This window comes from Staurois parvus, unplaced genomic scaffold (assembly GCF_062004578.1).
Source record: "Staurois parvus isolate SC_StPar_1 unplaced genomic scaffold, SC_StPar_1.0 ptg000752l, whole genome shotgun sequence".
NCBI classification, from domain to species: domain Eukaryota; kingdom Metazoa; phylum Chordata; class Amphibia; order Anura; family Ranidae; genus Staurois; species Staurois parvus.
The window spans coordinates 1,854-72,054 of NW_028318548.1; the positions used below are offsets into that span (position 1 = coordinate 1,854).

Here is a 70,201-nt window from a genome sequence, read left to right on the forward strand (position 1 = left end):
AGTGAAAAAAATATATGCCAAAGCATAGGAGCGATCCACCCACTGACCGCCCCCGGCCCCCATGCTTGGGCATATATGTTCTTTTTTTAACTGCGGATGAGAAATCTCCTCCTGCAGCACTGCAAGGACTGACCTGTATATTGTGAGGGCAACAGCCTGTTGCTGTCAGAGTAAACATGTCAGTGCTGCAGAAATAGTGCCCCATCGTTGGTGCCAGTGGGGAGGAATGGCGCCCCATCGTTGGTGCCAGTGGGGAGGAATGGCGCCCCATCGTTGGTGCCAGTGGGGAGGCACAGCGCCCCATCGTTGGTGCCAGTGGGGAGGCACAGCGCCCCATCGTTGGTGCCAGTGGGGAGGCACAGCGCCCCATCGTTGGTGCCAGTGGGGAGGCACAGCGCCCCATCGTTGGTGCCAGTGGGGAGGCACAGCGCCCCATCGTTGGTGCCAGTGGGGAGGCACAGCGCCCCATCGTTGGTGCCAGTGGGGAGGCACAGCGCCCCATCGTTGGTGCCAGTGGGGAGGCACAGCGCCCATCGTTGGTGCCAGTGGGGAGGCACAGCGCCCCATCGTTGGTGCCAGTGGGGAGGCACAGCGCCCCATCGTTGGTGCCAGTGGGGAGGCACAGCGCCCCATCGTTGGTGCCAGTGGGGAGGCACAGCGCCCCATCGTTGGTGCCAGTGGGGAGGCACAGCGCCCCATCGTTGGTGCCAGTGGGGAGGCACAGCGCCCCATCGTTGGTGCCAGTGGGGAGGCACAGCGCCCCATCGTTGGTGCCAGTGGGGAGGCACAGCGCCCCATCGTTGGTGCCAGTGGGGAGGCACAGCGCCCCATCGTTGGTGCCAGTGGGGAGGCACAGCGCCCCATCGTTGGTGCCAGTGGGGAGGCACAGCGCCCCATCGTTGGTGCCAGTGGGGAGGCACAGCGCCCCATCGTTGGTGCAGTGGGGAGGCACAGCGCCCCATCGTTGGTGCCAGTGGGGAGGCACAGCGCCCCATCGTTGGTGCCAGTGGGGAGGCACAGCGCCCCATCGTTGGTGCCAGTGGGGAGGCACAGCGCCCCATCGTTGGTGCCAGTGGGGAGGCACAGCGCCCCATCGTTGGTGCCAGTGGGGAGGCACAGCGCCCCATCGTTGGTGCCAGTGGGGAGGCACAGCGCCCCATCGTTGGTGCCAGTGGGGAGGCACAGCGCCCCATCGTTGGTGCCAGTGGGGAGGCACAGCGCCCCATCGTTGGTGCCAGTGGGGAGGCACAGCGCCCCATCGTTGGTGCCAGTGGGGAGGCACAGCGCCCCATCGTTGGTGCCAGTGGGGAGGCACAGCGCCCCATCGTTGGTGCCAGTGGGGAGGCACAGCGCCCCATCGTTGGTGCCAGTGGGGAGGCACAGCGCCCCATCGTTGGTGCCAGTGGGGAGGCACAGCGCCCCATCGTTGGTGCCAGTGGGGAGGAATAGCGCCCCATCGTTGGTGCCAGTGGGGAGGAATAGCGCCCCATCGTTGGTGCCAGTGGGGAGGAATAGCGCCCCATCGTTGGTGCCAGTGGGGAGGAATAGCGCCCCATCGTTGGTGCCAGTGGGGAGGAATAGCGCCCCATCGTTGGTGCCAGTGGGGAGGAATAGCGCCCATCGTTGGTGCCAGTGGGGAGGAATAGCGCCCCATCGTTGGTGCCAGTGGGGAGGAGTAGCGCCCCATCGTTGGTGCCAGTGGGGAGGAGTAGCGCCCCATCGTTGGTGTCAGTGGGAGGAATAGAGCCCCATCGTTGGTGTCAGTGGGAGGAATAGAGCCCCATCGTTGGTGTCAGTGGGAGGAATAGAGCCCCATCGTTGGTGTCAGTGGGAGGAATAGAGCCCCATCGTTGGTGTCAGTGGGAGGAATAGAGCCCCATCGTTGGTGTCAGTGGGAGGAATAGAGCCCCATCGTTGGTGTCAGTGGGAGGAATAGAGCCCCATCGTTGGTGTCAGTGGGAGGAATAGAGCCCCATCGTTGGTGTCAGTGGGAGGAATAGAGCCCCATCGTTGGTGTCAGTGGGAGGAATAGAGCCCCATCGTTGGTGTCAGTGGGAGGAATAGAGCCCCATCGTTGGTGTCAGTGGGAGGAATAGAGCCCCATCGTTGGTGTCAGTGGGAGGAATAGAGCCCCATCGTTGGTGTCAGTGGGAGGAATAGAGCCCCATCGTTGGTGTCAGTGGGAGGAATAGAGCCCCATCGTTGGTGTCAGTGGGAGGAATAGAGCCCCATCGTTGGTGTCAGTGGGAGGAATAGAGCCCCATCGTTGGTGTCAGTGGGAGGAATAGAGCCCCATCGTTGGTGTCAGTGGGAGGAATAGAGCCCCATCGTTGGTGTCAGTGGGAGGAATAGAGCCCCATCGTTGGTGTCAGTGGGAGGAATAGAGCCCCATCGTTGGTGTCAGTGGGAGGAATAGAGCCCCATCGTTGGTGTCAGTGGGAGGAATAGAGCCCCATCGTTGGTGTCAGTGGGAGGAATAGAGCCCCATCGTTGGTGTCAGTGGGAGGAATAGAGCCCCATCGTTGGTGTCAGTGGGAGGAATAGAGCCCCATCGTTGGTGTCAGTGGGAGGAATAGAGCCCCATCGTTGGTGTCAGTGGGAGGAATAGAGCCCCATCGTTGGTGTCAGTGGGAGGAATAGAGCCCCATCGTTGGTGTCAGTGGGAGGAATAGAGCCCCATCGTTGGTGTCAGTGGGAGGAATAGAGCCCCATCGTTGGTGTCAGTGGGAGGAATAGAGCCCCATCGTTTGTGTCAGTGGGAGGAATAGAGCCCCATCGTTGGTGTCAGTGGGAGGAATAGAGCCCCATCGTTGGTGTCAGTGGGAGGAATAGAGCCCCATCGTTGGTGTCAGTGGGAGGAATAGAGCCCCATCGTTGGTGTCAGTGGGAGGAATAGAGCCCCATCGTTGGTGTCAGTGGGAGGAATAGAGCCCCATTGTTGGTGTCAGTGGGAGGAATAGAGCCCCATTGTTGGTGTCAGTGGGAGGAATAGAGCCCCATTGTTGGTGTCAGTGGGAGGAATAGTGCCTCAGTGTTGGTGTCAGTTGCAGGAATAGTGCTCCATCACTGGTTTCAGTGAGAGGAATTATGTCCCATCATTAACGTCAGTGAGAAGAATATTGCCCCAAGGGCCAGAAAAAAAAGCAAATTCCTTGAAAAAAAAAACCTCCATTCACATCGCTCATCAATAGTGACAGTGGGAGGAATAGTGCCCCATCGTTGGTGTCAGCGGGGAGGAATAGTGCCCCATCGTTGGTGTCAGCGGGGAGGAATTGTGCCCCATCGTTGGCGTCAGCGGGGGGGGAACTGCGCCCCATCGTTGGCGTCAGCGGGGGGGGGAACTGCGCCCCATCGTTGGCGTCAGCGGGGGGGGAACTGCGCCCCATCGTTGGCGTCAGCGGGGGGGGGGAACTGCGCCCCATCGTTGGCGTCAGCGGGGGGGGAACTGCGCCCCATCGTTGGCGTCAGCGGGGGGGGGGAACTGCGCCCCATCGTTGGCGTCAGCGGGGGGGGGGAACTGCGCCCCATCGTTGGCGTCAGCGGGGGGGGGGAACTGCGCCCCATCGTTGGCGTCAGCGGGGGGGGGGGAACTGCGCCCCATCGTTGGCGTCAGCGGGGGAGGGAACTGCGCCCCATCGTTGGCGTCAGCGGGGGGGGGAACTGCGCCCCATCGTTGGCGTCAGCGGGGGGGGAACTGCGCCCCATCGTTGGCGTCTGGCGTCAGCGGGGGGGGAATTGCGCCCCATCGTTGGCGTCAGCGGGGGGGGAATTGCGCCCCATCGTTGGCGTCAGCGGGGGGGGAATTGCGCCCCATCGTTGGCGTCAGCGGGGGGGGAATTGCGCCCCATCGTTGGCGTCAGCGGGGGGGGAATTGCGCCCCATCGTTGGCGTCAGCGGGGGGGGAATTGCGCCCCATCGTTGGCGTCAGCGGGGGGGGAATTGCGCCCCATCGTTGGCGTCAGCGGGGGGGGAATTGCGCCCCATCGTTGGCGTCAGCGGGGGGGGAATTGCGCCCCATCGTTGGCGTCAGCGGGGGGGGAATTGCGCCCCATCGTTGGCGTCAGCGGGGGGGGAATTGCGCCCCATCGTTGGCGTCAGCGGGGGGGGAATTGCGCCCCATCGTTGGCGTCAGCGGGGGGGGAATTGCGCCCCATCGTTGGCGTCAGCGGGGGGGGAATTGCGCCCCATCGTTGGCGTCAGCGGGGGGGGAATTGCGCCCCATCGTTGGCGTCAGCGGGGGGGGAATTGCGCCCCATCGTTGGCGTCAGCGGGGGGGGAATTGCGCCCCATCGTTGGCGTCAGCGGGGGGGGAATTGCGCCCCATCGTTGGCGTCAGCGGGGGGGGAATTGCGCCCCATCGTTGGCGTCAGCGGGGGGGGAATTGCGCCCCATCGTTGGCGTCAGCGGGGGGGGGAATTGCGCCCCATCGTTGGCGTCAGCGGGGGGGGAATTGCGCCCCATCGTTGGCGTCAGCGGGGGGGGAATTGCGCCCCATCGTTGGCGTCAGCGGGGGGGGAATTGCGCCCCATCGTTGGCGTCAGCGGGGGGGGAATTGCGCCCCATCGTTGGCGTCAGCGGGGGGGGGAATTGCGCCCCATCGTTGGCGTCAGCGGGGGGGGGAATTGCGCCCCATCGTTGGCGTCAGCGGGGGGGGAATTGCGCCCCATCGTTGGCGTCAGCGGGGGGGGAATTGCGCCCCATCGTTGGCGTCAGCGGGGGGGGAATTGCGCCCCATCGTTGGCGTCAGCGGGGGGGGGAATTGCGCCCCATCGTTGGCGTCAGCGGGGGGGGGAATTGCGCCCCATCGTTGGCGTCAGCGGGGGGGGAATTGCGCCCCATCGTTGGCGTCAGCGGGGGGGGAATTGCGCCCCATCGTTGGCGTCAGCGGGGGGGGGAATTGCGCCCCATCGTTGGCGTCAGCGGGGGGGGAATTGCGCCCCATCGTTGGCGTCAGCGGGGGGGGAATTGCGCCCCATCGTTGGCGTCAGCGGGGGGGGGGAATTGCGCCCCATCGTTGGCGTCAGCGGGGGGGGGAATTGCGCCCCATCGTTGGCGTCAGCGGGGGGGGGGAATTGCGCCCCATCGTTGGCGTCAGCGGGGGGGGGGAATTGCGCCCCATCGTTGGCGTCAGCGGGGGGGGGGAATTGCGCCCCATCGTTGGCGTCAGCGGGGGGGGGGAATTGCGCCCCATCGTTGGCGTCAGCGGGGGGGGGGAATTGCGCCCCATCGTTGGCGTCAGCGGGGGGGGGGAATTGCGCCCCATCGTTGGCGTCAGCGGGGGGGGGGAATTGCGCCCCATCGTTGGCGTCAGCGGGGGGGGGGAATTGCGCCCCATCGTTGGCGTCAGCGGGGGGGGGGAATTGCGCCCCATCGTTGGCGTCAGCGGGGGGGGGGAATTGCGCCCCATCGTTGGCGTCAGCGGGGGGGGGGAATTGCGCCCCATCGTTGGCGTCAGCGGGGGGGGGAATTGCGCCCCATCGTTGGCGTCAGCGGGGGGGGGAATTGCGCCCCATCGTTGGCGTCAGCGGGGGGGGGAATTGCGCCCCATCGTTGGCGTCAGCGGGGGGGGGAATTGCGCCCCATCGTTGGCGTCAGCGGGGGGGGGGAATTGCGCCCCATCGTTGGCGTCAGCGGGGGGGGGGAATTGCGCCCCATCGTTGGCGTCAGCGGGGGGGGGGAATTGCGCCCCATCGTTGGCGTCAGCGGGGGGGGGAATTGCGCCCCATCGTTGGCGTCAGCGGGGGGGGGAATTGCGCCCCATCGTTGGCGTCAGCGGGGGGGGGAATTGCGCCCCATCGTTGGCGTCAGCGGGGGGGGGAATTGCGCCCCATCGTTGGCGTCAGCGGGGGGGGGAATTGCGCCCCATCGTTGGCGTCAGCGGGGGGGGGAATTGCGCCCCATCGTTGGCGTCAGCGGGGGGGGGAATTGCGCCCCATCGTTGGCGTCAGCGGGGGGGGGAATTGCGCCCCATCGTTGGCGTCAGCGGGGGGGGGAATTGCGCCCCATCGTTGGCGTCAGTGGGGGGGGGAATTGCGCCCCATCGTTGGCGTCAGTGGGGGGGGAATTGCGCCCCATCGTTGGCGTCAGTGGGGGGGGAATTGCGCCCCATCGTTGGCGTCAGTGGGGGGGGAATTGCGCCCCATCGTTGGCGTCAGTGGGGGGGGAATTGCGCCCCATCGTTGGCGTCAGTGGGGGGGGAATTGCGCCCCATCGTTGGCGTCAGTGGGGGGGGAATTGCGCCCCATCGTTGGCGTCAGTGGGGGGGGAATTGCGCCCCATCGTTGGCGTCAGTGGGGGGGGAATTGCGCCCCATCGTTGGCGTCAGTGGGGGGGGAATTGCGCCCCATCGTTGGCGTCAGTGGGGGGGGGAATTGCGCCCCATCGTTGGCGTCAGTGGGGGGGGAATTGCGCCCCATCGTTGGCGTCAGTGGGGGGGGAATTGCGCCCCATCGTTGGCGTCAGTGGGGGGGGAATTGCGCCCCATCGTTGGCGTCAGTGGGGGGGGAATTGCGCCCCATCGTTGGCGTCAGTGGGGGGGGAATTGCGCCCCATCGTTGGCGTCAGTGGGGGGGGGAATTGCGCCCCATCGTTGGCGTCAGTGGGGGGGGGAATTGCGCCCCATCGTTGGCGTCAGTGGGGGGGGAATTGCGCCCCTGCGCCCCATCGTTGGTGTCAGTGGGGGGGGAATTGCGCCCCATCGTTGGTGTCAGTGGGGGGGAATTGCGCCCCATCGTTGGTGTCAGTGGGGGGGGAATTGCGCCCCATCGTTGGTGTCAGTGGGGGGGGAATTGCGCCCCATCGTTGGTGTCAGTGGGGGGGGAATTGCGCCCCATCGTTGGTGTCAGTGGGGGGGGAATTGCGCCCCCATCGTTGGTGTCAGTGGGGGGGGAATTGCGCCCCATCGTTGGTGTCAGTGGGGGGGGAATTGCGCCCCATCGTTGGTGTCAGTGGGGGGGGAATTGCGCCCCATCGTTGGTGTCAGTGGGGGGGGAATTGCGCCCCATCGTTGGTGTCAGTGGGGGGGGAATTGCGCCCCATCGTTGGTGTCAGTGGGGGGGGAATTGCGCCCCATCGTTGGTGTCAGTGGGGGGGGAATTGCGCCCCATCGTTGGTGTCAGTGGGGGGGGAATTGCGCCCCATCGTTGGTGTCAGTGGGGGGGGAATTGCGCCCCATCGTTGGTGTCAGTGGGGGGGGAATTGCGCCCCATCGTTGGTGTCAGTGGGGGGGGAATTGCGCCCCATCGTTGGTGTCAGTGGGGGGGGAATTGCGCCCCATCGTTGGTGTCAGTGGGGGGGGAATTGCGCCCCATCGTTGGTGTCAGTGGGGGGGGAATTGCGCCCCATCGTTGGTGTCAGTGGGGGGGAATTGCGCCCCATCGTTGGTGTCAGTGGGGGGGGAATTGCGCCCCATCGTTGGTGTCAGTGGGGGGGGAATTGCGCCCCATCGTTGGTGTCAGTGGGGGGGGAATTGCGCCCCATCGTTGGTGTCAGTGGGGGGGGAATTGCGCCCCATCGTTGGTGTCAGTGGGGGGGGAATTGCGCCCCATCGTTGGTGTCAGTGGGGGGGGAATTGCGCCCCATCGTTGGTGTCAGTGGGGGGGGAATTGCGCCCCATCGTTGGTGTCAGTGGGGGGGGAATTGCGCCCCATCGTTGGTGTCAGTGGGGGGGGAATTGCGCCCCATCGTTGGTGTCAGTGGGGGGGGAATTGCGCCCCATCGTTGGTGTCAGTGGGGGGGGAATTGCGCCCCATCGTTGGTGTCAGTGGGGGGGGAATTGCGCCCCATCGTTGGTGTCAGTGGGGGGGGAATTGCGCCCCATCGTTGGTGTCAGTGGGGGGGAATTGCGCCCCATCGTTGGTGTCAGTGGGGGGGGAATTGCGCCCCATCGTTGGTGTCAGTGGGGGGGAATTGCGCCCCATCGTTGGTGTCAGTGGGGGGGGAATTGCGCCCCATCGTTGGTGTCAGTGGGGGGGGAATTGCGCCCCATCGTTGGTGTCAGTGGGGGGGAATAGCGCCCCATCGTTGGTGTCAGTGGGGGGGGAATAGCGCCCCATCGTTGGTGTCAGTGGGGGGGAATAGCGCCCCATCGTTGGTGTCAGTGGGGGGGGAATAGCGCCCCATCGTTGCAAAGCATTAGTTAACATTACTATAATCATAAAACATCTAAAAATATATAATAATAAAATTTTTTTTGTTTTTGGTTTTTAAATTTTTTTTTTTTTTTTTTTTTTTTTCTCAAAGCATTAATACAATAACTACTTAAAGGCTAAAACAGATAAACATGTAACATATATAATATAAATATTAAAAATAATATATAAAGAATTTAAAAATATATACACTGTACACAGTAACAGTTCCCATTTACATTACCTGCACCCTGAGGAATACAATGACATGCAAGTCTACATCACCATTTTCATCTATTTCATATCCAAACTGGATGTCTTCAATCATGACTTCCTGTATGTCCTCAGGGAGGAGTGGCTGGTCGTCCTGCTGGTTGGGAATAGCAGTCCTGCAGATTGGACAGGTGGCGCTCTCTTCAAGCCATCGGTGGATACAGCTGGTGTGGAACTCGTGAGCGCAGGCCAGGATGGTCGTGTCCTCTCCATCTTCATAACCTGCCAAACAGATGGGACAGAGAATTACCTCCTCCTCGGCGCGCTGCTCCATGGCTGGGGGGTGCTCAGGGGCCCCGGCGCGCTGTTCCATGGCCGGTGGTGGAGGGTGCTCAGGGGCCCGGGCTCGCTCTCTTGGTGAACGGCTGCGGTGGGTGGAGGCCTCCTCCCGTCTCCGATGACGTTGGACCCTGGACCTCGTCCGATGGGCGATCGGAGACCCTCCGTTCACCTGATGTGAAGACCTTCCACGGGATGGGCGTCGTGAAGGTCGTGGCATCGTGATGGTGCTGGATGACCTCAAAGTGGCTAAAAATATAAATATTTCCCACTACTAAAGAATAATATAATGATATCAGCAATAGAAATGCTAACGATCGCAGTCAGTTGCAGGAGAACCGCTCTGACGATCTGTATCGCTCAACAACCAGAAAGGAAGTGAGGTCAGAGGCAGCCTGGAGGCGGAGCTAATCACTCTGCCAATCAGAGCCTGGAGGTGGAGCTAATCACTCTGCCAATCACAGCGTCACTTTTCGGGCCTACATATTTTTACTGAAAACCAAACTAAATCTGCTATTTTATTGATTTTCCCATAGAATGAATCAGTGTTGTGGTGACTTTAGTGGGTTTTCCTAAATTCTGCCTCCAGATGTCACTGTGCCTGTATGTGTTCCATGGCGGTAATACCGCTCCCCGCCATAGGTGTCTCCCTTCCCAATCAGCTCCATTAAACGTTATAGACATGGCTTTCCTTCGGCAGCCATCTTTTGATGTCACAGAGAGTAATAGGAGCCCGAGGAGGGATGGAGGAGACAGACGGGAGCTGAGAGAAACGGGGTCCGGGGTGGGCAAGATGGAGACCGGGGGAGCCCAGGTGAGGAGAAGGCCGGGGGTGGGGAGGAGGAAGAGGCCGAGGGAGTGCTGGATGATGTGGGGGGGATTTTATCTATTGAGAGACAAATAAATGATGGGGGGGGACATACCTGGAGCTTCGACCCCCCCAGTGTAACCTCAACTGCCCCCCCCCCCAGTTTTACCAAACCTGCCCCCCCCAGTGTTTCTGCCCCCCCTCAGTGTTACCACAACTGCCCCCACCTTCCCCCAGTCTTTCTGCCCCTCTGTTTTACCACAACTTCCCCAATGGCCCCCCACCCAGTTTTTCTGTGCCCCCCCGTATTACAATTTCCCCCCACACTGTTTCTGCCCCCCCAGTGTTTCTACAAGCGCCCCCACCTTCTCCCCGAGTCTTTCTGCCCCCCCCCCCCCGTTTTACCACAACTTCCCCAATGCCCCCCCCCCCCAGTGTTTTTGCCCTCCTCCCCAGTGTTACAACTGCCCCCATCCCCCCCGTGTTTCTGCCCCCCCTAGTGTTACAACTGCCCCCATCCTCCCCCCCCCCCCCGTGTTACCACAACTGTCCACATCCCCGACAGTGTTCCCGCCCCCCCCCCCCGTTACAACAACTACCCACATCCCCCTTCCTCCCAGTGTTTCTTCCCTCCACCCCAGTGTTTCTGCCCCCCCCGTGTTACAACAACTTCCCCCATTCCCACCCCAGTGTTTCTGCCCCCCCCCCCCGTGTTACAACAACTTCCCCCATCCCCCCCTAGTCTTTCTGCTCCCTCCGTGTTTCAACAATTTCCCCCATCCTGCCAGTGTTTCTTCCCCCCCCCCCCGTGTTACAACAACTTCTTCCATCCCCCCCCCCCCCAGTGTTTCTGCCCCCCCCGTGTTACAACTTCCCCCATCCCCCCCCCCAGTCTTTCTGCTCCCTCCGTGTTTCAACAATTTCCCCCATCCCGCCAGTGTTTCTGCCCCCCCCCCCTGTGTTACAACAACTTCCCCCATTCCCCCCCCAGTTTTTCTGCCCCCCCATGTTACAACAACTTCCCCCATTCTCCCCAGTGTATCTGCCCCCCATGTTACCACAACTTCCCCCATCCCCCCCCAGTGTTCCTACAACTGCCCCCATCCCCCCAGTGTATCTGCCCCCCCCATGTTACCACAACTTCCCTCCCCCTTCAGTGTTACCACAACTGCCCCCATCACCCCAGTGTATCTGCCCCCCCCATGTTACCACAACTTCCCCCATCCCCCCCCCCCCAGTGTTCCTACAACTGCCCCCATCCCCCCAGTGTATCTGCCCCCCCATGTTACCACAACTTCCCCCATCCCCCCCCAGTGATACCACAACTGCCCCCATCCCCCCAGTGTATCTGTCCTCCACCCCAGTGTTTCTGCCCCCCCATGTTACCACAACTTCCCCCATCCCCCCCCCCCAGTGTTACCACAACTGCCCCCATCCCCCCAGTGTATCTGTCCTCCACCCCAGTATTTCTGCCCCCCCTTACTACAACTTCCCCCATCCCCCCCTCCAGTGTTTCTGCCCCCCCCCCCCCCATGCCTGCACAGAATACATCTCATTTCTCTCCATGTATTCATTCTATAGTACCCCAGCATTGTGCAGAAACCCCCCCAATAATCCCCCCAGCAGCTGTGCCAGACCCCCCCCCCCCCATATCAGCCATTCATAAAGGAAATGAATACAGAGCTATAATCCCCCAAATATCACTTCCCCGCCCCTCCCCCACTCTTCATAAAGAGATCCGTGTCATACAATCACTGAGGAATACTGAAAACAAATCTAAATATTAAAAGAAATGAAATAAGTAAAGGAAAGTCATGTTTAGATTTGGATGGAGTGGAGATGATTGGAGCCCCTGTCAGTGTTTATTGCTGTCTGTGCCCCCATTGTTGGGGAGATCCCCCCTCTCTGTTTGTCCTGTTTACCATCATCATCCAAAGTGAATGGGAAAGACGATCCCACATTTTGGGTTGTCCCCAGAAAAGTGATAGAGGGGAAATCTTCCGATGGGGACACTAGTTCTGGTGATCTGGGGGGTCCAGTTTGCATGGATTTCCTCTCACTTCCTGTTATGGACACATGGACGGTGCTGACCAATCAGAAGCCGCCTTGCCCGGACTGTCATCGCTGCAAGGAGAGAATAGATAGTTGTGGGGATTTCAAATCTGCAGACCTGTGAAGCGGCTTTCTCTCCTCTCCTTGCAGCGATGACAGTACGGGCGAGATGGCACAGGGGGGTGGAAATGTTTGATAAACGACGTGTCCAGGGACTAAATCGGGGCCCCAATCTACTTGTCCCTCATGACAATCTACTTGTTTTAAAAGCAAAAGAGACTTTATGGCGACTTAAACGTGTCATATTTTTAACATTGCGCTGTTTATCTCCTCCCCCTCCCCCTCCCCCCCCCTCTCTCCAGCACTGCACCCGGGGACTAGCAAGGAGGAGAGAGACCTTGCAGTGTACTGAGCACCGATTGGCTGCTCGTCAGGAATGGGTGGGTCAGGGCTTATACTTTATCCCTTTGGCTGCCAGAGACGTTTTTGCCATTTTTGCACACATTTAAAAAATCATTTTAAGCCTGAAGATGGCATAACACCCAAATATATATTTCCTGAAAGCAGAGACCCTAGAGAATAAAATAGTGGTAGTTCCAATTTTTTATGTCCCATATTATCGCAAAATTTCAGTAAAAAATACAAGTATGTTAATTTTAGGGCACAAAAAAAGCAATAAATGACCCTATTTTCTGTAAAATCTAAAAGCCGAGGTTGCAGCGAATAAATAGATATCCAACTTGTCATCCTTAAATTTGTGCGCACTTGTGAAATGGCGAGGAGCTTCAGTACCCTGTATTTTCTATAGGTGACACTTTTAAAGCTCCTTTATAGGTCACCAGTTTAGTATTACGGAGGAGGTCTGGTGCTAGAATTATCGCTCTCATTCTGGCGTGCGCGGCGATATGTAACGTATCGCAATCGACGGTTTGATGCGTAGGCGTCCCAGCGTGTGCTTTTACGTTTTGTACGTTTTTGTATGTGTGGGGGTGCCGGCCTTTTTGGGGGGATGGCATGTGCTTGGGTGTAACTTTCATTGTTTATAATTGTAAAAAAAAAGTTTTTTTTTAATCACGGGGACAACTTCCCCTATGTGATGATTTTTGGTGACAGGTTCTCTTCGAGACATCCAAGGTCTAAAAGACTCTGGATGTCTCCCCTCTGTTCCTATGGGGATTGCTCTACAATCTCTCAACGGGGACCCGGAAGTGACATCATAACGTCACTTCCGAGTCAGCACAAGAAGGGGAGGGGACTCGTCCGCTCTTCTCCCTCCCCTCTACCCAACGGGGAGAGCACACGACGGGGGTGCGGAGAGGCTGGCACTGTGCAACGCAGTCAACAGCAGCGCTGCCACCTATTGCCTCACCTGACAGGTGAGCCCTGCTGCTTGCCCGCAGCAGACCTAAAGGTAGAATGAAACTACCTGCCCAGCGCCCGGAACTACATGTCCCGGGCGTCAGGAGATAGGAATCCAACATCCCTGTGGCATCTGATTGGTCAGCACCGTCCATGTGACATCAATAGTCCTCTAGCCTGAACTGTCATTGCTGCAAGGTGAGGAGAGAAATCGGCAGGGATTTCAGATGTCGGCGTCTTTGTCTCCTCTCCTACCGCTGAGAATATGGAGTATCTGCCACCATGGTATACATCCCCACATGCCCACTCTCCGCTGCGGGAAAACTCCCTTCACCGCTCCTGTCCAGTGGGGAAACCGCATTTGTTTTGGACAGAAATTGCATTCCTGTTCACATTGCATGCTGGTCTTTGTGCTGCAATTTGTGTTCATACATTTTGTATTGACGCACATCGCACCACAAAGTATCGGCAATCGGTATCGGCGAGTACTTGACCGAAAGTATCGGTACTGGCCGATCAGAAAATGGTATCGGTGCATCCCTGCTTTCTAACCTGCATGCTGGCTTCAAGTTGGTGTTTCAAAGTATGGATTCTAGAGACAGCCAGGCAAATAGCATTTTCAGAGTGTTCCATAATGATCTCCATATTGTTTCATGCATTCGTTTCCTTCAAAGTCTACCTGTCATGAGAAGTATGGGTCTGCTTTTGTGGCCATTGTTGGTCTTCTGAAAATGCTATGTGCCTGGTAGTTTGGCTTCAATGCCTGGAACAAGCATGCTGTGAATGTCAGAAAACTGTTAGAATTCCTCATCTCTGTACTTGTGAAGGATGATCCAAAGTATCATGGCGGGTACTACAATTCTCAGAAGAAAGGGTCACCTCGATATGTTCCTCAGGGTTTCCTTTGAAGCTGAAGTCTTTCCATCCCCATCAACATGCTGATGAGTTTTAAAAGGAAACTTTCTGTTTTCACTATATAGCTTGTTTAGACATCACTGGGTCTCTGTGCTTCCCTATGCAATGGCTGGTGAGAGGTGCTAGTGGGATGCTGGCCTTCTGAAATGATCACAGCACCCTGCCTCAGTACTCCTCTCATAGGTCCTCAGTTCTGATACAAGCAGTGGGCTGACTCTTAGGACGATTTGTGCAAAAATCAAAATGCTTTGATGGTTGGATGTCCGTCTCTCAGCAGTGGCACTCTCGGCAGGCTTGGTTGGCACACAAATCACTCCAGGTAATGCACACATGTGATGCCGAATCTTCATGATTGAAAGTGAAATCCAATGAATGAAAAGGGTGGACCAGGGACAGGAAGGCCGGGGAGGAAAGAATAGATGCTTGACGTCCTCCAGCAAGGAAATAAGGTGGGCTCTGACTTGTGATGCACACTGTGAGAAGCTCAGTGTGCAGTGAAATCATGCCATGTCAGTAGAGCAGAGAAGTCTGTACAACTGTGTAAGACTGAAGGGAAGCTGAAGTTCAGATCTTCAAGATTTATGTGCTCAGCTTTGATCTAGCTAGTGTCCATTAAACTCCAGAAGATCAGAAAAGAAGTCTTATCAGGTTACCTCGTATTTGTACTTTCAGTGAACCGCTTTCCTGCCGCCCTATAGAAGATATACTGCTACAGGGCGGCAGGGGTGCGCAAAATCACCTGTATATATACGTCATTTTGCATTTCTGAGCCGTGCACGCCCCTACCCGTGCAGCTATTCGCAGCCTTAGCTGTCAGTCACCGGGTCCCGGTGATTGAGGAGCATTACTGACGGAGGGAGAGAACTGTATGTAAACAATACAGTGCTCTCCCCTGTCAGCTACTGCACAATGCTTTGCATGGCTTACACAGCACACAGTTAACCCTTTGATCGCCCCACATGCTAACCCCTTCCTGACCAGTGCCATTAGTACAGTGTCAGCGCTTTTTATTAGCACTGATCAGTGTATTGGTGTCACCGGGGATGTCAGTGACATCAAGTCAGTTCCCCCCAGTGTCAGAATGCCCGCCGCAGTCATGCTATAAGTTGCTGATCGCCGCCATTACTATTAAAAATAAATCTTGCCCATTGGAGGACAGGCAGGCTGTGCTCCCACCACAGCCAGAATCTGCTTGCTTGTACATCCCGTATGGGCAAGCAGATACTTACTGACAGGAAGGCTCAATGAACTACCATGGTGCTGTGGACTGGCGTGATAGTTGGTTGAAAACCACAAACTGACAACTGGAAAGGCTGCTGGGACTTGTAGTTTTCCCATTCACAGAATACTGTGAATGAGTGACGCTGCCGGAGCCCCGCATAGCAGTTTTTATTTTACATTTTGACAGCTAGCAGGGGGGAGAAGATCCCCCATTAGCAGATACAACGGTGATGGGGGGGGGGGGGTGCAGGGGCTGGTGTGATTGTAACCCTGAATATGGGTGTAACGTTACAAAAGGTGACTGTATCCTTTAAAGGATGAGTTCACCTTTTAAAAAACAATAATTATTGCACTTTTTTTTTTTTTGCAGGTAAAATAAATGTGCATTTCTTATTTCTGTCTGCAGGAGCCCGTAGACCATTGTGCCAGCGCCATGCGGGTCTCCTGCAGATCTGTTAGTATATCTTCTTACACGTAAAGGGATGTACGAGCCAACAGATATACTGACAGGAAAAATGAATGAACTACCACGGCACTTCACAGCACAGTAGTCGTTTATTGAGGACTAAAGCTGACAGCCGCTAAGGCTCTTGGGACTTGTAGTCTCTCATCCACAGGTGACTGTGTGGGCGGAGCCCTACACGGCCACGGTTTTAAAAATTTGACAGCGAGAGGGGAGAAGATCCCCCACAGGGCCCAGTCTGATCATAACAACATATTACATTTTACACCCTGAGTTTGGGTTTAACGTTACGAAAGGTGAACTTGTCCTTTGACGGCTGCCGACATTTTTACAGGATCTTGCTAGCTGAAAGATCCTGCATAAAAAGGATCCATACTGCATCTCTGCTCATATGGCCTGATCCATATAGGTTTGTGGGAGGTGAAATGTACGGGCAGCTTTATGGGCTCTCACATTTTTAAAAAATATTTCTCTGCCCTGAATGAGTCATTTAAAATGACGCCCCATGGACTAGAATGCAGCATTTATGTGCTCGTCTACTGCTTATATATAATTATTACATTGAATGATGCAAGTGCCTACACTTTGACTTGATATTTGACTCTTAAAATCCCTGTACAGCAGAGTTCAGATTTGACCAGAGAGAAGCCGCAGCACAAGAAGTGAATCAGTTCTGCTGCAATACTCGTGTAAGGGGCATGCGGTTAGGAGGAGAGAGCAGAGTGACGGGTGTGAGCTCATCAGTCTACTGCTTCTTTCACTATCCATTCAGACTGAGGGAGGAGCAAGAACTGTAAGTTACTGCAGCAGATTAAAATCAGGTCTACTGCCCTGCTAGACAGAGCTGTGCAGTGTGACAGAGCTTTGAAATTCTCAGAACTGGACAGACAGAAATAAAGAATCTTTTGGCAGGTAAAATGTCTCTGTTCTATGTATTCCAGATTGTTTTTCAGCAGTTCATCTTCAGGTTGTACTTTTCTGCCTGGAGCCACTCTGGTTGAACAAAAACAATGTAGAAATGAAAGGATCTAAGCACCTTTCGGAGCATGTCACCCATATTTGGGGTGTAACACTTACCATGCTCCTATTCCCCAACCTCCCGCCACCAGCGCTCCTCTCCATGACAGTGGGCTTCTTCCCTCACCCGCTGTCACAATTTAAAAACAGTGTGGCCCTTCAGGGCTCCACCCACATGTCCACGTCATTCATTCAGTTTCCTTGAATGAACGGACTACAAGTATTGTCAGCCATTGTGGCTGACAGGTTGTAGTTCTCAATGAGCTGCGAGGACACTGATGAGCACTCTTGTAGTTCATTGATTCTTCCTGCAGTGTAGGAACTTTCTGACATATGGGAGTACGGGCAGACAGCTTATTGTGGGTCTGCAGGATCCGGGCATTGCACCCACAATCTGCTGATCACAGGTGCAATACTTTACAGAATGTAATGTACAAAAATAGTAAATGCACATTTTTGTTGGCTGCAAAAAAAAAAAACGTGCATTTTTAATTTTTTATTTTTTTTTTACAAAAGGTGAGCTTATCCTTTAACCACTTGGTAACCGTGATATAGCCAAATGACGGCTACAGCGCGGTTACCTAATTCTGGGAGGGTGTCTTATGACGTCCTCCCAGAATGTGCCCCCCGCGCACCATCAGGGGCACGCACCCGGCGATCTCCGTGATCGCTGTGTCCTACGGAGACAGCTGATCACATGATGAGGTAAAAGGCCAATCACAGCAGCCTTTTCCCACATGATCAGCTGCGTCCAATGACACAACAGTTCACTGTGTAAATACAGTTGTCTGTTATCGGCAGCATTTTCCTCACACTGTCACAGCGTGCAGAAAGTACTGCCGATAACTGGCAGCTGTCACAGAGGAGATCGGCAATGATCATCAGGGCACTGATGATCAGTGCCCTTCAGTACCACCCAGCAGGGCCCCCATCAGTACCGTCCATCAATGCCACCCATTCAGCTTCGGCAGTCAGGGCTGGTTGTCCGTGTCGCCCATCAGCGCCGCCTATCAGTGCCCATCATTGCTGCATATGTTGCTCTTCTTTTGTTTATAGTGCCAAAAATAAAACACCCAACTGCGATTAAATACCACAAAAAAAAATCTCTGTGTGTGAAAAATATTATAAAAATGTCATATGTGTACAATGTTGCATGACTGTGCAATTGTCATTCAATGTGAGACAGCGCTGAAAATTGGCCGGGGCACAAAGGGGGTATAAGTGCCCGGTAGATAGGTGGTTAAACTTGCAGGTTTCTGAGTGTAGACTTCAATCCTCCTTTAAATTGTAATGTAAAATAAATGCACCCTAAAGACAACGGAAATATGAGAGCTGCTCATAAGAAGTCAAGTGTTCAGAATTACAAATCAAACTGATTGTATTCCTGTCCATGGTAGAATATGTGGGCAGTGCTGGGGTTGATGCTCTTCCAAATAACTGATATGTTTATTTTTGTTGTCAAAGTGCAAACTGAATGACTGTAAAGAGAAAGTTCTCTGGAGCAATTGTCGTCCCCAAGAATCTGTCCAAGGGAACGTCTGACTTGCTGGTGCTGTTCACGCTGGACCACAACTAGGATGTGTTCAAGGTAAGTTTGTTGATGTGTTTGGATCGTGGCGTACCGGTGTCCTGACTGCAAGTGTTTTGGGTTTGTTCTGTGACTCAGTAGCAAGTGCAGTAACCACCCCAACAAAATGTTATTGAATGACAGATTCTTGGATTAGAATCAACTTCCATTTTACTCTTGGCTGAAAATAATCAGTGGCTGTAGGGCCAGTTATCGGTGGGGGGTGGGGAAATACCAGTGTCAGTGTTAAACCGCTGCAAAAGGATTGTGGTGCATAATTCCAATGGGTTACATTTAGGAAGGCTTAATTGGGAGAATCCTGTCATTAAGTGTTCTTGCATGGCAACCACTTACTGTTATCTCACATATATATTCCTATTATTATTGCCAAATTTACCACCCTAACTCCTCCCGCAGTTTTTACACTACATAGACAGTAATATACCGAAACGTGCGGATTGTTCCCGATTGGTGTGCTATTACTTTGTGGAACGTTTCGCCGAATGGTTCACGAAATATCAGCGTTTTTGTGGTGAAATTGGTCCCATAGGAATGAATGGCGGAATGTTGAAAACTAGAGTGGGAGCTGACAAAAGCTAGAGTGTGAGCTGAAAAATCAGGACATGATTTGTAAACTGCCATCACTCCCTCATTTTCAAGCCCACCTACACAAATCTTATATCAAAACGTTCAGCTATCCCTGCTGCCACTAAAAATGTCCACGGCTAGGCCATAGTCCTGATAGTCTTCACAATATGACCATTTGTTTGCAACTCACGCCGCCCATTGACATTCATTGAAACTGCACTCTAGCCACCTCAAATTTGAAGGGCAATTTCTAAACTGCGACTGTGCCTTCATTTTTAATATTTCAGAGACATACTATGCAACAAAATGTAGGGCTGGGTCTTGTGATTCTCACAATATAAAGCTCTTCAGATTTATCATTTTTAAACTACAATCTTTTGAAGAGGCCAACCGCCAGTGAAGTGAGCAAGTTGGAGCAGTTTTTTAACCGCTCTTCTCTGGCCTTGCTGTAGAGTGAGTTGCCATAGGAACCCACTCCACCCAGTTACACCGCCCACTCCAGTTATAGACTACTGGTGGAGGCAAGAACACTTCACACAATTTCCCCAGAAATTGTAGCTTTTCTAGTTATAAGCTGGTGTTCTGTCATACAATGGACTAGATATATGATATTCCTACTGTTATATTTGTGTTTTATCCTAGACCTTCGGTTATATTATTACACTGAGGATCTCAGGGGTGGAGAGGCTATTTATTAGGAAAAAGTGGATCAGGTGTTTCCTGGTAGGAGGAGCCTATCTCTCATGTGAAGCTGTCCTGGAAGATTCCTGGAAATAGTTAACAGGTAAATAACTGTGTTTTTTTCTCTTTGTGAATGAGCCCTAATTTGGTCTAAGCTGCAGATGAGTATGATCTATTATAGGGCAAGTGCTGATGTAATTGTTAGGCTACTTTCACACCAGCATTCCAATCAGGTCCACTTGTCAGTTTTTCAGGCAGACCTGGTTGGAAGGTCCATGGAGCCCTATGGACAGGCAGATGTAATTGGGCTTGTGTCTCTTTACATCCACCTACCGCCATCCAGGTCCAGAAAGCAAAAAAACAGAAAAGAAATGCGTAATTTTTCATTTTTGTTGACTGGATGGGAGGTACAGGAGAGCCCATTTACACCTGGCCACCCATAGAGCTGACGGGTCTGCCTGTGTCCACAGAAACTGTAAGGGCACGGATGTGACCGGTCACACACTGAAACATTATTACTCCTGCAGGTCACAAAAATAGTAATGCTAAGGCTCCTTTCACACAGAGGAAAGTCCACTGCGATCTGTGAGCAGATACCCTGCTGATCGGAGCCAAACGGTTTGAAAGGTGCCTTATTAGGGGTGTTTATTTTTTTTTACCTGCTGGAGTTTTAATGTGTTTCGGTGCAGTAGTTGCCACAAATCTGCAGCTTTTCTCCTGTGCTTTAAGGAAATGTTCTTCATTTGTTGTCATTTTATGCGTGTTAGTACTTGTTTATTTCTGGTTCTGTAAGCTCAGAAATGATGATTTTTACTACTGTGAGGATGCCCCAAACCTGCCAGCAGTAAGCCTTCTATACAAAAGTGAAAACAATGGAGTCCAATGGCATTGATATTTGTATGCATGTTTTGAGTAAGAAACAAATGTGAAAGTACCTAAAGTAAAAAAAAAAACACAATTGTGTTGGAACACAATTCCTATCCACAAGCCCACTCTTTGTAGGATCCATTCACACCATCGACATTTTGCATCACACCGTTTACTTGTTTTACTTCAAAGGATAAGCTGCTCTTTGTAAAAAAAAAAGAAAAGAAAGGAAAGTTTTTGAAGGTAAAAATGTTTTTTTTTTATTTATTTTTTTTGTGCAACCTGGGTGCAATATTAGGCTCCTGCAGAATGTCAGTGTTGCTATCACCACGTACTGGGAGGAGCAGTGAACTACCTAGAGCACTCAACAGTGCCGTGGTTGAGGACTATAAGCCGTCAGCTGCAAAAGCTGTTGGTACTTGTAGTTTTCCCGTTCACAAAATTCTGTGAATGGATGACACGGCTGGGTGGACGGAGCGCCGCAAGGCCGTGTTTATTTAAAATGGTGGGTGTGGGGAGAAGATCAGCAGCATGCTGACACAATGAGGATTGGGGGGGGCCTTGTTGCTGCTGCAAAAGTAACTTGTTACATGTTACACCTTGAATACGGGTATAACACGTAACGTTACAAAAGGTGAACTTGTCCTTTAATAAAATTTCACAAAATAACATTTCATTCAGTGCATTGGTGTGAACCGGACTCACAGGAAATGGGCAAATAGGCTCCTGAGCACCTTCTAGTAAATGTGATTTTTCTTTTTTTGTTATGACTTCATATTCACAGCATCTGGAACACCTGGGCCGGACCAGAAAATGACAGATGTAGTGCCATGAAGTACGACCAGGGCACAGGCTGTTGGCAGGGTCCCAACCGGTCCACATTGGTGAGTGTCACTAGGGATGACCGATGGGAATAACATGTTGGATTGCGGGGCATTGCCTGCTGTGACCAAAGTGCAGGGTATGGCTTCATTACAGGATAACGAGACACCTAGAAGGTCACATACACCATATATCTTATGCCTACTCTGCACAGCTATGTAACAGCATTGCAGTCACTTTATAAATACAGCTACATAGCAGTTTTGTAGTCTCCATAAAAGTGCATCTGTACACATACAGCCACGTGGAAGGATTGTACTCGGAATCTTTGGGAACGTGTGAGGAGGCGTGTTTCCCCCTGTATGTTGCACCGTAGCAATCGTGATGAGGTGTTTGATCAGACTAAGACATGCAAATGCCGTCATTTTTCTCCCTTCTGCAGGTGAAATTGTTCTGTGGTAAAGAAACAGTCATCATGTCCACGTCGGAGCCAAGTCGTTGTGAATACCTCATGGAATTCTACACTCCGGCCTCCTGTCAGCAGCCCGCTGGGATTCCCCAACCAGAGGAACATGAGGAGCTGTGACCTCATCAGTCCTATAGGTGCCGTACTGTTCTGAGTGGGAGTGTGAGCGGGGAAAAAGTGTTTTAGGCTCAATACCCACAATAAAATGGTATATGTTGGTTGTAGTGCAGTGCATTGCGGTCTGCTGTACAATGTAAGGGTGTGCCATTCATAATCCATACACCCCAATGTGCTGCACATAGAGCAGGTATATTAGAAAAAACGCATTGGTGGAAGGTCCTTCTATTCATGTCGGTAAACGTCCCTGCTGTTTTGGTCCTGCGGCACTTGTATTTTTCTTGGTCTTGAATTAGTTGGCAAATACAGTATCTCCCAGAAGTGAGTACACCCCTCACATTTTTGTAAATATTTTATTCTATCTTTTCATGTGACAACACTGCAGAAATGACACTTTGCTACAATGTGACGTAGTCAGTGTACAGCTTGTATAACATGTAAATGTACTGTCCACTCAAAATAACTCAACACACAGCCATTAATGTCTAAATCGCTGGCAACAAAAGTGAGTCCACCCCTAAGTGACAAGGTCCAATTAGCCATTTTCACTCCCCAGTGTCATGTGACTCATTAGTGTTACAAGGTCTCAGGTGTGAAAGGGGAGCAGGTGTGTTACATTTGGTGTTATCGCTCCCACTCTCTCATACTGGTCACTGGAAGTTCAACATGGCACCTCATGGCAAAGAACTCTGAGGATCTGAAAAAAAGAATTGTTGCTCCACATAAAGATGGCCTAGGCTATAAGAAGATTACAAACATAAATCACGTGATAGTGCCACTTCAAATCTCATAAATGTACAAACGCATAAATATATAAGTCCAATATGAATAATTCAGTGATGCAACATACACATGCAATGTGCAATTGGTGCTCAATCGTGTAAGTGCCAACACACTTTTCCACTCCAGCTGCGTGTGTATGTGTATGTTGCATCACTGAATTATTCATATTGGACTTATATATTTCTGCGTTTGTACATTTATGAGATTTGAAGTGGCACTATCACGTGATTTATGTTTGTTATCTTTATTCCAATATTATTTGCTGGCACTTGTGTGGGGCACTAAGATGATTTGGTCACTTTAAGATGTGTCATATTTTTCACATTTCATATGTTTTCATTTTTTAATTTTTTTTCCATGTTTTCAATATCATTATTTCACATGTAGATGTGTTTGGCATTTTTAGCCCATGTAGCAATATTTATAGTGATTCAGTTTATTAGCGCTGCACTATTGTTTAATATTTATTCTGCACTGGTTGGGTATCAGTTTGAGTGTAAGCAGCTGATAGGTAGGGTTTGGGGTCCATTACAGCGCAGGAGGAATTTTTTTTCAAACAATTGTCTAGGCTATAAGAAGATTGCCAAGACCCTGAACCTGAGCTGCAGCACGGTGGCCAAGACCATACAGCGGTTTAACAGGACAGATTCCACTCCGAACAGGCCTCGCCATGGTCAACCAAAGAGGTTGAGTGCACGTGCTCAGCGTCATATCAAGATGTTGTCTTTGAGAAATAGATGTATGAGTGCTGCCAGCATTGCTGCAGAGGTTGAATGGGAAGGGGGTCAGCCAGTCAGTGCTCAGACCATACGCCACACACTGCATCAAATTGGTCTGCATGGCTGTCGTCCCAGAAGAAAGCCTCTTCTAAAGATGATGCACAAGAAAGTCTGCAAACAGTTTGCTGAAGACAAGCAGACTAAGGACATGGATTATTGGAACCACGTCCTGTGGTCTGATGACAACAAGATCAACTGATTTGGTTCAGGTGGTGTCAAGCGTGTGTGGAGGCAACCAGGTGAGGAGTACAAAGACAAGTGTGTCTTGCCTACAGTCAAGCATGGTGGTGGGAATGTCATGGTCTGGGGCTGCATGAGTGCTGCCGGTACTGGGGAGCTACAGTTCATTGAGGGAACCATGAATGCCAACATGTACTGTGATATACTGAAGCAGAGCATGATCCCTTCCCTTTGGAGTCTGGGCCGCAGGGCAGTATTCCAACATACCGACCCCAAACACCGCTCCAAGACGACCACTGCCTTGCTAAAGAAGCTGAGGGTAAAGGTGATGGACTGGCCAAGCATGTCTCCAGACCTAAACCCTATTGAGCATCTGTGGGGCATCCTCAAACGGAAGGTGGAGGAACGCAAGATCTCTAACATCCACCAGCTTTGTGATGTCGTCATGGAGGAGTGGAAGAGGACTCCAGTGGCAACCTGTGAAGCTCTGGTGAACTCCATACCCAAGAGGGTTAAGGCAGTGCTTGATAATAATGGTGTCCACACAAAGTATTGACACTTTGGGCCCAATTTGGACCTTGTCATTTAGGGGTGGACTCACTTTTGTTGCCAGCGGTTTAGACATTAATGGCAGTGTGTTGAGTTATTCTGAAGGGACAGCAGATTTACATGTTATACAAGCTGTACACTCACTACGTCACATTGTAGAAAAGTGTCATTTCTTCAGTGTTGTCACATGAAAAGATAGAATCAAATATTTACAGAAATGTGAGGGGTGTACTCACTTCTGTGAGATACTGTATATATCCTTAACTTCCCCCTCTGTGGAGAACAGGGTGGCAGCAGGACTGTTTTACAGCTGCTGCAAAGCTTAGTGCGCTGTGTTCAGAGAATTCAGTGATAGTATTGTACCCAGTGTAGGCGCAGACTCTCCCACAATTACACACTCCGTGGTCATTTTTGTGGTTTTAATACGAACGCTAATAATAAGAGCTTTAGTAAAATTAATGCAAGGCTAAGACTAATTTTTTCTAAACAAAAGAAAAAAAGTATATGTACTGTGGCTGGTCGGCAACCTGTTATGAAGTTCTTTAAGATATGTTCAGTGAGGCAAAACAATACCTTTTTGGGTGCAGAAAAGCAAATGTAAAGGAAGGGTTCTTTTTAACTCCTTTGCCCTGAGGTTTATGTTCTTACTGTGAGACTGTCACTTGTGGCATATAAATTAGAAGCATTTTGTGGGTACAAGGACTGTGCCATATGTGTACAGTGTACTGTATACTGGGACTAGGCTCAGGTTCTTTTCATCCTGCTTTAAGCCATTTCCACTGCTAGGCACAACCTGACCGTGACAACCAATTGCAATGGTGTGCTACATGCACTGCTGGACTTATTTTCTGTTCAATCCCAGCTTTCCTCAGCTGGATCTGAAGATTGAAAAACGCTGGCATAATACAGCCACATGGAGTTGTAGGGAGCTAAGAGAGGATTGGATAAAATGTGTGTAAACATTATGCCCCCGACTTTTTTTTTTTTTTTTTTTTTACTGCACCCCCAGACCAGACAAACTAAATCCGGCCCTGCCAGGAAAGAATGTGATTATTATTATTATTATTATACAGGATTTATATAGTGCCAACAGTTTGCTCAGCACTTTACAATATAACGGGAGACAATACAGCAACAATACAGTTCAATACAAGAGGGATAGGAGGGCCTTATCCTTGGAGCTTACAATCTAGGAGGGAGGGGCTAGTGGTACAAAAGGTAGTAACTTTGGGGGATGAACTGGTTGGAAGAGTAGAAGATTCCAGTATTAGTTGAGGGAAGGATAGGCTTCCCTGAAGAGATAGGTTTGCAGAGTAGGCGATAGTCTGATAAATTGGGGTAGAGAGTTCCAGAGGATGGGGAAGCTCTGGAGAAGTCCTGGAGACGAGCATGGGAGGAGGAGACAAGGGAGCTAGAGAGTAGGAGGTCTTGTGAGGAGCAGGGAGTACGGTTTGGGTGATATTTAGAGACAAGATTGGTGATGTCATTTGAGGCAGAGTTATAAATGGCTTTATACATTATTGTTAATGTTTTGAATTTTATCCGTTGGGCAACGTTAAGCCAGTGGAGGGATTGGCAGAGAGGGGTGACAGATACAGAACGTTAGTAAGGTGGATGAGTCTGGCAGCAGCATTCATGATAGACTGAAGAGGGGATAGCCTGTGATGAGGTAGGCCAATGAGGAGGGAGTTACAATAGTCAAGGCCAGATATAACAAGGGAGTGGATAAGTTGCTTAGTGGTTTCTGAGGTTAGGAACGGGCGTATCTTGGGGATGTTGTGGAGGTGAAGTCTACAAGATTTGGACAGTGACTGGACTTGGGGCTGAAAGGACAGATGGGAGTCTAGGATTACACCTAGTACCCTGGCATGAGGGGAGGGAATGATGCTTGTGTTATTGATCTTGGTGGAGCACAGGGGAGGCATGCAGGGTCTTTTAGATCCTGGATGTCTCAAAATAGAGAATCTGTCACCCAAAATCATCACATAGGGGACTTTTTGTCCCCTATGTGATTTAACAAAAAAAAAAAAAATTTATTTCTTAAAAATGTAAGTTACACCCTAGCATATAATGCCCCTCACCCCCACATATGTACGCACACACAAATGTAAAAGCATGCGCTGGGGCGCCTACACATCAAAACGTCAAGTGCGATACACATGTTCTATATCGCCGTGCACACCAGAATGAGAGCGATAATTCTAGTACCAGTCCTCCTATGTAACGCTAAACTGATGACCTATAAGGAGCTTTAAAAGCGTCACCTATAGAAAATATAGGGAACTGAAGTTTGGGACCTTTTTCACGCGTGCATTCAAATTTAAGGTTTGACATGTTGGATATCTGTTTACTCGATGCAATCTCATCTTTTATATTTTACAAGAAAATCTGATAATTTATTGCGTTTTGTGCCCTGAAATTAAATTAAGTGGATTTTTTACTGAAATTTTAAGTTTCATAGATCTTTGTGATAATATCATGTGACATATAAAATTGGAACTGCTGCCATTTTATTTTCTAGGGTCTCTGCTTTCACAAAATATATAATGTTTAAGAGTTTTGTGTAATCAGGCCTTAAATGATTTTTTAAATGTGCACAAAAAACGCAAAAATGGCTCTGGCAGTGAAAGTGATAAAGGATAAGTCCAACACTCCCATTTTCTGAGGAGCAGCCAATCAGTGCTCATTACACTGCAAGGTCTCTTCCCTCCCTGCTAGTCCCCGGGTACGGTGCCGGAGACAGGCAGGGAGGGGAGGAGGAGATATAGAGTGCAATGTTAAAAATATTAAACGTTTAATTCGCCATAAAGTCCCTTTTTTTTTTTTTTTTTTTTTAAAAGCCCCAGACAGTCCATAAAGCACCTCAGATTTAAATAGTGTTTTGGTTAAAATATATTTATTTTTTAGTCAGGACAAGTAGACCTGGAGACCGATTTAGTCCCTGAACAAGTAGTTTTTTCAAAAATTTCCACACCCGTTTCTGCCCAGGTACGGGCAGACAGCTTATTGTGAGCCTGCTGGAACCTGGCATTGCACCCACAATCTGATGATCACAGGTGCAATACTTTACAGAATGCAATGTAAAATAATAATAAATGCACATTTTTGGTGCTTGCAAAAAACACGTGCATTTATTATTTTTTTTTTTTTTACAATAGGTGAACTTATCCTTTAAACTTGCAGGTTTCTGAGTGTAGACTTCGATCCTTCTTTAAATTGTAATGTAAAATAAATGCACCCAAATACATCCTAAAGACAATGGAAATATGAAAACTGTTCATAAGAAGTCAAGTGTTTGGAATTTTAAATCAAACTGATTGTATTCCTGTCCATGGTAGAATATGAGGGCAGTGCTGGGGTTGATGCTCTTCCAGATAACTAATATGTTTATTTTTGTTGTCAAAGTGAAAACGGAATGACTGTAAAGAGAAAGTTCTCTGGAGCAATTGTCGTCCCCAAGAATCTGTCCAAGGGAACGTCTGACTTGCTGGTGCTTTTCACGCTGGACCACAACTAGGATGTGTTCAAGGTAAGTTTGTTGATATGTTTGGATCGTGGTGTACCGGTGTCCTGACTGCAAGTGTTGTGGATTTATTCTGTGACTCAATAGCTAGTGCAGTAACCACCCCAACAAAATGTTATTGAATGACAGATTCTCTGATTATTATTATTATTATACAGGATTTATATAGTGCCAACAGTTTGCGCAGCGCTATACAAAATGAAGGTTGACATTACAGTTACAATACAATTTGTAACTGTAATGACAACAGTGCAAATTGTACTGATAATCAGAGAGTGAATTAGGAGCATTGTGGCATCATTTTGTTAATAAGGGGCGTATTCTGGAGATGTTGCGGAGGTTGAGGCGGCATGATTTGGACAGGGATTGGATGTGGGCCTGACAGGATATTTCAGAATTTGCACTGTAATGACAACAGTGCAAATTGTACTGATAATCAGAGAGTGAATTAGGAGCATTGTGGCATCATTTTGTTAATAAGGGGCGTATTCTGGAGATGTTGCGGAGGTTGAGGCGGCATGATTTGGACAGGGATTGGATGTGGGCCTGACAGGATATTTCAGAATCCAGGGTTACCCCTAGCACTTTGGCATTCAGGGATGGGTTGATAGTGGTGCTATTGATCCTGACTGAGAAATGGTTTTGGATAGGTTGAGTTTTAGGAAGTGGTGTGACATCCAGTCTGATTTGTCTCTGATATGTCTGTTAGTAAATCGTTAATACGTGAGGGAATTGAGGTGGTGAGCTGAGGAGTAGAGAGGTAGATTTGTGTGTCATCAGCATAGACATGGTATTGGAAACCATGGGAAGCTATCAGCTGACCCAAGGAAGAAGTGTAGATCGAGATTAGGAGAGGTCCAAGGACAGAACCTTGGGGGACCCCGACAGTGAGAGGAGTAGGAGAGGAGAAAGTATAGTTGTAAGTGACACTGAAGGTGCGGTGAGATAGGTAAGATTTGAACCAACGGAGAGTACAGTCACCAAGACCAAGTAAATAGAGTTTTTTTGAGGAGGAGGGGGTGGCCAACTGTGTCAAAGGCAGCACAGAGGTCCTAGAGCAAGAGTACGGAATAGTGACCATTGGTTTTCGCGGTTAGTAAGTCGTTTGTGAGTTTTAGGAGAGCAGTTTCTGTGGAGTGTTGTGGGTGAAATCCAGACTGAAGGGGAACGAGAAGGTTATTCTCAATAAGGTGGCAGCTCAGCTGGTTGTAGACTAGACATTCAAGGAGTTTGGAGGCAAAAGGGAGTAAGCAGATGGGTCTTAGGTTGCTAAGATTGCTGGGGTTCAGTGAGGCCTTTTTAAGAATGGGGGCGACTAGCACATGTTTTAGAGAGTTGGGGAAGATGCCAGTAGAAAGGGAGAGACTGACGATACGAGTTAAAGAGTGAAGAATAGAGCCAGAGGATGACCGAAGTATTTGCAAGGGAACAGGGTCCAGGGGGCAGGTGGTTAGGTAGGCTTTAGAAACGTTTACCAACCTCCTCTATAGTAGCTGGGTTAACCAAGGGAAGTATAGATTGTGCAGGTAGACAAGGAGTGTAGGGTGAGGGAGATATCTGTACAGTAGAGATCTCGTCACTAATTGTATCAATCTTATTTTTGAAGTGATTAGCGATCTCCTGGGCAGTGAGTGAGTTAGCGGCTGGAGGTAAAGGATGAAGTAGAGTTAAATGGAGAAAAGAGTTGATGGGGATTGCGTGAGAGGGTGTTAATGAGAGTGATAAAATAGGTCTGTTTGGCAGTGTGGAGACAGGAATTGTATTTTTGAAAGGCAGATTTATATTGATTGAAGTCTTGCTGGGGCTTAGTCGTATGCCATAAACGCTCAAGAGCATGGCTACATTTTTTGAGGCATCTGGTATTGTCTTTTTGCCAGGGCTGTAGCGGTTAGGGCCTAGGTCTGTGTGTAGTGAGGGGGGCCAATGTGTCCACAGTGGATGACAGTGAACTGTTGTAGACAGAAGTGGCCAGGTTGGGACAGGACAGGGCTGAGATTTTGTCATAGAGACAATCTGTTGCCGAAAAAAAGAAGAGAAGGGTTAAGATAACGAAGGTTTCTACCGGTAACTGGTAGTTGGAAGCCAAGGAGAGAGTGAGGCTAATAACGGAGTGATCAGAGATCGGAAAAAAGTTGGTGAGGTTGCAAAGAGTGCTGTCAGGAATGGACTTGCCAATAGTGGTGGGACTCACCTGCCTTGTGGGCTGCAGTACCAGGGCTGGCCAGCGGGTGCTCTCAACAACCAGAGGTTCACTTCGGCAATTAGCCATCACCTGGGGCTGATTGCAGGTGGTGTATTTAAGGGATGGCCAGACCTGCAGTCTGTGCCTTGGTGTGTGTTTTTCCATGGGCCCCTGTATCTTGTAACCTGCATTCCTGTTCCTGTTTCTGCCTGACTTGTTGCCGACCCTGCCTAATCCTGACTTCTGCTGACTTCTCCTGTTTGATCCCTGGCTTGTGACCCTGACCATTCTCTGCCTGACCCCCTGTACCTACCTGTCCGTTAGTTGCTGTACCCGGCTCGTGACCTGACTACTCTCCGCCTGCTCCTCCTGTACCTACCTGCCCGATAGTTATCGACACGGCCTGCCTGGCTACGTTGTGCTCTATATGTGTATGTACCTGTGTATCTATATCAGTTTAGGTTTGGGTTTGTTTTACCTTGTTGTATGAATTTGTGTTAGCTTGGTGTTTGGTGCACTGCGTTTATATTTGTATTGTTAGTCTTAATAAATTGTCTTATTTATACCATATCTGAAGCCTGCGTTTCCCTGTGTCAGTCCACACACTTCTGGTCACACCCGCATCCCTGACAAGTGCATAGGTAGGAGAATACAAGGTTGAGGCAGTTCCCATTAGAGTGAGTAGAAGCATGTGTCCATTGTTTTAGTCAATAGAAGTGGTTAGGCTCAGAAGTTTAGAGGTAGCAGGAGTTTTAAGATAAGCAGGGATGTTTAAGTCACCAAGAATGATTGTGGGAATTTGAGAAGAGAAAAAGTAAGGCAGCCAGGCAGAGAAGTCAACAAGGAAGCGTGATACCGGTTCAGGAGGCTGATAGATCACAGCAATTCTTAAAGAAATTGGAGAGAATAGACGTATACAGTGAACTTCAAATGAGGAGAGGGAGGTCCTGAAAAGTGCTTTGAGGGGATAGGAGGATTCCAACTCCACCTCCTTTCCATCCACTAGACCTGTAAGAGTGAGTCCAGAGGAGACCACCATGGGAAAGGGCAGCAGGAGAGGGAAAGTCAGATTCATGAAGCCAGGTTTCTGTAGTTGAAGGAAAACCGAGGGCTGGGCCCACAGATTCAGAGGGTACACGATGCCACAATTACGTTTACTGAAGAGTTATAGTGATCATGTAGTTGAGCATACGTAAACAGAATGATAACAGCGCATAACCATACAGTAAGAATAATACTGTCTAACACTAACCCCGTACTTGCGGACTTTTCCCCAATGTCCAGAAAGCAGCCTGGCTGCGCCTGAATGTTCCTGAGCAAGATATAACGTTGGGGTGCACCCTAAGTATTGCGCAATACTATTTGTAATCCAAAGGAAAGTGGAGTATGTCTCTTGTAACTTTCTGGTATATATAAAATGTCACTGACCACGTGTGGTGCGATGTGCTGCGGCAAAGCCGCACTTACGGTTCCCTGCCAGGCTCTTGGTGTTTTCTCCTGACCCACTCCGGAACCAGACCACACAGTCACTTGTTTCCTGGCCTCGTTGTGGATCTTCCTTAGGTGCCCTTGCCAGATTCCACTGTGAGCCGTAAATCCTCTTCCAGGCCCCACACAGATTCTCCAGAAGTCCTCAGCATCCAAAAGCCAGACCCAGACTCCACTTCCTCCTCAGAGTTTGTGATGCAGTAAGTCATTTCTTAATTGCAGCCTCAAACCTGCATTTACAGTTCACTATGACCCTTCTGAGGGTCCTACTCGGCCCCTAAATTAGTATTCATGAAACTTTATAGGGTAAATAAGCATTTATCTTGTCTTAGCAAAAGTCACTACAAAATCGATTCTTGTACTTTGCTGCCATCTACTGACCAAAGAGCATATTACAGGCACAATATAGTTTAACATTAGATGTCAGTATTCATCCATGCGTCACACCCTTACATAGTTGCAAGTAGGTTAAAGGAGTTAGTGATTCAAAGGTCATGGACAGAAGTGAGTTTGTTACAGACAGAGCAGACATTCCAAAGGGCACAGGAAAAGGGGAGGCTGGTTCTAGAAAGAAGAGGAATAGTAACCAGATTGTGTGGATTGCGGCCGCAGTTCGAGGATAAGGTGTGTTGGTCAAATGAGAAAGATGGTGGCCCAGGATTTGGGAAATGTCTCCCAGATGTTAGGAGATGCAGAAGGGTGAGAGAGGTAATATGGGAGTGTGACTTATATGGAGGGACAGGTCCCAGTGTCCTGGAGGTTTTATTAGGATGTGAGTTCAGAATTAGCAGGAGTTGATGAGTACAGTAATAAGGTGAAGGTAGGAGTGAGGGTGATATATATGAGTTGTGGGGTGGAGAAGAGGGGTGTAGGAGAGAGAGTTTGAAGAGAGAGGATACAACTGTGAGAAGGAGGAGTAGGGAGTGCATGTTACAGAGTGGTGAGATGAAGAAGCAGACTGGGTAAGAGATGAAAGAGTGGAAGAGGAAACAGGTCACCTGTAGTCTGTTTAGTATTTGAAGTCGTCTGCTGTGGTTTTGCTGAAGTGCAGAGCCAAAGTGCAATGCTCAATACTTAATCCAAGATGATAGTTGCCAATGCTACCCATGGCTGTGCTGCCTCTGGCTGTGCCTCCCCTAAGGAAGGTCTAAATTTTTACTGAGTTGGGTGGGGGTATTGCCAATTAATCAATGAGGAATGCATAGGAGAGACACATGGCTAGCAGGGCAAATTTCTCACACCAAAGGAGGACAAAAAGACTGCAGGAGGGCAGAGTTGTAAAGATTAGGATCAACTCATAAATTTGGGTAAGACAATAAGAGCAAAATAAACACCACAGTAATATGGACAGAGTTAGAGCTCGTTCACACTTGACTTATCTCTAACTCTTGCCAAACGCTCCTATAGTGTTTGACAGGCATTTGGGAAGCGTTTTTGAGGCATTTACCAAGCATTAAAACCGCACCACAAACACCTATAATGAAGTTTAATGGTATTAATGCTCCACAAACGCCCAGGCGTTTGAGGAGCGTCACCATAGACTTGAATGGGAGGTTTCAACTCCTCCTGACTCAACATGAGGCGTCAGTTTTGCGGCGACGCAACGCTTCAGTGTGAACAGCACTGTGTGCTGCCATGTGCAGAATATTCATAGGTGTTTGAGAAACGTTAAAAACACTTCCCAAACTCCTGTCTGACGCCTGCTGACAAAGCTAGTGTGAACGTAGCCGTAAAGATTTGGGAAGCAGTAAGAATTACCAAGAACATTGATAGCCATGAATCGGCTTCAGTTAGAGGTGGATTTTAAAAGCAGTATAGATTACCATATAGCAGTGCAGGGTGAATTCGCATTCATACATGGCATGGGCGATAGTACAGATGGATATTGCTTGCAGACATTTACCATATAGCAGTGCAGGGTGAATTCGCATTCATACATGGCATGGGCGATAGTACAGATGGATATTGCTTGCAGACATTTACCATATAGCAGTGCAGGGTGAATTCGCATTCATACATGGCATGGGCGATAGTACAGATGGATATTGCTTGCAGACATTTACCATATTGCAGTGCAGGGTGAATTCGCATTCATACATGGCATGGGCGATGATACTTCTATTTTGCTCCTGACTAAAAATAAGCAGTGGCTGTAGGGCCAGTTATTGGGGAGGGTGGGGAAATAACAGGGATTGTCAGTGTTTCAGTGTTAAAACCCTGCAAAAGGATTGTGGTGCAGAATTCCAATGGGTTACATTTAAGAAGACTTAATTGGGAGAATCCTGTCATTTCCAGTTGCTTTATGATGTTGAGTGAGTGTGCCCTGATCTCCCAACCTACAGTCAGTTGGGCAGGTTAGAAGTCCCAGTTGTTAAGTCTTTACCTGCTCAAATATTACTTTATCCTGTGAATTGTTGAACACATTTAAGTGCTTTCCAATTCGTCCATCACTACTCCCTAGACCAGTGGTCTCCAAACTGCTGCTCGAGGGCCATATCCAGTCCTTTACTTGCCTTTATCTAGCCCTTTGGACTTCCAAATTATTATGCAAATGATATTTTTCTCATTTACCTAAATAATTGATGTAAATAACAGTCGGCATAATTCTCATGTTATCAACTATTAAGAGTACAATTCAAATTTGATTGAACAAACCTCCTAATGATAACAGGATTTTTTTGAAACCTAAAACACTTACAATGCGCTGTTCCAAATTATTCCGCACAGTAAGTTTCAAAACACTTTATAGGTTGTAAAGAACTGAAAATTGTAGTTTCTTGTGTTTGCAGCATATTTACTGAAATCAAAAGCTATTTCAATCAAACTTTTAACAACATTTTAACAGGTCACGTTACATTTTAACATGGGACCCTTTATTTGATAGCAGCTTTACAAGTCTTGCATCCATTGAACTTGTGAGTTTTTGGACAGTTTCTGCTTGAATTTGTTTGCAAGATGTCAGAATAGCCTCCCAGAGCTACTGTTTGGATGTAAACTGCCTCCCACCCTCATAGATCTTTTGCTTGAGGATGCTCCAAAGGTTCTCTTTTACAAAAAGCTTTATTGAAAAATAAGCAAAGATGAACAGACAATCGTAACAAAAATTCAATGACCAACATTTACATAGTACAATAAATGAAGGGAAGCTGGTGCAAGGCATGCATCAATAAAGGCAAAATCGGAAAAGTTTACATAGGTGCCCGGAGGGAGGGGATGGGGAGGGAGGTTGGGAGAGAACGGGCAACAGACCTTTGTGGGCAATGATAATGTAAACTCCAAAGGGAAGTATTGCTATATCAACATTATAATAAACAGGAAAGGCCCGAGAAAAGGCCGCATCAAAAAACAGCACATATTCATGACCTAGAATTTAAAAAGAAATCTAGATTGCATAAATAGCCTTACGAATGCAGCGTAGAGAACAGGAGGTACAATCCGTAAATTATGTTTAAGAGCAGAGTAAACAGAAGAGTAGAAAAAGACAAATAGTAGAGAGACATGGACAACACACACAGACACACAACAAAAAAAAAAAAAAAAAAAGGGGGGAGAGGGAGGGGCCCCGGGGGGATCACAGCAGAATCCATCCTCATATCGATAGAAGGGACTGGTCGAATCTCGAGGGCTGGGCTACGTCCAGCCAGGGACGCCATATCTGCAGAAATTTTGTATGGGTATCCAATAATATGGCCGTCAGTTTTTCATTGACCATTATGAAGTTCATCCGGTTTTTGACAGCCTCAAAGCTAAGAACAGGAGTCTTCCAAGCCCTCGCAATCGTCAACTTAGTTGCCATAAATAAATGTGATGCCAGTTGCCGTTCAGAGCGGAGAAGGCCCTCTGGTGGTTTAAATAGAAGCGCTTCATATGGATTACGCTTAATGTCTGTATGAAGAATAGTGCGGAGGAGGGCATACACCCTAATCCACAACCTGCTTACCTTAGGACAAGTCCACCAGATATGTGCCATGGTACCTAATTGCTGACATCCCCGAAAACAAACCGGGGAATAGGTAGGAATAAAACTAGCTAGACGGGCAGGCGTATAATACCATCGGTATAGAATTTTGTAGGCATTCTCAAGAATAATAACATTCCTGGAACACTTAGATAATGTTTGGGTCATGAGCTGCCAGTCTTGTTGATCCAGGGTTCCCCCTAATTCCGACTGCCAACGCTGATGGTAGGAACGAACCGGAGGGGTTCTATATGACATAATGGAAGAATAAATCAGGGAGATCAGACCTGGAGCATGAGGTCTATGTCTACACTGGCTTTCAAAAGGGGATAAACGGTAAGGTCCTGGATGCGTACGTATTAGAGTATGAATAAAGTGACGAAGTTGAAGATAACCAAAATGTTCTCGGAGGGGAATGTTATAAGAAGAACGCAAAGTGTCAAAGGTAATTATTCTGGTGGGGGATAGGAGTGAATGAATATCATAAAAACCATGTGTCTGCCACCAGACAAACTGTCTAGGGTTATCCTTACCCGGAGGGAATAATGGGTTATGCAATAGACGTAGCAGAGGCAGATGAGGAGAGATAAGGCCAGCGGAGTATTTTATAGAATCCCAAAGACGAAGCGAAAGTGTCAGCGTTGGGCTAAGATTAGATGGACGCTGAGCATTAGGGAGCCAGGGCAAGGAGGGGAGCGGTATCGGGTGAGAGTCCATCATATCTACTACAGCCCACAGGGGGAAATGGTGAGAAGCATGAATATGAGCTAAAGGGGCAATGTTAGCCGCCAAATAATAGGACTGGAGATTTGGAACAGATAACCCGCCCGCATTCCGCCGCGCAAATAAAATGTGCTTGCTAATTCTAGGTCGAGAGGAGCCCCAAATAAAGGACAAAAGTTTTCGCTGATGTATACGCAATATATGCGAAGGTACTGAAACTGGCAGAACACGAAATAGGTATAATAGTTTAGGAAGGTAGGTCATACGGATTGCATTAATTCTGCCAAACCATGATAACGGGAAATGGGACCAAGAGGACAAAAGCTCAGTCAACTCATGAAAAACAGTGGGAAAGTTAGCCTGATACAGTCCATCATATGTCGGGGTAAGCTTAATTCCTAGATATGGTAAGGCCGAAAGCCATTGGAAGGGGAACGTTTGCTTCAAAGTAGTCAGAAGTGATGGTGGGAGGGTAACTGACATAGCTCTTGATTTAGCTGGATTGACGTGTAAACCTGAGAGGGTGGCAAAAGAATCAAGAACTGCTAGTAAATTAGGCAAAGTAATCCCCGGATTCGAGATTGACAATAATATGTCATCCGCAAACAACGATAATTTATGTTGGGAGCCCGCCACATCGATTCCCTTAATATCAGGATGTACACGGATTGCTTCTGCCAACGGTTCCAGGGCTAAGATAAAAAGTAAAGGGGAAAGCGGGCAGCCCTGCCTAGTACCTCTAGCAACCGAGAACGTAGAAGACTCAAATCCGTAGTATCTAAGCTTCGCTTGAGGGGATGTATATAGTGAAGAGATCCATCGCAAGAAGGAAGGACCGAAGCCAAAACGATGGAGGACCGACAGGAGATACGGCCAGGATAAAGTGTCAAAAGCCTTGTTGATGTCCAAGGATAAGAGCATCATATCGATTTTACGAGTATGGGCCAAATGTTGCAATTGTAAAATACGTCTAATGGCATCTCCGGCCTGCCTATGGGGAACAAATCCCACCTGATCCTTTTTAATCAGACGAGAAAGGAAGGAATTCAATCGAGTAGCCAAAATCTTAGTAAGAATCTTCATATCGATATTGGTAAGAGAGATAGGCCTATAATTAGCCCAGGAAGAATGATCTCGGTCCGGTTTAGGGATCATAACTACATTAGCAGTTAAAGAGTCCGGGGAAAAATTTGAACCTCCCTTCACCGCATTAAACATAGCGGCAAGGTGGGGAGCGAGCACATCAGCCAATTTCTTATAATATAGTGCCGTGTATCCATCAGGACCTGGGCGTTTGCCTGTTTTCAGTTCCGCTATACATTGCAAAACTTCAGATACTTGGATATTGCGATCCATCAGATCCTTATGGGCCGGTGTTAAAGTAGGTAATGACAAACTAGATAAGAAGTCAGAAATAGACTGAGGGTCAGCCCGGGTGGGATCAGAGTAAAGTTTAGCTAGTCTGTGCCGGAACTCCTCTAAAACCGTTACTGGGTTGCTCGTAAGGGTATTGTGACGAGTACGTAAAGATATCGGTTTAGGGTGTTGCGCAAAAGAATGCAATCTACGGGCCAACATAGAGTCTGGTTTGTTAGCTTTGCAATACCACTTCTGGCGAGTCCAACGTAAGGAGCGCTCAGCCTCATCTGTTAAACACAGATCCAACTCCAAAGGTTCTCAATAGGATTGAGGTCAGGGGAGGATGGAGGCCACACCATGACTTTCTCTCCTTTTATCCCCATAGCAGCCATTGATGCAGAGGTATTCTTTGCAGCATGAGATGGTGCATTGTCATGCATGAAGATGATTTTATTACGGAAAGCATAGTTCTTCCTTCTGTACCAGGGAAGAAAGTGGTCAGTCATAAACTCCACATACTTTGCAGAGGTCATTTTTACACCTTCGGGGACCCTAAAGGCGCCGACTAGCTCTGTTCCCATGATTCCGGCCCAAAACATGACTCCACCACCGCCTTGCTGACGTCGCAGCCTTGTTGGAACAGGGTGGCCGTCCACCAACCATCCACTACTCCATCCATTTGGACCATCCAGGGTTGCACGACACTCATCAGTGAACAGGACTGTTTGAAAATTAGTCTTCATGCATTTTTCTGCCCAATGCAGCTGTTTCTGCTTGTGAGCATTGGTTAGTGGTGGCCGAATAGAAGGTTTATGCACAGTTGCAAGACTCTGGAGGACTCTACACCTTGTTGTCCGTGGGACTCCAGAGGCACAAGCAGCTTCAAATATCTGTTTGCTGCTATGTAATGGTATTTTAGCAGCTGCTCTCTTGATCCGATGCATGGATCTGGCAGAAATCTTCCTCAATGTGCCTTTATCTGCACGAACCCGTCTGTGCTCTGAATCAGCCACAAATCTCTTAATAGTGCGATGATCACGCTTAAGTTTTCGTGAAATATCGAATGTTTTGATACCTTGTCCAAGGCATTGAACTATTTCACTCTTTTTGGCAGCAGAGAGATCCTTTTTCTTCCCCATATTGCTTGAAAACGGTGCTCTGCTTAATAATGTGGAACGCCCTCCTTCAGTAGTGTTTCCTTAAATTGGGCTCACCTGCTAATCTAATTATCACAGGTGTCCGAGATTGTGTTCAGTGATCAAAAGAGCCCTGACACACAATGCCATCCATGAGTTAAACTGAAAAACAAAATATTTAATCTTTGTGACACTTAAATAGAATTTGCATAATAATTTGGAACAGGGTGTATTCCTCCCTCTGACCAACAATGAGGTATTATTCCTCCCATCAGTGATGGACTATTCCTTTCACTGACACCAGCTATGTTTTTTGTGTTAAGTGTTAAGCTAAGTGGTTTTTTTTTTTGTTTTTTTTTTTTTAGATTCCTGGAAGTTTGCAGGAATGGTCAGTGATAAGCTGGTGGTTACTCGGCAGGGAAGAGACCCAGACAGACACAGGTGGATATACCGTATTTTTTGCTCCATAAGATGCACCTAGGTTTTAGAGGAGGAAAACAAGAAAAAAAATATTTTGACCCAATGGACTGCAGACATAATACAGGAGATGACCAGAGACTGCGGACATACTACAGGAGATGACCAGAGACTGCGGACATAGTACAGGAGATGACCAGAGACTGCGGACAAACTACAGGAGATGACCGGAGACTGCAGACACAGTACAGGAGATGACCAGAGACTGCAGACACAGTACAGGAGATGACCAGAGACTGCGGACACAGTACAGGAGATGACAAGAGACTGCAGACACAGTACAGGAGATGACCAGAGACTGCGAACACAGTAGAGGGGATGAGCAGAGACTGCGGTCACAGTACAGGGGATGAGCAGAGACTGCGGTCACAGTACAGGGGATGAGCAGAGACTGCGGTCACAGTACAGGGGATGAGCAGAGACTGCGGTCACAGTACAGGGGATGAGCAGAGACTGCGGTCACAGTACAGGGGATGAGCAGAGACTGCGGTCACAGTACAGGGGATGAGCAGAGACTGCGGTCACAGTACAGGGGATGAGCAAAGACTGCTGACACAGTACAGGGGATGAGCAGAGACTGCTGACACAGTACAGGGGATGAGCAGAGACTGGTGACACAGTACAGGGGATGAGCAGAGACTGCGGACACAGTACAGGGGATGAGCAGAGACTGCGGACCTTTGGGGAGGGAGGGGTAGCAGGTACCCACTCCCACTTGCACTGAGTTGTCCTCCCTCCCCGTCTTCTGGGACACTGACAGGTCCCAGAAGACTGCTGGACCACTCACAGAGAGCAACACTTCTCATGCATGCGCAGTGGGCACCCGGCTGTCACAGCCTGGTGCCCACACTAAAGATGCCGGTGCTGGGAGAGAAGACTGTAGAGCTCTGGACCGAGGAACAGGTAAGGGCTCTGCTGCAGAGAAGAGCCGAGTGGCCGGCCAGGTATTCTGACACGGCGGCAGCAGGAATACCAGACCGGCTGCTCCATATTCGCTCCATAAGATGCACAGACATTTTTCTCCATTTTTTTTTTTTGGGGGGGTAATGCATCTTATGGAGCAAAAAATACGGTATATCAAATGTCTTTTTCCAGCCAATTGCTTTTCCGGGGGGTTTCACATTGTTTCTAATATATGGGTAAATTTAAGAGCTGTTTTGAAAGATGGATGGGTCCCTATTCAACTGTGCATTTCCTAGCCCCGTGAAAGACCACGCTTTTAGGATGGTCTAATATTTAATAAAATACAGCCTGTGAATTGCCCAGGGAGCAGCATTAACATTGTGGCTTGTAGTACATCCATAATTTTATACTAATAAGCTGTGTATTGGGTCTGTGCACAGGATGGGTCTCTCCATGGTGTTTGGGTGACAGGTTCTCTTTGATAAAATTCAACCTTCATTCTTCCTTGCAAAGTAAACGCATGAAGGTTAAATTAATCTGCACATTCAGGATAAAGCGACAGGTTCACCATAATGCCAACCTCCACAAATGCAAATACTTTCCTGGTTTTTGCTCCTCAGCCAATCTGTTCAGTTGGAAATGAAAGTAAAGCCCCGAAGGAGTGGTGTTTGTGAAGTCATGCTGGTGCTTGTTGAAGGGGGGGAATTGTTGGGAAAGGGTGAGGGATTACAGGAAACATTGATTTTCTCTTTTTTTAATCAACATACAGGATAAATTTAAAGTGATGTAAGGTTGTACTTTTTTTTAAGGCAAACCGCTCCAATCCTCTTCTTTTTTGTGTCATGTCCTCCTGCAGTCAATTCAATTTGTTCATTCTTCTTCTCTTTTCCAACAGATGGAGCGCAAGACTCCATGTCACTACCTGGGAACCATGAATGCTGTGCCCAGTGGGATGAAGCTCCATGACCTCAGAATCCCCATCCTCCTTCCCTCCTGATCACTGCAGTAAAAGTCGCCAACAGACTCATTCCATCCATCCATCCATCCATCCTGCATTGCTGCTCTGTGCACCTTCATGTACGTAGTCATGATTTCTGTGTGCAGTGTTTAATTTTATTAAATTTAGACCTTTCCCACTGGCTGCTGTAGTTTTTCTTCTAGTTTGTGGTGAACAAACAAAATGCTATTCGTGTTAGCTACAATAGACTTGCTCAGTATCTAAACCAGCGGTCACTAAATGGCGGACCACAGTCCGAGAACGGCCCCAAAATGCTCCCTTCTGGACCGCCAGCCTGCAATGACAGATCTGCCGCTGAGCAGGGCGGTCCTCACAGCAACATGACATCACGTGTGTGCGCCCCGCCCCTTGCAGCTCACTGTCTCTCCGGCTCCCTCTCCCTGCCTGTACACAAGCATTCTTCAGCAAGGATCCTGACACAGCTCCTGTCTGCCCTTAAGGTAGGGTGTAGTCTTACAGGGGCACTCTGATGGGCACATTTAATGTTAGAGTCATGCTGATGGGCACATTTAATGTTAAGGTGCACTGTGATGGACACAACATAGAATGTGCCCATCAGAGTGCCCCTTACTATAAATGTGCCCATCAGAGTGCCCCTTAATATAAATGTACCCATCAGAGTGCCCCTTACTATAAATGTGCCCATCAGAGTGCCCCTTACTATAAATGTGCCCATCAGAGTGCCCCTTACTATAAATGTGCCCATCAGAGTGCCCCTTACTATAAATGTGCCCATCAGAGTGCCCCTTACTATAAATGTGCCCATCAGAGTGCCCCTTATTTTATGTTAAGGGTGCACTCTGACGGCCCCATGTTATGTTAAGGGGGCACTCTGATGGCCCCATGTTATGTTAAGGGGGCACTTTGACGGGCCCATGTTATGTTAAGGGGGCACTCTGACGGGCACATACTGTGGAAAGGGGCACTCTGATGGGGAATATGATTTAAAGGGGTACTCTGAGTGAAAGGGGGCACTCTGACGGGAATACCTGATGTAAGGTGGCACTGTGATGGGGACACCTGTTGTAAAGGGGGCACTCTGATGGGCACACCTAATGTGATGGGAATACATGATGTAAAGTTGCACTCTGATGGCGACACTTAGTGTAAGGGGGTGCACTGATGGGCACACTCTATTTGGACCTCGGCCAGAAGAAAATTTTAGTGACCGGACTTCTTGAATTTTAATTCAATACCCCTGATCTAAAAAACTGTTATTGATCATCCTAAATTGGTGTAGTGACTCCTCCTGGCTAGAAAAGGAAAAACCTCCAGCACAGAGGTGGGCTGATATTACCCCAGGGTGGATCCATGGCCGCAGTGGAGAGTTACAGTGATGAAGGGCACCTAGCACTTTAGTATTTTATAGTATTCTGCTCTGGCTCATAAGAGAGAGAGGATTAGGGATTGAGATACCTCCAGCAACATGGGTTCAAAACGTCATCACACTCTCTGAGGGCAGACTCCAATCTTCCTCCAACAGGACTTCTTTTCCTGGCTCTCCAGCTTGGGTACTGTATGCTCCTTGACCTGGCAAGGCAGCTTGAGGATTTTCCTTGTGGTTTACCAAGACTGACATAAATATCTATAATCTAGTATTGCTGCAGCTCCCTTGTTTATTGCCCTAAGCGTCAGTGATTCCTAGTAGCAGCAGCCAGGAACACCAACACTGAGTTTAGGGGAGAGCCAAGTAAAAGACTATTGATCAACCTGGCAGAACTAAATTTACTAGTCACCTCTGTTTATGGCAGGGTGGCTACACTGGGCAAGTTGAAATGAGCAGATCGGTTATCAGGAAAAAACACATAAATACATTTTAAAAAAAAAGGTGAAATTATTCTTTAACTCTGTTTTGCAGATAAAAAAATGTGCATTTATTATTTATTTTTTTACTTGGAGCCTAGAAAGCATTGCACCCACAATTAGCAGATACAGGTGCCATGCAGGACTCCTGTAGACCTGTCAGTGTATCTGTGTGCTCCTACCTCATACAGGCAAGATGATACACACTGACAGACAGGAAGAGACAAAGAACTACCACAGTGCTCAACAGCTCCGTGGTAGTTCATTGAAAAAAAAAAAAAATAGTAACCGCTATCAGGGGAAAGATCTGCTCGCTGTGACTAGATGCAGCAGAGCGGGCCCCGGGAACATGTTGCATGTTCCCAAAGATTAACTTATCCTTTAACTTTGAGTTAAACCTGCATGCCAGAGATGGAGGCAGCTGATGTGATGTGCAACTCGCCATCCTTACTGGAGCTGTTGTATTCTCAGCCTTACTTTTGGCATTTTTATGTGGCTGACCAGTAAAGAGGGGGGGGGGGGGGGGTAGGATGAAACCCAAGCTTTCCCATGCAATTATTTTGCAGGTAAAACAAATGTGCATTCATTCATTTATTTATTTGTTTTGGTGCATGTAAAACATTGCACCCCGTGATCAGCAGATCGCTGTTGCAATGACAGGCTCCTGCAGGTTGTCATTGTATCTGTCTGCTCGTTCCTCATATGGACAGGCAGTTACATGATGACAGGAAGACTCAATGAACTGCCTAGAGCACTCACTAGCACCCTGGTAGTTCAAGAACTGCAAGCCGTCAGACGCAAAGACTGTTGATACTTGTAGTTCATTAATTTACATTCTGACCACACGGCTGCATTCTTTTCAAATTGTGACAGCTAGCGCTGAGAGAAGATCCCTGGCCCGCTGTCACAGGTGGGGGGGGGGGGGGGAATTTGTGACCCTAAAGTGTGTGGAACTTGTAACAAACCTTTAAGTTGCATGAAACCTTTCCTGCCAATATGTCTGGACCTGATTGGCATATTGCCTCTTTATTGTATGCTCTGTATAAGAAGTGCCAATATACTGGATGTGCTATACTCAGATTTGGGCAAGAAGAGGAGATTACTGTATAAATCTGCTTTATGGGTCAGTCCACCTAAAATGGATATTTTAATTATGGGTGGTGATTAGTAAATGGAGACCCCTCATATCTTAGGAATTCACAGTCTTCTCCATAAAATTCTTGGCTATGATAATGCACTAAAAGTGCCTCACAGTTTCTACCACTGTGCCGTGTGTTGCTGTTGGGCTTTGCTGACTGGACCCCCACCCATATCTTTGGGTTCCTTAAAGTGATATTAAAGGCAGATTAAGAAAAATAAATGTGTCATACTTACCTGCTCTGTGCATTGGTTTTGCACACAACATAAATATTAAATATTGGATGAAGCGCTCTGCTATAATAGTACTATACACAAAACCAAAATATTGTACAAATATATATAAAACAAAAAAAGAAAGTGACTAGTGCTTAATAAATATTATATGTGTAAACACAATAAAAATATATAATTCATATAAAACCAGTCTGCCCCCAAGTGGCTAAAAACTGGTTAAACATGTGCACACACGACTTAAATAAGGGTGACCAAGTGCTTACTTACATATATAATGTCTTAATAAATATAATAAAAAATCACAGTGAATAATCTCAAAAAGTGCCAAGTGTTAAAATGCAATCAATATACATCTAATATCATCATGTGCAAAATCATGCTATCATTCTTCTGTGAAAATTAAGATATAAATAGGTGCTTCTTCATCAAAATTGTGCTCAGACCAAGGTGTCACTCCAGTGCATCAATCCTAAATATCCAGAGTGCCTCCTCACCTCCAACATTCGACCCCTAGAGGTCACAGATCATTTATTTAAATGATGTTCTAGACCGACACCAGGATATATCTTGTCCCCACGACTCAAAATCTTATTATATAAGATGACTCAGCCATATATCCATGGACCATGGAAGATTAAGCAAAAAGAGAGATCTCCATTGCGCAATATGTAACGATTATTAAATATAAAGACCAGACGAATAACTCACATGCTCCTAGTAGTTAACAAGCGGTTCCCCCATATCCTATGGGAGTAATAGGAAATCACGTTTGGCAAAAACCGGAAGTGCGTCACCGGAAACACGTCACCGAGCTCCACCCGTAAATGACGTCAATGCGCTCCACGCGTTACACCACTGTCACGTGGCTTCTTCTGAATATGAGGGCACTCGAGCAGGCTCACTCCTGAGCTGCTGCTGTGTGTGACCATTTACACACACACAGCATGGCTTGGCTCCATTCCTGGAATGAGGGGGGGCTCAGGGAAGTGGGGGCTGCTGTACACAAGTCTGTTTTTAACTTCATGTATTCAAGATAAAAAACGTTGAGCCTTTACAACCACTTTAACCACTTGCCCTCCAGAGGATCCCCCCACTCCTGACCAGGCCCTGTTTTGCGATATGGCGCTGTGTTAATTTAACTGACAATTGTGCAGTCATGCAACGCTGCACCCAAATGAAATTTGTCCTTTTCCCACAAATAGAGCTTTCTTTCTGTGGTATTTGATCGCTTGTGCGTTTTTTATTTTTTGAAAAAAAACCAATATTTTTAACGTTTTGCTTTTAAACATGTCTCCTCTTCTTCCTTCTCCTTTTCTTCTTCTTTTTCTTTTCTTCCTCTTTCTTCCTCTTCTTCTTTTTCTTTTCTTCCTCTTTCTTCTTCTTTTTCTTTTCTTCCTCTTTCTTCTTCTTTTTCTTTTCCTCCTTCTTTTTTTCCTCTTTCTTCTTCTTTTTCTTTTTTTTTTTTCTTTCGTCTTTTCCTCTTCTTTCTTCTTTTCCTCTTCTTTCTTCTTTTCCTCTTCTTTCTTCTTTTCCTCTTCTTTCTTCTTTTCCTCTTCTTTTTTTCTTTTCCTCTTCTTTTTTTCTTTTCCTCTTCTTTTCATCTTCTTTTCCTCTTCTTTCTTCTTTTCCTCTTTGCTTCTTTCTTCTTTTCCTCTGCTTTCTTCTTCTCTTTCTTCTTTTCATCTTCTACTTTTCTTGATTCTTTTCCTCTTCTTCTTTTCCTCTTCTTTTCTTCTTTTTTTTCTTTTCCTCTTCTTTCTTTTCTTCTTTTCCTCTTCTTTTTTTTCTTCTTTTCCTCTTCTTTTCTTTCTTCTTTTCCTCTTCTTTTTTGTCTTCTTTCCTCTTCTTTTCTGTCTTCTTTTCCTCTTCTTTTCTGTCTTCTTTTCCTCCTTCTTTTCCTCTTCTTTTCCTCTTCTTTCTTCTTTTCTTTCTTCTTTTCCTCTTCTTTTCTGTCTTCTTTTACTCCTTCTTTTCCTCTTCTTTTCTTCTTCTTTTCCTCTTCTTTTTTGTCTTCTTTTCCTCTTCTTTTCTTTCTTCTTTTCCTCCTTCTTTTCCTCTTCTTTCTTCTTTTCCTCTTCTTTTCTGTCTTCTTTTACTCCTTATTTTCCTCTTCTTTTCCTCTTCTTTCTTCTTCTTTTCCTCTTCTTTTTTGTCTTCTTTTCCTCTTCTTTTCTTCTTATTTTCCTCTTCTTTCTTCTTTTCCGCTTCTTTTCTTTCTTCTTTTCTTCTGCTTTCTTCTTTTCCGTTGCTTTCTTCTTTCCTTTCTTCTATTCCTTCTCTTTCTTCTTTTCCTCTTCTTTTCTTCTTTCTTTTCTTCTTCTTTTTCTTCTTCTTTTCCTTTTCTTTTCTTCTTTTCCTCTTCTTTTCTTTCTTCTTTTCCTCTTCTTTTCTTCTTTTCCTCTTCTTTTCTTTCTTCTTTTCCTCTTCTTTTCTTTCTTCTTTTCATCTTCTTTTCCAATTATTTTTCTCTTCTTTCTTCTTTTTCTTCTCTTTCTTCTCTTTCTTCTTTTCCTTCTCTATTCCTTCTCTTTCTTCTTTTCCTCTTCTTTTCCTATTGTTTTCTTTATTTTCCTTTTCTTTCTTCTTTTCTTTTTTCTTTCTTCTATTCCTTCTCATTCTTCTTTTCCTCTTTTCTTCTTCTTTTCCTCTTCTTTCTTCTTTTCCTCTTCTTTTCTCCTTCTTTTCCTCCTTTTCTTTCTTCTTTTCCTCTTCTTTCTTCTTTTCTTTCTTCTTTATCTCCTTCTATTCCTTCTCTTTCTTCTTTTCCCCTTCTTCTTTTCCTCTTCATTTCATTCTTCTTTTCCTCTTCTTTTCTTTCTTCTTTTGCTCTTCTTTCTTCTTTTCTTTCTTCCTTCTTCTTTTCCTTCTCTTTCTTCTTTTCCTCTTCTTTTCTTGCTTCTTTTCCTCTTCTTTCTTCTTTTCTTTCTTTCTCTTCTTTTCTTTCTCTTTCTTCTTTTCTTTCTTCTATTCCTTCTCTTTCCTATTTTCCTTTTCTTTTCTTTCTTCTTTTCCTTTTCTTTTCTTTCTTCTTTTCCTTTTCTTTTCTTTCTTCTTTTCCTCTTCTTTTCTTTCTTCTTTTCCTTTTCTTTTCTTTCTTCTTTTCCTTTTCTTTCTTTTTTCCTCTTCTTTCTTCTTTTCTTTTTTCTTTCCCTTCTTTTTTTTCTTTTCTTTCTTCTATTCCTTCTCTTTATTCTTTTCCTCTTCTTTTTTTCTTTTCCTCTTCTTCTTTTCCTCTTGTCTTCTTTCTTTTCTTCTTTTCCTCTTTTTTTCTTGCTGCTTTTCCTCTTCTTTTCTTGCTTCTTTTCCTCTTCTTTCTTCTTCTTTGCCTCTTCTTTCTTCTTTTTCTCCTTCTTTTCTTTCTTCTTTTCCTCTTCTTTCTTCTTTTCCTCTTCTTTCTTCTTTTCTTTCTTCCTTCTTCTTTTCCTTCTCTTTCTTCTTTTCCTCTTCTTTTCTTGCTTCTTTTCCTCTTCTTTTCTTCTTCTTTTCCTCTTTTCTTCTTCTTTTCCTCTTCTTTCTTCTTTTATTTCTTCTTTCTTCTTTTCTTTCTCTTTCTTCTTTTCTTTCTTCTATTCCTTCTCTTTCTTCTTTTCCTCTTCTTTTCTTTCTTCTTTTCCTCTTCTTTTCCTTTTCTTTTCTTTCTTCTTTTCCTTTTCTTTTCTTTCTTCTTTTCCTTTTCTTTTCTTTCTTCTTTTCCTTTTCTTTTCTTTCTTCTTTTCCTTTTCTTTTCTTTCTTCTTTTCCTTTTCTTTTCTTTCTTCTTTTCCTTTTCTTTCTTCTTTTCTTTTTTCTTTCTTCTTTTCCTTCTCTTTATTCTTTTCTTTCTTCTATTCCTTCTCTTTATTCTTTTCGTCTTCTTTTTTTCTTTTCCTCTTCTTTTCCTCTTCTCTTCTTCTTTCTTTTCTTCTTTTCCTCTTCTTTTTATTCTTCTTTTTCTCTTCTTTTCTTTCTTCTTTTCCTCTTCTTTTCTTTCTTCTTTTCCTCTTTTTTTTTTCTTCTTTTCCTCTTCATTTCTTTCTTCTATTCCTTCTCTTTCTTCTTTTCCCTTTCTTCTTTTCTTTCTTCTATTCCTTCTTTTCCTCTTCTTTTCTTCATTTCCTCTTCTTTTCTTTCTTCTTTTCCTCTTCTTTTCTTGCTTCTTTTCCTCTTCTTTTCTTGCTTCTTTTCCCCTTCTTTTCTTTCTTCTTTTCCTCTTCTTTCTTCTTTTCTTTCTTCCTTCTTCTTTTCCTTTTCTATTCTTGCTTCTTTTCCTCTTCTTTTCTGCTTCTTTTCCTCTTCTTTTCTGCTTCTTTTCCTCTTCTTTCTTCTTCTTTTCCTCTTCTTTCCCTCTTCTTTCTTATTTTCCTCTTTCTTTTCTTTCTTCTTTTCCTCTTCTTTCTTCTTCTTTCTTCTTCTTTTCCTCCTTCTATTCCTTCTCTTTCTTCTTTTCCCCTTCTTCTTTTCCTCTTCGTTTCTTTCTTCTTTTCCTCTTCGTTTCTTTCTTCTTTTCCTCTTCGTTTCTTTCTTCTTTTCCTCTTCTTTCTTCTTTTCTTTCTTTCTTCCTTCTTCTTTTCCTTCTCTTTCTTCTTTTCCTCTTTCTTCTTTTCTTTCTTCTTTCTTCTTTTCTTTCTCTTATTTTCTTTCTTCTATTCCTTCTCTTTCTTCTTTACCTCTTCTTTCTTCTTTTCTTTCTTCTTTTCCTCTTTCTATTCCTTCTCTTTCTTCTTTTCCCCTTCTTCTTTTCCTCTTCGTTTCTTTCTTCTTTTCCTCTTCTTTTCCTCTTCTTTCTTCTTTTCTTTCTTCCTTCTTCTTTTCCTCTTCTTTCTTCTTTTTCCTCTTCTCTTCTTGCTTCTTTTCCTCTTCTTTTCTTCTTCTTTTCCTCTTCTTTCTTCTTTTCTTTCTTCTTTTCTTTCTCTTTCTTCTTTTCTTTCTCTTTCTTCTTTTCTTTTTCTTTCTTCTTTTCTTTCTCTTCTTTCTCTTTCTTCTATTCCTTCTCTTTCTTCTTTTCCTTTTCTTTTCTTTCTTCTTTTCCTCTTCTTTTCTTTCTTCTTTTCCTTTTCTTTCTTTTTTCCTCTTTCTTCTTTTGTTTCCCTTCTTTTTTTTTCTTTTCTTTCTTCTATTCCTTCTCTTTATTCTTTTCCTCTTCTTTTTTTCTTTTCCTCTTCTTCTTTTCCTCTTCTCTTCTTCTTTCTTTTCTTCTTTTCCTCTTCTTTTCTTGCTGCTTTTCCTCTTCTTTTCTTGCTGCTTTTCCTCTTCTTTTCTTGCTTCTTTTCCTCTTCTTTTCCTCTTCTTTCTTCTTTTTCTCCTTCTTTTCTTTCTTCTTTTCCTCTTCTTTTTTCTTTTCCTCTTCTTTCTTCTTTTCTTTCTTCCTTCTTCTTTTCCTTCTCTTTCTTCTTTTCCTCTTCTTTTCTTGCTTCTTTTCCTCTTCTTTTCTTCTTCTTTTCCTCTTTTCTTCTTCTTTTCCTCTTCTTTCTTCTTTTATTTCTTCTTTCTTCTTTTCTTTCTCTTTCTTCTTTTCTTTCTTCTATTCCTTCTCTTTCTTCTTTTCCTCTTCTTTTCTTTCTTCTTTTCCTCTTCTTTTCCTTTTCTTTTCTTTCTTCTTTTCCTTTTCTTTTCTTTCTTCTTTTCCTTTTCTTTTCTTTCTTCTTTTCCTTTTCTTTTCTTTCTTCTTTTCCTTTTCTTTTCTTTCTTCTTTTCCTTTTCTTTTCTTTCTTCTTTTCCTTTTCTTTCTTCTTTTCTTTTTTCTTTCTTCTTTTCCTTCTCTTTATTCTTTTCTTTCTTCTATTCCTTCTCTTTATTCTTTTCGTCTTCTTTTTTTCTTTTCCTCTTCTTTTCCTCTTCTCTTCTTCTTTCTTTTCTTCTTTTCCTCTTCTTTTTATTCTTCTTTTTCTCTTCTTTTCTTTCTTCTTTTCCTCTTCTTTTCTTTCTTCTTTTCCTCTTTTTTTTTTCTTCTTTTCCTCTTCATTTCTTTCTTCTATTCCTTCTCTTTCTTCTTTTCCCTTTCTTCTTTTCTTTCTTCTATTCCTTCTTTTCCTCTTCTTTTCTTCATTTCCTCTTCTTTTCTTTCTTCTTTTCCTCTTCTTTTCTTGCTTCTTTTCCTCTTCTTTTCTTGCTTCTTTTCCCCTTCTTTTCTTTCTTCTTTTCCTCTTCTTTCTTCTTTTCTTTCTTCCTTCTTCTTTTCCTTTTCTATTCTTGCTTCTTTTCCTCTTCTTTTCTGCTTCTTTTCCTCTTCTTTTCTGCTTCTTTTCCTCTTCTTTCTTCTTCTTTTCCTCTTCTTTCCCTCTTCTTTCTTATTTTCCTCTTTCTTTTCTTTCTTCTTTTCCTCTTCTTTCTTCTTCTTTCTTCTTCTTTTCCTCCTTCTATTCCTTCTCTTTCTTCTTTTCCCCTTCTTCTTTTCCTCTTCGTTTCTTTCTTCTTTTCCTCTTCGTTTCTTTCTTCTTTTCCTCTTCGTTTCTTTCTTCTTTTCCTCTTCTTTCTTCTTTTCTTTCTTTCTTCCTTCTTCTTTTCCTTCTCTTTCTTCTTTTCCTCTTCTTTTCCTCTTTCTTCTTTTCTTTCTTCTTTCTTCTTTTCTTTCTCTTATTTTCTTTCTTCTATTCCTTCTCTTTCTTCTTTACCTCTTCTTTCTTCTTTTCTTTCTTCTTTTCCTCTTTCTATTCCTTCTCTTTCTTCTTTTCCCCTTCTTCTTTTCCTCTTCGTTTCTTTCTTCTTTTCCTCTTCTTTTCCTCTTCTTTCTTCTTTTCTTTCTTCCTTCTTCTTTTCCTCTTCTTTCTTCTTTTTCCTCTTCTCTTCTTGCTTCTTTTCCTCTTCTTTTCTTCTTCTTTTCCTCTTCTTTCTTCTTTTCTTTCTTCTTTCTTCTTTTCTTTCTCTTTCTTCTTTTCTTTCTCTTTCTTCTTTTCTTTTTCTTTCTTCTTTTCTTTCTCTTCTTTCTCTTTCTTCTATTCCTTCTCTTTCTTCTTTTCCTTTTCTTTTCTTTCTTCTTTTCCTCTTCTTTTCTTTCTTCTTTTCCTTTTCTTTCTTTTTTCCTCTTCTTTCTTCTTTTGTTTCCCTTCTTTTTTTTCTTTTCTTTCTTCTATTCCTTCTCTTTATTCTTTTCCTCTTCTTTTTTTCTTTTCCTCTTCTTCTTTTCCTCTTCTCTTCTTCTTTTCCTCTTCTTTTCTTGCTGCTTTTCCTCTTCTTTTCTTGCTGCTTTTTCCTCTTCTTTTCTTGCTGCTTTTCCTCTTCTTTTCTTGCTTCTTTTCCTCTTCTTTTCCTCTTCTTTCTTCTTTTCCTCCTTCTTTTCTTCTTCTTTTCCTCTTCTTTCTTCTTTTCCTTCTTCTATTCCTTCTCTTTCTTCTTTTCCCTTCTTCTTTTCCTCTTCTTTTTTTATTTCTTTTCTTCTTCTTTTCTTTCTTCTTTTCCTCTTCTTTTCTTTCTTCTTTTTCTCTTCTTTTCTTTCTTCTTTTCCTTTTCTTTTCTTCTTTTCCTCTTTTTTTCTTTCTTCTTTTCCTCTTCTTTTCTTTCTTCTTTTCCTCTTCTTTTCTTTCTTCTTTTCCTTCTTCTATTCCTTCTCTTTCTTCTTTTCCCCTTCTTCTTTTCTTTCTTCTTTTCCTCTTCTTTTTCTCTTCTTTTCTTTCTTCTTTTTCTCTTCTTTTCTTTCTTCTTTTCCTTTTCTTTTCTTCTTTTCCTTTTCTTTTCTTCTTTTCCTCTTCTTTTCTTTCTTCTTTTCCTCTTCTTTTCACCTTCTTTTCCAATTATTTTCCTCTTCTTTTCTTTCTTCTTTTCTTTCTTCTTTTTCTCTTCTCTTCTTTTCTTTCTTCTTTTCCTTTTCTTTTCTTCTTTTCCTCTTCTTTTCTTCTTTTCCTCTTCTTTTCTTTCTTCTTTTCATCTTTTCCAATTATTTTCTCTTCTTTCTTCTTTTTCTTCTCTTTCTTCTTTTCCTTCTTCTATTCCTTCTTTCTTCTTTTCCTCTTCTTTTCTTCTTTTTTTTTTCCTCTTTTCCTCTTCTTTTTTTCCTCTTTTCCTCTTCTTTTCTTTCTTCTTTTCTTTTCCTTTCTTCTTTTCTTTTTTCTTTCTTCTATTCCTTATCTTTCTTCTTTTCTTTCTTTTCCTCTTCTTTTCTTTCTTCTTTTCTTCTTCTTTCTTCTTTTCCTCTTCTTTCTTCTTTTCCTCTTCTTTTCTTTCTTTTTTTCCTCTTCTTTCTTCTTTTCCTCTTCTTTTCTTTCTTCTTTTCTTTCTTCTATTCCTTCTCTTTCTTCTTTTCCTCTTCTTTTCGTCTCTCTTTTCTTTCTTCTTTTCCTCTTCTTTTCCTCTTCTTTTTTTTCTTCTTTTCCTCTTCTTTATTCTTTTCCTTCTTCTATTCCTTCTCTTTCTTCTTTTCCCTTTCTTCTTTTCTCCTTCTTCTTTTCCTCTTCTTTTTTTCTTTCTTTTCTTCCTTCTTTTCCTCTTCTTTTCTTCCTTCTTTTCCTCTTCTTTTCTTTCTTCTTTTCCCTTTCTTCTTTTCTCCTTCTTCTTTTCCTCTTCTTTTCTTTCTTCTTTTCCTTTTCTTTTCCTCTTCTTTTCTTTCTTCTTTTCCTCTTCTTTTCTTTCTTCTTTTCCTTTTCTTTTCCTCTTCTTTTCTTTCTTCTTTTCCTCTTCTTTTCTTTCTTCTTTTCCTTTTCTTTTCCTCTTCTTTTCTTTCTTCTTTTCCTCTTCTTTTCTTTCTTCTTTTCCTCTTCTTTTCTTTCTTCTTTTCCTCTTCTTTTCTTTCTTCTTTTCCTCTTCTTTTCTTTCTTCTTTTCCTTTTCTTTTCCTCTTTTTTTTTTTTCTTTTCCTCTTCTTTCTTCTTTTCCTTTTCATCTTTTTCTTCTCTTTTTCTTCTTTTCCTTCTCTTTCTTCTTTTCTTTCTTCTATTCCTTCTCTTTCTTCTTTTCTTTCTTCTATTCCTTCTCTTTCTTCTTTTCCCTTTCATCTTTTCCTCTTCTTTTCCTCTTCTTTTCTTTCTTCTTTTCCTCTTCATTTCTTTCTTCTTTTCCTCTTCATTTCTTTCTTCTTTTCCTCTTCTTTTCTTTCTTCTTTTCCTTTTCTTTATTCTTTTCCTCTTCTTTCTTCTTCTTTTTCTTCTTTTCCTTCTTTCTTCTTTTCTTTCTTCTATTCCTTCTCTTTCTTCTTTTTCCCTTCTTTTCTTCTTCTTTTCCTCTTCTTTTCTTTCTTCTTTTCCTCTTCTTTTCTTTCTTACTTTCCTCTTCTTTTCTTTCTTCTTTTCCTCTTCTTTTCTTTCTTCCTTCTTCTTTTCCTTCTCTTTCTTCTTTTCCTCTTCTTTTCTTTTTTCTTTTCTTCTTTTCCTCTTCTTTTCTTCTTTTTTTTCTTCTTTTCCTCTTCTTTTCTTTCTTGTTTTCCTCTTCTTTTTTTTCTTCTTTTCCTCTTCTTTTTTTTCTTCTTTTCCTCTTCTTTTTTTTCTTCTTTTCCTCTTCTTTTCTGTCTTCTTTTCCTCTTCTTTTCTGTCTTCTTTTCCTCTTCTTTTCTGTCTTCTTTTCCTCTTCTTTTCTGTCTTCTTTTCCTCCTTCTTTTCCTCTTCTTTTCCTCTTCTTTCTTCTTTTCTTTCTTCTTTTCCTCTTCTTTTCTGTCTTCTTTTACTCCTTCTTTTCCTCTTCTTTTCTTCTTCTTTTCCTCTTCTTTTTTGTCTTCTTTTCCTCTTCTTTTCTTTCTTCTTTTCCTCTTCTTTCTTCTTTTCCTCTTCTTTTCTGTCTTCTTTTACTCCTTATTTTCCTCTTCTTTTCCTCTTCTTTCTTCTTCTTTTCCTCTTCTTTTTTGTCTTCTTTTCCTCTTCTTTTCTTCTTATTTTCCTCTTCTTTCTTCTTTTCCGCTTCTTTTCTTTCTTCTTTTCTTCTGCTTTCTTCTTTTCCGTTGCTTTCTTCTTTCCTTTCTTCTATTCCTTCTCTTTCTTCTTTTCCTCTTCTTTTCTTCTTTCTTTTCTTCTTCTTTTTCTCTTCTTTTCTTTCTTCTTTTCCTTTTCTTTTCTTCTTTTCCTCTTCTTTTCTTTCTTCTTTTCCTTTTCCTTCTTCTTTTCCTCTTCTTTTCTTTCTTCTTTTCATCTTCTTTTCCAATTATTTTTCTCTTCTTTCTTCTTTTTCTTCTCTTTCTTCTCTTTCTTCTTTTCCTTCTCTATTCCTTCTCTTTCTTCTTTTCCTCTTCTTTTCCTATTGTTTTCTTTATTTTCCTTTTCTTTCTTCTTTTCTTTTTTCTTTCTTCTATTCCTTCTCATTCTTCTTTTCCTCTTTTCTTCTTCTTTTCCTCTTCTTTCTTCTTTTCCTCTTCTTTTCTCCTTCTTTTCCTCCTTTTCTTTCTTCTTTTCCTCTTCTTTCTTCTTTTCTTTCTTCTTTATCTCCTTCTATTCCTTCTCTTTCTTCTTTTCCCCTTCTTCTTTTCCTCTTCATTTCATTCTTCTTTTCCTCTTCTTTTCTTTCTTCTTTTGCTCTTCTTTCTTCTTTTCTTTCTTCCTACTTCTTTTCCTTCTCTTTCTTCTTTTCCTCTTCTTTTCTTGCTTCTTTTCCTCTTCTTTCTTCTTTTCTTTCTTTCTCTTCTTTTCTTTCTCTTTCTTCTTTTCTTTCTTCTATTCCTTCTCTTTCCTATTTTCCTTTTCTTTTCTTTCTTCTTTTCCTTTTCTTTTCTTTCTTCTTTTCCTTTTCTTTTCTTTCTTCTTTTCCTCTTCTTTTCTTTCTTCTTTTCCTTTTCTTTTCTTTCTTCTTTTCCTTTTCTTTCTTTTTTCCTCTTCTTTCTTCTTTTCTTTTTTCTTTCCCTTCTTTTTTTTCTTTTCTTTCTTCTATTCCTTCTCTTTATTCTTTTCCTCTTCTTTTTTTCTTTTCCTCTTCTTCTTTTCCTCTTGTCTTCTTTCTTTTCTTCTTTTCCTCTTTTTTTCTTGCTGCTTTTCCTCTTCTTTTCTTGCTGCTTTTCCTCTTCTTTCTTCTTCTTTGCCTCTTCTTTCTTCTTTTTCTCCTTCTTTTCTTTCTTCTTTTCCTCTTCTTTCTTCATTTCTTTCTTCCTTCTTCTTTTCCTTCTCTTTCTTCTTTTCCTCTTCTTTTCTTGCTTCTTTTCCTCTTCTTTTCTTCTTCTTTTCCTCTTTTCTTCTTCTTTTCCTCTTCTTTCTTCTTTTATTTCTTCTTTTATTTCTTCTTTCTTCTTTTCTTTCTCTTTCTTCTTTTCTTTCTTCTATTCCTTCTCTTTCTTCTTTTCCTCTTCTTTTCTTTCTTCTTTTCCTCTTCTTTTCCTTTTCTTTTCTTTCTTCTTTTCCTTTTCTTTTCTTTCTTCTTTTCCTTTTCTTTTCTTTCCCTTTTCTTTTCTTTCTTCTTTTCCTTTTCTTTTCTTTCTTCTTTTCTTTTTTCTTTCTTCTTTTCCTTCTCTTTATTCTTTTCTTTCTTCTATTCCTTCTCTTTATTCTTTTCGTCTTCTTTTTTTCTTTTCCTCTTCTTTTCCTCTTCTCTTCTTCTTTCTTTTCTTCTTTTCCTCTTCTTTTTATTCTTCTTTTTCTCTTCTTTTCTTTCTTCTTTTCCTCTTCTTTTCTTTCTTCTTTTCCTCTTTTTTTTTCTTCTTTTCCTCTTCATTTCTTTCTTCTATTCCTTCTCTTTCTTCTTTTCCCTTTCTTCTTTTCTTTCTTCTATTCCTTCTTTTCCTCTTCTTTTCTTCATTTCCTCTTCTTTTCTTTCTTCTTTTCCTCTTCTTTTCTTGCTTCTTTTCCTCTTCTTTTCTTGCTTCTTTTCCCCTTCTTTTCTTTCTTCTTTTCCTCTTCTTTCTTCTTTTCTTTCTTCCTTCTTCTTTTCCTTTTCTATTCTTGCTTCTTTTCCTCTTCTTTTCTGCTTCTTTTCCTCTTCTTTTCTTCTTCTTTTCCTCTTCTTTCTTCTTCTTTTCCTCTTCTTTCCCTCTTCTTTCTTATTTTCCTCTTTCTTTTCTTTCTTCTTTTCCTCTTCTTTCTTCTTCTTTCTTCTTCTTTTCCTCCTTCTATTCCTTCTCTTTCTTCTTTTCCCCTTCTTCTTTTCCTCTTCGTTTCTTTCTTCTTTTCCTCTTCGTTTCTTTCTTCTTTTCCTCTTCGTTTCTTTCTTCTTTTCCTCTTCGTTTCTTTCTTCTTTTCCTCTTCTTTCTTCTTTTCTTTCTTTCTTCCTTCTTCTTTTCCTTCTCTTTCTTCTTTTCCTCTTCTTTTCCTCTTTCTTCTTTTCTTTCTTCTTTCTTCTTTCTTTCTCTTATTTTCTTTCTTCTATCCTTCTCTTTTTCTTTTCCTCTTCTTTCTTCTTTTCTTTCTTCTTTTCCTCTTTCTATTCCTTCTCTTTCTTCTTTTCCCCTTCTTCTTTTCCTCTTCGTTTCTTTCTTCTTTTCCTCTTCTTTTCCTCTTCTTTCTTCTTTTCTTTCTTCCTTCTTCTTTTCCTCTTCTTTCTTCTTTTTCCTCTTCTCTTCTTGCTTCTTTTCCTCTTCTTTTCTTCTTCTTTTCCTCTTCTTTCTTCTTTTCTTTCTTCTTTCTTCTTTTCTTTCTCTTTCTTCTTTTCTTTCTCTTTCTTTCTTTTCTTTTTCTTTCTTCTTTTCTTTCTCTTCTTTCTCTTTCTTCTATTCCTTCTCTTTCTTCTTTTCCTTTTCTTTTCTTTCTTCTTTTCCTCTTCTTTTTCTTTCTTCTTTTCCTTTTCTTTCTTTTTTCCTCTTCTTCTTCTTTTGTTTCCCTTCTTTTTTTTCTTTTCTTTCTTCTATTCCTTCTCTTTATTCTTTTCCTCTTCTTTTTTTCTTTTCCTCTTCTTCTTTTCCTCTTCTCTTCTTCTTTCTTTTCTTCTTTTCCTCTTCTTTTCTTGCTGCTTTTCTCTTCTTTTCTTGCTGCTTTTCCTCTTCTTTTCTTGCTGCTTTTCCTCTTCTTTTCCTCTTCTTTCTTCTTTTCCTCCTTCTTTTCTTCTTCTTTTCCTCTTCTTTCTTCTTTCCTTCTTCTATTCCTTCTCTTTCTTCTTTTCCCTTCTTCTTTTCCTCTTCTTTTTTATTTCTTTTCTTCTTCTTTCTTTCTTCTTTTCCTCTTCTTTTCTTTCTTCTTTTTCTTTCTTCTTTTCCTTTTCTTTTCTTTCTTTCCTCCTTTTTTTCTTTCTTCTTTTCCTCTTCTTTTCTTTCTTCTTTTCCTCTTCTTTTCTTTCTTCTTTTCCTTCTTCTATTCCTTCTCTTTCTTCTTTTCCCCTTCTTCTTTTCTTTCTTCTTTTCCTCTTCTTTTTCTCTTCTTTTCTTTCTTCTTTTTCTCTTCTTTTCTTTCTTCTTTTTCTCTTCTTTTCTTTCTTCTTTTCCTTTTCTTTTCTTCTTTTCCTTTTCTTTTCTTCTTTTCCTCTTCTTTTCTTTCTTCTTTTCCTCTTCTTTTCACCTTCTTTTCCAATTATTTTCCTCTTCTTTTCTTTCTTCTTTTCTTTCTTCTTTTTCTCTTCTCTTCTTTTCTTTCTTCTTTTCCTTTTCTTTTCTTCTTTTCCTCTTCTTTTCTTCTTTTCCTCTTCTTTTCTTTCTTCTTTTCATCTTTTCCAATTATTTTCTCTTCTTTCTTCTTTTTCTTCTCTTTCTTCTTTTCCTTCTTCTATTCCTTCTTTCTTCTTTTCTCTTCTTTTCTTCTTTTTTTTTCCTCTTTTCCTCTTCTTTTTTTCCTCTTTTCCTCTTCTTTTCTTTCTTCTTTTCTTTTCCTTTCTTCTTTCTTTTTTCTTTCTTCTATTCCTTATCTTTCTTCTTTTCTTTCTTTTCCTCTTCTTTTCTTTCTTCTTTTCTTCTTCTTTCTTTTTTTCCTCTTCTTTCTTCTTTTCCTCTTCTTTTCTTTCTTTTTTTCCTCTTCTTTCTTCTTTTCCTCTTCTTTTCTTTCTTCTTTTCTTTCTTCTATTCCTTCTCTTTCTTCTTTTCCTCTTCTTTTCGTCTCTCTTTTCTTCTTCTTTTCCTCTTCTTTTCTTTATTCTTTGCCTCTTCTTTTCTTTCTTCTTTTCCTCTTCTTTTCCTCTTCTTTTTTTTCTTCTTTTCCTCTTCTTTATTCTTTTCCTTCTTCTATTCCTTCTCTTTCTTCTTTTCCCTTTCTTCTTTTCTCCTTCTTCTTTTTCCTCTTCTTTTTTTCTTTCTTTTCTTCCTTCTTTTCCTCTTCTTTTCTTCCTTCTTTTCCTCTTCTTTTCTTTCTTCTTTTCCTCTTCTTTTCTTTCTTCTTTTCCTCTTCTTTTCTTTCTTCTTTTCCTTTTCTTTACCTCTTCTTTTCTTTCTTCTTTTCCTCTTCTTTTCTTTCTTCTTTTCCTTTTCTTTTCCTCTTCTTTTCTTTCTTCTTTTCCTCTTCTTTTCTTTCTTCTTTTCCTTTTCTTTTCCTCTTCTTTTCTTTCTTCTTTTCCTCTTCTTTTCTTTCTTCTTTTCCTCTTCTTTTCTTTCTTCTTTTCCTCTTCTTTTCTTTCTTCTTTTCCTTTTCTTTTCCTCTTTTTTTTTTTTCTTTTCCTCTTCTTTCTTCTTTTCCTTTTCATCTTTTTCTTCTCTTTTTCTTCTTTTCCTTCTCTTTCTTCTTTTCTTTCTTCTATTCCTTCTCTTTCTTCTTTTCTTTCTTCTATTCCTTCTCTTTCTTCTTTTCCCTTTCTTCTTTTCCTCTTCTTTTCCTCTTCTTTTCTTTCTTCTTTTCCTCTTCATTCTTTCTTCTTTTCCTCTTCATTTCTTTCTTCTTTTCCTCTTCTTTTCTTTCTTCTTTTCCTTTTCTTTATTCTTTTCCTCTTCTTTCTTCTTCTTTTTCTTCTTTTCCTTCTTTCTTCTTTTCTTTCCTCTATTCCTTCTCTTTCTTCTTTTTCCCTTCTTTTCTTCTTCTTTTCCTCTTCTTTTCTTTCTTACTTTCCTCTTCTTTTCTTTCTTTCTTTTCCTCTTCTTTTCCTCTTCTTTCTTCTTTTCCTCTTCTTTCTTCTTTTCCTCTTCTTTCTTCTTTTCCTTCTTCTATTCCTTCTCTTTCTTCTTTTCCTCTTCTTCTTTTCCTCTTCTTTCTTTCTTCTTTTCCTCTTCTTTCTTCTTTTTCTTCTTTTCTTTTTTCTTCTTTTCCTTCTCTTTTCTTTCTTCTTTTCATCTTTTCCAATTATTTTCTCTTCTTTCTTCTTTTTCTTCTCTTTCTTCTTTTCCTTCTTCTATTCCTTCTCTTTCTTCTTTTCCTCTTCTTTTCTTCTTTTTTTTTCCTCTTTTCCTCTTCTTTTTTTCTTCTTTCCTCTTCTTTTCTTTCTTCTTTTCCTCTTCTTTTCTTTCTTCTTTTCCTCTTTTTTTTTTTCTTCTTTCCTCTTCTTTTCTTTCTTCTTTTCCTCTTTTTTTCTTTCTTCTTTTCCTCTTTTTTTCTTTCTTCTTTCCTCTTTTTTTCTTTCTTTTCTTTCCTTTCTTCTTTTCTTTTTCTTTCTTCTATTCCTTCTCTTTCTTCTTTTCTTTTCCTCTTCTTTTCTTTCTTCTTTTCTTCCTTCTATTCCTTCTCTTTATTCTTTTCCTCTTCTTTTCTTCTTTCTTTTCTTCTTTTTTTCCTCTTCTTTTTCTTTATTCTTTGCCTCTTCTTTTCTTTCTTCTTTGCCTCTTCTTTTCTTTCTTCTTTTCCTCTTCTTTATTCTTTTCCTTCTTCTATTCCTTCTCTTTCTTCTTTTCCTCTTCTTTTCTTCTTTCTTTTCTTCTTTTCTTTCTTCTTTTCCTCTTCTTTTCTTTCTTCTTTGACTCTTCTTTTCTTTCTTCTTTCCTTTTCTTTTCCTGTTCTTTCTTTCTTCTTTTCCTCTTCTTTTCTTTCTTCTTTTCCTCTTCTTTTCTTTCTTCTTTTCCTCTTCTTTTCTTTCTTCTTTTCCTCTTCTTTTCTTTCTTCTTTTCCTTATCTTTTCCTCTTCTTTTCCTTTTCTTTTCCTCTTCTTTTTCTTTCTTCTTTTCCTCTTCTTTTCTTTCTTCTTTTCCTTTCTTCTTTTTCTTCTCTTCTTTTTTCTTCTTTTCCTTCTCTTTCTTCTTTTCTTTCTTCTATTCCTTCTCTTTCTTCTTTTCCCTTTCTTCTTTTCTTCTTCTTTTCTTCTTTCTTTTTTTCTTCTTTTCCTCTTCTTTTCTTTCTTCTTTTCCTCTTCTTTTCTTTCTTCTTTTCCTCTTCTTTCTTCTTTTCTTTTTTCTTTCTTCTTTTTCTTCTTTTCCTTCTTTCTTCTTTTCTTTCTTCTATTCCTTCTCTTTCTTCTTTTCCCCTTCTTTTCCCCTTCTTTCTTTTCTTCTTCTTTTCCTCTTCTTTTCTTTCTTCTTTTCCTCTTCTTTTCTTTCTTACTTTTCCTATTTTTTTTTCTTCTTTTCCTCTTCTTCTTTTCCTATTCTTTCTTCTTTTCCTCTTCTTTCTTCTTTTCCTTCTTCTATTCCTTCTCTTTCTTCTTTTCCTCTTCTTCTTTTCCTCTTCTTTTCTTTCTTCTTTTCCTCTTCTTTTCTTTCTTCTTTTCCTCTTCTTTTCTTTCTTCTTTTCCTTTTCTTTCTTCTTTTTCTTCTTTTCTTTTTCTTCTGTTCTTTTCTTCTATTCCTTCTCTTTCTTCTTTTCTTTCTTCTATTCCTTCTCTTTCTTCTTTTCCCCTTCTTCTTTTCCTCTTCTTTTCTTCTTTCTTTTTTTCTTCTTTTCCTCCTTCTTTTCTCTCTTGTTTTCCTCTTCTTTTTTTCTTCTTTTCTGTCTTCTTTTCTTCTGCTTTTCTTTCTGCTTTTCCTCCTTCTTTTCCTCTTCTTTCTTCTTCTTGTCCTCTTCTTTCTTCTTTTCTTTCTTCTATTCCTTCTCTTTCTTCTTTTCTTTCTTCTTTTCCTCTTCTTTTCTTTCTTCTTTTCCTCTTCTTTTCCTCTTCTTTCTTCTTTTCCTCTTCTTTTCTTTCTTCTTTTCCTCTTCTTTTCTTTCTTTTTTTCCTCTTCTCTTCTTCTTCTTTTCCACTTCTTTCTTCTTTTCCTCTTCTTTCTTCTTTTCCTCCTTCTATTCCTTCTCTTTTCTTCTTTTCCTCCTTCTATTCCTTCTCTTTCTTCTTGTCCTCTTCTTCTTTTCCTCTTCTTTTTTATTTCTTTTCTTTCTTCTTTTCCTCTTTTTTTCTTCTTTTCCTCTTCTTTTCTTTCTTCTTTTCTTTCTTTTTTTCCTCTTCTTTTCTTTCTTCTTTTCCTCTTTTTTTCTTGCTGCTTTTCCTCTTCTTTCTTCTTCTTTGCCTCTTCTTTCTTCTTTTTCTCCTTCTTTTCTTTCTTCTTTTCCTCTTCTTTCTTCTTTTCTTTCTTCTTTTCCTCCTTCTATTCCTTCTCTTTCTTCTTTTCCCTTTCTTCTTTTCCTCTTCTTTTCCCTTTCTTCTTTTCTTCTTCTTTCTTCTTTTCCTCTTCTTTTCTTGCTTCTTTTCCTCTTCTTTTCCTCTTCTTTTCTTCTTCTTTTCCTTTTCTTTCTACTTCTTTTCCTCTTCTTTTCCTCTTCTTTCTTCTTCTTTGCCTCTTCTTTCTTATTTTCCTCTTTCTTTTCTTTCTTCTTTTCCTCTTCTTTCTTCTTTTTTCTTCTTCTTTTCCTCTTCTTTCTTCTTTTCTTTCTTCTTTTCCTCCTTCTATTCCTTCTCTTTCTTCTTTTCCCCTTCATCTTTTCCTCTTCGTTTCTTTCTTCTTTTCCTCTTCTTTCTTCTTCTTTCTTCTTCTTTTCCTCTTCTTTCTTCTTTTCTTTCTTCTTTTCCTCCTTCTATTCCTTCTCTTTCTTCTTTTCCCCTTCATCTTTTCCTCTTCGTTTCTTTCTTCTTTTCCTCTTCTTTCTTCTTTTCCTCCTCTTTTCTTTCTTATTTCTTCTTTTCCTTCTCTTTCTTCTTTTCGTCTTCTTTTCCTCTTTCTTCTTTTCCTCTTTCTTCTTTCTTCTTTTCTTTCTCTTATTTTCTTTCTTCTATTCCTTTTCTTTCTTCTTTTCCTCTTCTTTTCTTTCTTCTTTTCCTCTTCTTTCTTCTTTTCTTTCTTCTTTTCCTCTTTCTATTCCTTCTCTTTCTTCTTTTCCCCTTCTTCTTTTCATCTTCGTTTCTTTCTTCTTTTTCATCTTCGTTTCTTTCTTCTTTTCCTCTTCTTTTCTTTCTTCTTTTCCTCTTTTTTCTTCTTTTCCTCTTCTTTCTTCTTTTCTTTCTTCCTTCTTCTTTTCCTTCTCTTTCTTCTTTTCCTCTTCTTTTCTTGCTTCTTTTCCTCTTCTTTTCCTCTTCTTTCTTTTATTTCTTCTTTCTTCTTTTCTTTCTCTTTCTTCTTTTCTTTCTTCTATTCCTTCTCTTTCTTCTTTTCCTCTTCTTTTCTTTCTTCTTTTCCTCTTCTTTTCCTTTTCTTTCTTCTTTTCCTTTTCTTTTCTTTCTTCTTTTCCTTTTCTTTTCTTTCTTCTTTTCCTTCTTTTTTCCTCTTCTTTCTTCTTTTCTTTTTTCTTTCTTCTTTTCCTTCTCTTTATTCTTTTCTTTCTTCTATTCCTTCTCTTTATTCTTTTCGTCTTCTTTTTTTCTTTTCCTCTTCTTTTCCTCTTCTCTTCTTCTTTCTTTTCTTCTTTTCCTCTTCTTTTTATTCTTCTTTTTCTCTTCTTTTTTTTCTTCTTTTCCTCTTCTTTTTTTTCTTCTTTTCCTCTTCATTTCTTTCTTCTATTCCTTCTCTTTCTTCTTTTCCCTTTCTTCTTTTCTTCTTTCTTTTTTTCTTCATTTCCTCTTCTTTTCTTTCTTCTTTTCCTCTTCTTTTCTTGCTTCTTTTCTCCTTTTCTTTCTTCTTTTCCTCTTCTTTCTTCTTTTCTTTCTTCCTTCTTCTTTTCCTTTTCTTTTCTTGCTTCTTTTCCTCTTCTTTTCTTGCTTCTTTTCCTCTTCTTTTCTTCTTCTTTTCCTCTTCTTTTCCTCTTCTTTTCTTCTTCTTTTCCTCTTCTTTTCTTCTTTTCCTCTTCTTTTCCTCTTCTTTCTTCTTCTTTTCCTCTTCTTTTCCTCTTCTTTCTTCTTCTTTTCCTCTTCTTTTCCTCTTCTTTCTTCTTCTTTTCCTCTTCTTTCTTATTTTCCTCTTTCTTTTCTTTCTTCTTTTCCTCTTCTTTCTTCTTCTTTTCCTCTTCTTTCTTCTTTTCTTTCTTCTTTTCTTTCTTCTTTTCCTCCTTCTATTCCTTCTCTTTCTTCTTTTCCCCTTCTTCTTTTCCTCTTCGTTTCTTTCTTCTTTTCCTCTTCTTTTCTTTCTTCTTTTCCTCTTCGTTTCTTCTTTTCTTTCTTTCTTCCTTCTTCTTTTCCTTCTCTTTCTTCTTTTCCTCTTTCTTCTTTTCTTTCTTCTTTTCTTTCTCTTATTTTCTTTCTTCTATTCCTTCTCTTTCTTCTTTTCCTCTTCTTTCTTCTTTTCCTCTTCTTTTCTTGCTTCTTTTCCTCTTCTTTTCTTCTTCTTTTCCTCTTCTTTCTTCTTTTCTTTCTTCTTTCTTCTTTTCTTTCTCTTTCTTCTTTTCTTTCTCTTTCTTCTTTTCTTTCTTCTTTTCTTTCTCTTTCTTCTTTTCTTTCTCTTCTTTCTCTTTCTTCTATTCCTTCTCTTTCTTCTTTTCCTTTTCTTTTCTTTCTTCTTTTCCTCTTCTTTTCTTGCTTCTTTTCCTCTTCTTTTCTTCTTCTTTTCCTCTTCTTTTCTTCTTCTTTTCCTCTCCTTTTTTCATCTTCTTTTCCTCTTCTTTCTTCTTTTCTTTCTTCTTTTCTTTCTCTTTCTTCTTTTCTTTCTCTTTCTTCTTTTCTTTCTTCTATTCCTTCTCTTTCTTCTTTTCTTTCTTCTTTTCTTTCTCTTTCTTCTTTTCTTTCTCTTTCTTCTTTTCTTTCTTCTATTCCTTCTCTTTCTTCTTTTCCTTTTCTTTTCTTTCTTCTTTTCCTTTTCTTTCTTCTTTTCTTCTTTTGTTTCCCTTCTTTTTTTTCTTTTCTTTCTTCTATTCCTTCTCTTTATTCTTTTCCTCTTCTTTTTTTCTTTTCCTCTTCTTCTTTTCCTCTTCTCTTCTTCTTTCTTTTCTTCTTTTCCTCTTCTTTTCTTGCTTCTTTTCTGCTTCTTTTCCTCTTCTTTCTTCTTTTCCTCTTCTTTTCTTTTTTCTTTTCCTCTTCTTTTCTTTGTTTTCTTCTTTTCTTTGCTTTTCTTCTTCTCTTCATTTCTTCTTCTTTCCTTCTTTCTTTCTCTTCTCCCTTTCTTCTTTCTTTTTCTTCTCCCTTTCTTCTTTCTTTTTCTTCTCCCTTTCTTCTTTCTTTTTTTTCTCCCTTTCTTCTTTCTTTTTCTTCTCCCTTTCTTCTTTCTTTTTCTTCTCCCTTTCTTCTTTCTTTTTCTTCTCCCTTTCTTCTTTCTTCTTCTTCTCCCTTTCTTCTTCTTCTCCCTTTCTTCTTTCTTTTTCTTCTCCCTTTCTTCTTTCTTTTTCTTCTCCCTTTCTTCTTTCTTTTTCTTCTCCCTTTCTTCTTTCTTTTTCTTCTCCCTTTCTTCTTTCTTTTTCTTCTCCCTTTCTTCTTTCTTTTTCTTCTCCCTTTCTTCTTTCTTTTTCTTCTCCCTTTCTTCTTTCTTTTTCTTCTCCCTTTCTTCTTTCTTTTTTCCTCCTCCTCCTCCCATCATCTCCATCTCCTCCCATCATCTCCTCCTCCTCCCATCATCTCCTCCTCCTCCATTTCTATCTCCTCCATTATCCCCATCTCCTCCTCCATCATCCCCATCTGCTCTTCCTCCTCCATCTCTATCTCCTCCTTTTCCAACTCCTCCTCTTCCATCTCCATTTCCTTCTCTTCCATCTCCTCCTTCTCTATCATCCCCATCTCCTCCTCCATCATCCCCATCTTCTCTTCCTCCTCCATCTCCTCCTCCTCCCCAATCTCTTCCTCCTCCTCCTATCTCTTCCTCCATCTCCTCCTCCTCCATCATCTCCATCTCCTCCTCCATCATCTCATCCTCTTCCATCTCCATCTCCTCCATCATCTCCTCTTCCTCCATCATCCCCATCCATCACCTCTATCTGCTCCTCCATCTCTATCTCCTCCTCCTCCTGCATCTCCCCCTCCTTCATCTTCTCCACCTCCTCCTCTATCATCTCCTCCATCATCTCCATCTCCTCCTCTTCCATCATCTCCTCCTCTTCCATCCCCATCTCCATCATCCCATCTCCTCCTCCATCATCTCCATCTCCTCTTCCTCCTCCATGTCCTCTTCCTCCATCTTCTCCTCCTCCTCCTCCATCATCTCCTTCTCCTCCTCCTCCCCCTCCTCCATCATCTCCTCCTCCATCATCATCCTCCTCACAGTAACAATATAACATGAAGTCAACAAAACATTTTTTTTTTAACCTTTTTGTTTACTTTTTAATTTCCTAAATTTTTTTTTGTACTTGAGATCGAATCGTGACACCCACGGGTCGGCGGGGGCTTGGGCGCGCCCCCCTGCCTGCAAAAACAACGGGAGTGCGAATGACGTTTTGAAACGTGATTTTGTGCAGCGGTGCCACCCTGTCGCCGTTTTTATACAGTGGCTGGTCGGCAACCAGTTAATTTTGTAAATTTTTCTTTCTACCTTGTGATTTATGTTTTGTAAACACAGGAACCGGCTGATCTGTGATTCGTTACAGCAGATCAGCATGATGACTGATCGGTGCTGTACCAAATCAAAGCAGTGCCGGGCTGGCTGGCACACGTGTGCACCCCCTGTCCGGGTGCTTGAATGGTGTATGAAGTACGTGATCCAGTGCAGGGAGCCCACTTTGCCAACGTATTCCTACGTGAAGCGGTCTGCAAACAGTTAAGATAGGTAGAGGAATGAAATTTCCCAATAATGACACTGAAGTGTAATAACCGGAAATGGATATTCCACACTGTATAATGTGTAGCTTTGATGTAAAACATTGTTTTCCCCCATGTAGTTGTATGTTATTGTATATATTATTATTCTGACTACTTTCAGAGCGTGAGGAAAGTACTGTTGAGAACCGGCAGTTGTCAAAGCAGGGATCGGCACCGATCATCAGTGCTCAGCAGTGCCACCCACCACTTCTGCCCAGCAGTGCCGCCCACCTGTGCCAAGCAGTGCCACCCACCTGTGCCAAGCAGTGCCACCCACCTATGCCAAGCAGTGCCACCCACCAGTTCTGCCCACAAGTACCCAGCAGTGCCACCCACCTGTGCCACCAGTCAGTGCCGCCAGTCAGTTCCCAGCAGTTGCGCCAGTCAGTATCGCCTATCATCGCCGAATATCATTACCCAACTCATTAGTGCTGCCTATCAGTGCAGCTTCATCAACGCAGATCAGTGAAGGAGAAAAATGACCAGTTTGCAAAATGTTATAATAGAAACAAAGGAACTTTTTTTTTTGCTCTTTTTTTGTTTATGGCGCAAAAAGTAAAACACCTAGCAGCAAGTAAATACCACCAAAAGAAAGCTCGATTTGTGAGAAAAAAATAATAAAAATTCCATATGGGAATAATGTTGCATGATCACGCAATTGTCCTTCAAATTGCGACAGCGCTGAAAGCTGAAAATTGGCCTGGTAAGGAACGGGATATAAGTGCCCGGTAGGCAAGTGGTTAATGTCTGTGGGAGGAATATTGCCTCAAGAAGAACACATACCTAAAAATAAAACATATGGATTCCTCCATTCACATCGATCAATGTGGATGAAGAAATCTGTGCCAGAAGAAAACGGAAAAAAAATATATGCCGAAGTATAGGAGCGATCCACCCACTGACCGCCCCCGGCCCCCATATTTGGGCGTATACATTCTGTCAGAGTAAACATGTCAGTGCTGCAGCTGATTGGTCTTCCTGCAAAGCAAACAACGATTAACAATAAAACACAGTAACAATATAACATGAAGTCAACAAAACAACAATTTGTTTTTAACTTTCTTAACGTTTGTTTTCTTTTTAATTTTTTAAGTTTTTTTTTTACTTTTTTGATTAATGTTTTGTAAACACAGGAACCAGCTGATCTGTGATTCATTACAGCAGATCAGCATGATGACTGATGAGTGCTGTACCGAATCAAAGCAGTGCTGGTCTGGCGGGCACATGTGTGCACCCCCTGTCCCGGTGCTCGGATCGCATTCTAAGTACGTGGTCCAGTGCAGGGAGCCCGCTTTGCCACCGTATTCCTATGTGAAGCGGTCAGCAAGCAGTTAAGATAGGTAGATGAATGAAATTTCCCAAACAGACAGTGATTGGATATTTTCTAATAATGACACTGAAGTGTAATAACCGGAACTGGATATTCCACAATGTATAACGTGTAGCTTAGATGTTAAATAATAGTTTTCCTCATGTAGTTGTATGTTATTGTATATATTATTATTTGACTAGATAATGTGTATAATAGTTACCACTAGTTCTGGATAAATGTCTAAGTAAGTGACAATGTACCTCTAGATCAGATATAAAAAACCTTTTAAAAAGTAAGTTACGTTACCTCAGGGCAGGGGTGTCAAATTCTTTATCATAGTGGGCCCCATCCGCATTATGGATGCCCTCAAAGGGCTGACTGTCTCTGTAAGACTAGACATCCAGGGCACCCCCCCCCCCTTACATCAGATATCATGAGCCTCCCCCCACCATCAGAGGTCAAGGTTCCCCCTACCCTCCCTTACATCACAGTGCACCCCCCCTTATTTTCTTATTTTGTGCTGCTGCTGGGAAAAAGTGGAGGGCAAGTGTGCTGGGAAGTAGAAAGTTCAGGATCTGGAGGGGGACCAGAGGAGGGCTGGAGTCAGCTGCCAGAATCTGCTGAATCCTGAGACCAGGGGAGGCAGCGATGAGGGGGTGCTGCGGCTGCACAGAGAGGCACAGGATCTGTAGGAGGAGTCCTGTCCTCTGTGCTGCCAACTGCTGGGACTTGGATATGGCCCGTGGGCCTTGTGTTTGACACATGTTCCTTAGGGCATGTTAAAATATCTGTAAAGTTACATGACCGCATGTATCGTTAATATGAAGTTACTGGACAAAGAATCAAGCTAGGCCCATTACAGTGACTGTAGCTTCTTGAAAAAGGGGAGATTTTGAAAGGTGTAATAAACAGCCCAGTAAATGGAGAATGTTGTATAGCACATTAACCACTTACCCTCTGGAAGATTTACCCCCCTTCATGACCAGAACATTTTCTTGCTATATGGCGCTGCACTACTTTAAGTGACAATTGCACTTTCATGCAACGCTGTACATAAATACAATTTATGTAATTCTTTACATGCAAATAGAGATTTCTTTTGGTGATATTTGATCACTATTGGGTTATTAATTTCCCGCACTATAAATGGAAAAAAAAACAATATTTTTTACTTTACATATCCCATAAAAAAAAAGTAACAAAAATAAAATTTCTTCATCAATTCAGGCCAAAATGTACTCTGTTACATGTCTTTGGTAAACAAAATCCCAGTAAGTGTATATTAATTGGTGTGCGTGAAAATGATATCATCTACTAATAGCAGTATGTATACAGGAATATTTTTCTCTCTAGTAATGCCAGCGGTCAGCGACTTATAACAGGACTGTGATAGATGTGTTTGTAAAGTCTCTAGGCTAGAGTGGGTCGTGAGGGAACTAACCGGTATGTAAATGGCTCTTTAGTGTCTAAGTGAGGACGGTGAAGGTTAAAAATCTTTAAAATATTTACATGGCAAAGCATCTAAGAGAGAGTTGGTGAAGGTATATAGCAGGGATCGCTAAACTCTCTAAATAAAGGGCCAATTTATTGTTCTTCAGACTATAGAGGGGCCGAACTGTGGCCAGTGAGAGGAGGAAATGTTCTGGCATCAGTGAGAGTGAACAATGCCTTATTTTTGGTATTAGAGAAATAGTGCCCCATCATTGGTGTCAGTGGGAGGAATAGTGCCCCATTGTTGTCTGTGGGAGGAATAGTGCCCCATTGTTGTCAGTGGAAGGAATAGTGCCCATCATTGGTATCATTGAGAGAAATAATGCCCCATCATTGGTCTCAGTGGGAGGAGTAGTGCCACATCATTGGTGTCAATTGGATAAATCGTGCCCCATCGTTTGTGTCAGTGGGGAGGAATAGTGCCCCATCATTGGTGTCAGCGGGGAGGAATAGTGCCCATCCTTGGTATCAGTGGGGGGAATAGTGCCCCATCATTGGTATCAGTGGGAGGAATAATGCCCCATCACTGGTATCAGTGGAAGGAATAGTGCCCATCCTTGGTATCAGTGGGAGGAATAGTGCCCCATCATTGGTATCATTTGGAGGAATGGTGCCCCATCACTGGTACCAATGATGGGGCACTATTCCTCCTACTGATACCAGTGATGGAGCACTATTCCTGCAACTGATATCGATGGTGGGGCACTATTCCTCCCATTAACAACAACGACGGGGAACTATTTCTCCCACTGACACCAACAATAGTGCATTATTACTCCAACTAATACCAATGATGGAGCACTACTCCTTCCATTGACAACAATGATGGGGCACTATTCCTCCCCAAGATACCAATGATGGGGCATTATTCCTTCCACTGACACCAGTGATGGGGCACTATTCCTTCCACTGACACCAGTGATGGGGCACTATTCCTGCCACTGATACTAATGATGGGGCACTATTCCTCCCACTGATACCAATGATGGGGCACTATTCCTCCTACTGATATCAGTGGGAGGAATAGTGCCCCACCACTGGTATCAGTGGGAGGAATAGTGCCCCATCACTGGTATCAGTGGTAGGAATAGTGCCCCATCACTGGTATCAGTGGGAGGAATAGTGCCCCATCATTGGTATCAGTGGGAGGAATAGTGCCCCATCATTGGTATCAGTGGGAGGAATAGTGCCCCATCATTGGTATCATTTGGAGGAATGGTGCCCCATCACTGGTACCAATGATGGGGCACTATTCCTCCTACTGATACCAGTGATGGAGCACTATTCCTGCAACTGATATCGATGGTGGGGCACTATTCCTCCCATTAACAACAACGACGGGGAACTATTTCTCCCACTGACACCAACAATAGTGCATTATTCCTCCAACTAATACCAATGATGGAGCACTACTCCTTCCATTGACAACAATGATGGGGCACTATTCCTCCCCAAGATACCAATGATGGGGCATTATTCCTTCCACTGACACCAGTGATGGGGCACTATTCCTTCCACTGACACCAGTGATGGGGCACTATTCCTGCCACTGATACTAATGATGGGGCACTATTCCTCCCACTGATACCAATGATGGGGCACTATTCCTCCTACTGATATCAGTGGGAGGAATAGTGCCCCATCACTGGTATCAGTGGGAGGAATAGTGCCCCATCACTGGTATCAGTGGGAGGAATAGTGCCCCATCACTGGTGTCAGTGGAAGGAATAGTGCCCCATCACTGGTGTCAGTGGAAGGAATAATGCCCCATCATTGGTATCTTGGGGAGGAATAGTGCCCCATCATTGTTGTCAATGGAAGGAGTAGTGCTCCATCATTGGTATTAGTTGGAGGAATAATGCACTATCGTTG

At 43.5% G+C, this 70,201-nt stretch overlaps 1 long non-coding RNA gene across 4 annotated transcripts; it reads left to right on the top strand.

The window, feature by feature from the left end:
• The first annotated feature begins 9,015 nt into the window (after positions 1–9,015).
• Positions 9,016–40,803, top strand: LOC149444995 (uncharacterized). Of its 4 annotated transcripts, XR_016306480.1 has the most exons (8): positions 9,016–9,495; positions 17,981–18,104; positions 19,314–19,455; positions 21,004–21,103; positions 21,484–21,644; positions 27,321–27,444; positions 38,650–38,725; positions 40,560–40,803. It is a non-coding gene; the product is annotated as an uncharacterized LOC149444995 (long non-coding RNA). The 4 variants fall into 4 exon arrangements; XR_016306478.1 differs by lacking the exon at positions 38,650–38,725 and having other exon boundaries at positions 9,021–9,495; XR_016306479.1 differs by lacking the exons at positions 9,016–9,495; positions 38,650–38,725 and adding an exon at positions 13,350–14,134.
• Positions 40,804–70,201: the final 29,398 nt, after the last annotated feature.